Source organism: Quercus suber, unplaced genomic scaffold (genome assembly GCF_002906115.3).
Source record: "Quercus suber isolate HL8 unplaced genomic scaffold, Cork oak 2.0 scaffold_2, whole genome shotgun sequence".
NCBI lineage: Eukaryota > Viridiplantae > Streptophyta > Magnoliopsida > Fagales > Fagaceae > Quercus > Quercus suber.
This window is the reverse complement of record NW_027069469.1, coordinates 791,652-863,740: the sequence shown is the minus strand read 5'-3', so window position 1 is coordinate 863,740 and position 72,089 is coordinate 791,652. Positions and strand designations below refer to the sequence as shown.

At 33.0% G+C, this 72,089-nt stretch overlaps 2 protein-coding genes across 2 annotated transcripts; one reads left to right on the top strand and one right to left on the bottom strand.

Moving 5' to 3' along the window:
* The first annotated feature begins 27,296 nt into the window (after positions 1-27,296).
* On the top strand, positions 27,297-29,609 carry LOC111990126 (WRKY transcription factor 71). The gene is made up of 3 exons (XM_024021917.2): positions 27,297-28,018; positions 28,493-28,633; positions 29,078-29,609. The coding sequence occupies exons 1-3, from the start codon at positions 27,549-27,551 to the stop codon at positions 29,427-29,429; spliced, it is 963 nt and encodes a 320-aa protein (XP_023877685.1). The 5' UTR covers positions 27,297-27,548; the 3' UTR covers positions 29,430-29,609.
* A 14,415-nt stretch (positions 29,610-44,024) lies between these two features.
* On the bottom strand, positions 44,025-49,250 carry LOC111990151 (probable receptor-like protein kinase At2g42960). The gene is made up of 8 exons (XM_024021943.2): positions 48,717-49,250; positions 47,394-48,130; positions 47,204-47,308; positions 46,885-47,007; positions 46,322-46,492; positions 46,099-46,228; positions 45,729-45,938; positions 44,025-44,600 (listed from the first exon to the last, which is right to left on the bottom strand). The coding sequence occupies exons 2-8, from the start codon at positions 48,056-48,058 to the stop codon at positions 44,481-44,483; spliced, it is 1,524 nt and encodes a 507-aa protein (XP_023877711.1). The 5' UTR covers positions 48,059-48,130; positions 48,717-49,250; the 3' UTR covers positions 44,025-44,480.
* Positions 49,251-72,089: the final 22,839 nt, after the last annotated feature.

Below are 72,089 nucleotides of genomic sequence, written 5' to 3'. Positions count from 1 at the left end.
GGTTTGGGATGAAATGCCATGTTGTATGCTTAGATGTATGCTAGTGTGTGTGTGTTTAAGATGCAATGTTGAATGTGTCTTTAATAGGATTTAGACGTTAGACACAATGAGTAGAAGCCGACCCACAGGTCAGGTGGTTTTGGGTGTCTAACACCTACCCAAGACTGTACCTAAACTCTGAACCCATACTCTAGTAGTAAGATCAAACCCTTCCACATAAGAGCGTTATATTCTTGGTTCATAGACCATAAAACTAATTGGCGACTTCTTTTCTCCGCCCCAATCCATTTAGCCAAGGCATGCTCCCCAAAAACCATGCATGGCACCTACAGGTTTACACCCTAAAGTTTTAGAATTTGAGAGTGTAAAATCTCTACACTCCTAAAATTTATGGGGTAAAATCCAAATTCTAAAATTTTAAAGTGTAAAATCTAAATACCCCAAATTTTCAGGGAGTAAAATCTAAATTCTGAAACATCAAAATGTAAAATCCAAATACCCCCAAATTTTAGGGGTGTAGTTTGCAATTTAGCTAAGTTTAATTATATAGTAGATCAAGTAGGAACAAAACTCTAATCACACAGTAGGCCAATGGGCTGAAAATCCGAATCTGCATAGTAGTAGTTCAATAGGTTGAAACTATTAATTCTTGAATAGCTTGAAACAATCAAATTCATGTTCTAGCACACTGAAAACCAGAACCTTGAGCATCTATCATGACATTCCTATAGACTCTAAAGACCATAACAAGACAAGTTTTTGTTCATATGTTTGCCAACACAAATTTAGATATTTAAAACCTAACAAATTTCTTTTACAACATGTATAAAAAAGCAACATACATTATCTTTAACCCTTTATTGCCTTTGTTTAGGTCCAAGAAATACCCCAAAGCATGCCATTAATCAAGAACCAGAAGAAATTGGACATGGATGTCCTTTACTTGAGTTGTGGCTCAAAGAAGGATGAACTATTGTGGGTTTTGTCTATTCTCAAGGCTACTCCTGTTTTGTAGAGAAGCAGAAACTTGAACTTACAGTTAGTATTAAAATTTTATATGATAGGTAGCCTGTTTCTTATTGATGTATTTTCTCTTGAATAATAATTTTATAAGCTAAAGTGCACATGGATTGTTATACCGTAGTACCACTTTGCTATCATTATATGTTCACTTATTTTTATCAAAAAAAAAAAATTTATATGTTCACTTATATATTCCTCAAAAATTTACTCGAAAATATGTATATATATATATATTCCTCAAAAAAGTGTGTGTATATATATATATATATGTTCACTTATATTAAAAAATATAAAAATAAAAGTTGATGTAGCTAATAAGTTTTTTGGAGTAAAATTGTAGCAGGCCCTCATAGTGCAAGCAATATATTATATTAATATAGCTCCATTAGTTACTATGAGAGCTCCAAAGGTTAATGTCATATATGGGTTTTTTTTTTTCTTATAAATTTTTATTTTATTTTATTTTGATAGATATGATAGAAATTCAACTTAAAACATCTGTATCATAATGATTGATTTTTATCATTTGTTGAAAACACCAATTAGTTGTTGGTGTAAACGGAGTTTGAATCCAAAATCTCTTATTTGACGACAAAAAACTTTATTAGTTGAGCTAATTGGAACCCATAAATTATGTATTGTTAATAGAGATTAATTTTTGTGTCCCCTCTTAGGTTGGAAATCATTGTGCATATGTCCTTCTTGGAGTTATGTGTAATTATAGAATACTATAGGAGTATAACAAATACATACTCTTTCCTCTCATATAATGTGGGTTATATGCTTATATTGATTATATTCATAGTAAGACACACTTTTCATGTGAAAGAAAAGAATACACATTTATCATACTCATTTATGTAATTGGTTAATCTTTTGACAAAACGCATTTTACTTGTATTTGAATAGATCTAAGATGAGTTTAATACTTCAAGAAACCGTGTTTCAAGATAAAGTGTTGAAGCAATGCAAGTCTGTCCAAGATTCAAGTTTGAAAAGTGCCTGTTATCAAAACTCGACAGCTAGCCATCTATCAAGTTTTAAGAGCTGTTCCAGTCCCGTGGCTCAACAACTGCTCAACAGCTTCTCGACAGATGGCTATCTGTCGAGGTTTATGAAAAATAGAATTTCAAATCTGTTTTAACTCTAATCCGTGATTATGTGTTTAGACTTTTTTTTTTCACAACCCTAGACATATAAAATGATTATTTTAAGGGCCATCAAAGAGGACACAAGTTGCACAATTGTTGAGTAAAGTTTGTTCAAGCAAATTGTGACCAGAGACAAAGTTTTGCCCTAATTCATCATTCTTGTGAAGAAATTGCTATGTTTGTGCACCATAAGATTTTGTAACCAAGCATCTTCTTGATCTTCATCGTCTGGATAAACTAAAGAACTTTGCAGCCAATAACCTTCTCTAGTTGGTGATTGAAATCACATACTAAAATTCGTACAATTGGTTAGTCACGTACTGGGAGCTGTGCATCAAAAGGAGAAATTGTCACTACAGAACAAGTCTGATTGGTTATTGGGGTAAAGATTTAACTGTAGGTTGATATAAGGTACTGGGATTCCTTTACTTGTAACCGTTTATTGTGATAATAGTGGAATTTCGAGAGTGGTGACCTAAAAATCACCCGGTGAGATTTTTACCATGTGTAGATGAAAGTCCAAACCCTAACCAACTTACAAACTCTCTTTCTCCTCCCCCATCATAGAAGAAACTTGAAAGTCAAGACCCTAACTCACTTAGAAGCTCTCTTTCTCCATACAACCTTTCAGACTACACACACTCTTCAACTTCTTTCCAAACAACAGTTTGTAGTTCGGATTCACTAATCTTATCCGACCAAACCAAAGTTCCTACTCATTTTTCAAGTCTTAATTAAGTACTTCTGTGTAAACAAATGGAGATGTATGGTCAATGAAGATATACAATCACTCTAAAAAATAAATATAAAAATGAAATGTACAATCTAACCTTAATAATCCCATCACTCTATTTCCTCTTCCAAAACCTCTCTCTCTCTCTCTCTCTCTCATTTTGAGTGATATATTAGGATTCCCAAAATTGAAGATAATATTCAATCTTATCAATGGGCTACACATTGGAAGGATTGTCTACTAAGATAATGAGTGCTTCTCTTGCTGTATTGCATGAGTAATTCTTTATTCTTAAGTACTCTTGGAGCACGGTGAATAGTGCTCCCTTATCTCACATTTATGGTAGGGTCCACTCATTAAATTCATAGTGGGGTCTATCATAAATGTGAGAGGAGGGAGCACATTTTACTATACTCCAAGAGTATCTAAGAATTTTTCGTGTTAAAGAAAAAGTCAAATGCTATGTGATATGACATAGTCACCAATAGTCATATTGCATTCAGCTATATTCATATTAAATTTTGAGTCGTCTATAATGCTATAGTACTAGGTATGAAAACCAATTTGTTAATAACTTCTGATATGCTCCTACAACTAATTAAGAAATTCACAATAAGTTGGATCAAATTGTTTGTGTGCCTTTGAGTTGCAATTTTTTTTTTTTTAATACAAATGCATGAAAGTGGTAGGTCCATCATAAGCATAAAGATGCTCATAAGTTCAGATATTGACAAACAATTGAGATACTACAGTAATAGATTCTAATAGCATTTTTCCTTTCTGAAAATCTAAACAATTTATAGGATTCTAGCCACAAATATTTTGCACAAAATCTATGATGCAAAAATAATTTGGTATCCCCCCAGCCACATTTGAAACTAGATAGTACTACAAAAACTTTTAGTTAGATGCACACCAAATTTTTTTTATTTTTTTTTTTAAGTCTTCAGGTAGTATTTATTGTTTCATTTTAAGACCAATATAATTTAATTATACTTTTTATACAAAACTTAAAACCAACATACTTTTAGGCAAAGTTTTCCCGTGCATCGCATGGGTTTCCAACTAGTTTTCTTAACTTTAAGGTTTTATCCAATAATGTAATTATGCCGGGTTATATGTAAATGGAAGCTATGTGGTGAACAATATTGCATTAGGCTTTTCTTTAATCAACATAGTCAATACTTAGTTTATTCTAATTTTTGCATTGAAGTAATATGCAAACTATTAATTTTTTTCATATGCATTTTTTTTAAGAGATAATTACAATATGCTGTTAATTCCACAGTTCAAACTCTTTTCCCCCTAAACCTCCAAGCACTTTTTTCATATGCATCTTGTACATCTTCCCATTGCTAGAATTCTGGTATATTGTCTTGGTTGTTGGTATGGAGGCAAGACTTTAATGAGAATCAACTAGAGATACAGAGTTTTCTTGATTTTTCACACGACCAATTGAGACAAATTGAGATGCATGGGTTTATGGGTAATTGGTATGAAGTTGAGTTTGCGATTTATATGCTGCAAAGCTTAACAAAACTTGAGCTAATGGTTATCGACCCATCTAGGAGATTTTCCGCAATGGAACATGTTCCAATTATGTAGATCCTTCTTGGAAAGGAAGAAACAAGGCAATTGTCCAAAACAATAATGAAAAAGTGAATACAAGTGCTTAACTAAAATCTTATAAAGTTATAAGGAGTTACAATTTAAACATATTAATTAGCAGATAGCAAGGCACCCTCGCTTCATGGAAAAAAAAAAAAAAATTCTTGTCTTTTTTAGAAAAAACGTTTTCTTTTAGTTTGAATGTTCAAACTTCGGATTCAATAACTTAAACCACGCTCTTATGTTTACATATATAAATAACTTATATAATTTTATTGTACTGAGATATATAAGATCTAGCAACACATGTACATGTCACCACTTTTCAATCAAAAACTCAACCGAAGCATAAATTCTAAATCATAAATTTTATTCATGCTCAGTGTCATAAACACTTATTATAGTAAATCATCACTACACCAAAATAAATAGCTAATACAATAAAATAGTATAGTGGTATTAGACACAATATCTTATCTACAAGTTAAAAGTCATTGCAATAATAATTTAAAAGAGATAAATTATTGAAGTAACTTATAATTATCAGTTGCAATAGAGGTTTTAATACCTTACTGCATTAGGAAAATTTGTTGCAGTAACTTAAAATGAAGAAACCATTGCAATGACTTAATCTAAATTATTTTTGCAATAATATTACAACGAAAATTTCAATGTGATAACTTATTGCAATGAAGATATCATTTGAATAACTTGATATTAATTATTTTATAATCTATTGAAATGACGAATATGAAGTTACAAAGAAGATAACATTACAATAACTTGATATCAATTATTATCAATTATTTTATAATTTATTGCAATTACAAACATAAAGTTGCAACGAGATATCATTGCAATAACTAGATACCAATTATTTATAATCTATTACAACAAATATATCGTTACAATAACTTAATCCAAATTATTTTAGTCAATTATTTACAATCTATTACAATAAGATTTGTGAAATAATATCCTATTACTACAAGATATATGAAATAATAAATTTTTTGTTGCAACAACATATATGTCATTGCATGAAAGTTGTCACTAAAATATCTAGAGTTTATTGCAATGAAGTTTTTTGTTGCACAAACATATTGCCTCAAATTTTATTGCAACACATTGTATCAACAATTGCAATGACTTTGATTTTATTGCAACAATTTTTTTGATTGTAATAAACATTTGTTCTTGCAATGCATATAACAATAATTAACTTGATAGTTCTTAAAACATTCTAATTCCATGAAAATTGAAGAGAAATATAAGAAAATCAATACTACTCATAGACATAATATATATATATATATATAAATAAAAGGAAACATCATAATTACGGATTTATGGTAGTATATGGAAATTCTACCAATCCCTATAAACACCACCAACGAAAATCCCATGCTCTTCATCAAACTTTACTAGAAAATCATACATAGGCAAGACACATCTTCAGAAATTATGATAGTATCCCCTTCCTTAACCCATTTATTTCTGAATGGTACGTTCAACATTTCAAACAATCCTTGTTGGAGGGGGTTCATGGGCTGGTATCATTTAAGCATTCAAAATGTAATCCCTTCTCTTAAAATCGATTTTTCCATGAATAATATTATTCACAATACTCATGTAACTCAAACCATAAATATTTGCACCAACTATAAACCTAATGTTTACGCCTGAAAATACAGACATGTAATGATCCCTTATTTTATTCACAGCGTGCAAAGTATTAACAAAGAAATATTAAATATCATCTTCTTTTTCTTCTCCATGTAAACAAACTTGTTTGAATGTCTGCTTTGATCTAGACGATTATATATTATATATTATATTGGACTTGGTAAGACAAAGGATTGTATTTATAGCACTGTTCATGGACCATTTCCTCATAAATGGTCTAAACAGTGGCAACTCTCAAATTTTTTCTAAGGTAGTCACTAAAAAACTTAAATTATAAAATATCTAATAAACTAGCAATATATATATATATATATATTTTACCCTCCTAACTAAAATTTGAACTCCCTAACCTTTTTTTAAAACTCACTTGAAATAAGTTTAATGACAATCCTCTTAACAAAATTTTGATCTTTTTAAACACACACCAAAAAAAAAAAAAAAACCACCTAGCAACAATTCAATTTTATCTAAAATCTAGGATAAATAGTAAGCCCAACAATAGAAGTAAATTTTTTTTTTCATCTAAAATCTGTTTAAAAAGCTCATTGAGATCTTAATAAATTTGAAATAAACTAATGGAAAATTCATAGTTTACATTGTACTATCATTGTAATATTTACCTTGTTTCTAAACAAATGTGTATAATATTGTATAGTTTTTTGCAAATGCGTATAGCATAATTATTTATAATGTAAAGTACAATGTAAACATATAATCGTCCTAAACTAATAAATAAAAGTATTTTAAGTAGTAATTAAAATTTACTTAACAACAATGATTAACATGTTCATTATATTAAGAAAAAATATGTCAAATGAACCTATAGTTTATTTTTTATTCCATTACTAGTACATACTATAGACAAATTTGTAATAAGGAAATTCTAATGGCCCCGCCTCAACTGTGTAGATATTATCCACTTTGGGGCCCATGCCCCTCACAATTTTGTTCTCCCTCAAAGCATATAGCAATAGGGGAAAAAGCATCTACACATTGAAGGGTCATTCCTTATAAACACATTCCCATGTGCTTCCCTAGGCGATGTGGGATTCCATGGAATGCAAGACTCCCCTTTTTGGGTCACTACAATCCACCTCCTTTACGAGCACATGCATCCTTGCGTGTGGGGCCCACACTTCCAGCTAGCTGTAATACCATCATGTAAACCATAAGTTTCATATTTTACCTAAGATGTATCTTTTTACTAACCCCCCTAGAAAAAAAAAATCCTGGAGTTGCCACTGTATATCACCGACACCAAAAAATAAAAAGCACGCAAATACTTGAAGTATTAAAATGTCATTCTAGTAACAAAAAGAAAAAGAAAAAATGGACTAACAAAAGATAAAGTGGGAACTGAGAATGCTGAGATAAGAATAATAAAATGAGAAAATCTAAAATGATAATAGAGAAGAAGAAAAAATGTGTGTGTGTGTGTGTGTGTGTGAGAGAGAGAGAGAGAGAGAGAGAGAGAGAGAGAGAGAGAGAGAGCAACATATGATATTTGCTACAATTGCGAATTGAGTTGCCAAGTAGATCAAAGTTTTTGCAACTGTAAAGTTGAAGACAGTAGAGTTGGCAACATTGTCAAGGAAAACTCACAATCACTGTATTTCTCTTAGTGCTGTTTTTTTAGGAAAAATGAAATTATGAATGATTTTTATATAATGGGTTGAACGAGTTATAGATTGAACGATTAGGGATTTTAATTTTTTTATTTTTGAATAGGCTTTTTATTGAATAATTTGTTCACTTATTGTTATTTAGCCTAATTTTGTTTTTGGTTGGGTTATTTTTTGTAGTTATCTAATTTTTATTGTAGTTATTAGAGGTTTTTTTTAAGGGGCTAATGATTATGTTTAAGGGGCCATAATTATTTTTGGAGTACTGCTATGTTCACTACATTTTCAAAATAAATTTTATGTGACTAACTATTATTGATAGGTAAAAAAATGATGTTAAAATTTGACCCAAAGAATCCGTAATAACTTACTACTTAGGATTTATTATGAAATTACTATAAAAATGTTGTGGACTTATTATTACTCTAATATTTATTGAACTCAAATTTTTGTAATTCTCAAGTTAGGGTGTTCTATACTTTTTTTTTTTTTTAAGGTGATCAAAATATATTAATTTTGTGTCTATATATATATATATATATATATATTTCAAGTATTTATACCTTTTTTTAAAGTCAAATGTACACCATAACTGAATGTGGACTGGAGCCGCCTGTGGCTCTAGACTCTCTCATTGTTCTTTAAGCGTTTTATGTAATCTTGCTTGTTACTAATTTAGTAACTAGAATTTAAGAAAATACTATAATTCATGTTTCCCCATGCATGGAAGATGTGATCCACAAATTTGGGTACATTGAAGAACTAAACATGAAGAATAATATAGCAATGAATTGGAGTATATCTTTACCCTTGCATTAAAAAAAATATAGAAAATGTATGAAATAGGAGTAACATGTTTTCTGTGAGACAAGAAACTTTTTTAGTCTAACATTAATTCCATTGTTCATTTATCAAACAATGAATACATAATTCACATTTTAAAGCATGTTGATACTTGATAAATTACCTAATTAAACTAGGCAATTATTTAGACTCCCAAACTTCAAATTTTACTACTAATTCAATTTTAAAAGGCTAAACTAACAATTAAAGCCAAGTGTAAATATTTAACCAATTGAACTAAGCATTACAACAAACATTGCATGGATAAGCATATTTAGCAAACTAACACCATATGCATTATCGAAGTGAAAGAAACGATAATCAGGCAGAAAAACCTAAGTCCAGCCGCCGGAAGGATTCACTAAGTATAGATTGTTGCAATACTAATTGACACACGCTACCCTCAAGTAGAGTTATCGTATTCGTTTATAGACTTCATTCTGAAAAATTATTATCCTCTTATCTACGAGGGTTGTGCACGGCCCAGAGAGGAAAGCCGTAAAGGTTGGCACATTCTGCCCTTTAAGGCCTTAAGCCCAATGGACTGCTCGTGTTCCTCTTTCATTGGTGCATGTACGAGAGAGAGAGAGAGAGAGAGAGTCACGAGTGCTGTACCCACTACAGTCAATTAGTCATATCAAGAGCTAGAATTTGATAATACGAACCAATATATGTTTAAACTTATTAATAAGTTCTTAGGTCAACAAGATGGGTGGGTCATGTTTTCTATACATCACTTAATTTTTAACTTCTTCTTTGGGCCTAAGTAATGACCTTGCAAGTTATGGGTTTATGGACCCACAAAATTTTTCAATACTTCAATTCAAAAAATTTCTACCCCCAACAACAATACTATTAGAATAGACCTTCCCTCACAAATTATTCATCCTCCAGTTGGATCATACAGTTTGAAGGGGACTCCTTATATGTGATGTGACTGATTCATACACTAGATTTCCTCTCCCCCTTCTTGCCAACTGTTTTAGCCTCCTAAAATTCTCTAATTTTTCAGGAATTCTGCTTTGTAAACAGTAACATAACTATTTGTCCAATAAAGTTGCTCCTTAGGCTACTTTTTGTAAGTAGGACAAATCCTGAACCATATATTCTCCTCTTGTTTGGATCTCTCTTCTTAAAGCTAGAGATGAGTCTCACTCTCCTCTCTTTTGTCTTGATTAATATTATCTTTAACTATATATAAATAAAAATAGTGATCCTCTTAATCAATACATAAATAAATTATTATGGATTTTAATGACTTTTTGGAAGACAAAAATTTACTATTTAAAATAATATTTTTTCTATTAATTGAAAAACTATTATTATTTTTTCGATAATTCAAGAGTTATAATAGGATAGTGATGGAAAAATTTAGATGTTTTGGTTGGAGTCTTTCATATATTCCTTGCAATGTATCTTATTTTGCTTTTGGTAGACTGTTTATTAATTGGACTTGGGGGTTTTATCTAGTAATAAGAAAATAATCCATGTTTCCTTGGGCAAATTTCTTCTCTCCTCTTGGATTTGGTAGGCTGCATCCATCATTACAAAGGGTCCACATGAAAGGACATCGAGGAAGACTATAGCCCATGATATTGATCCTCAACCAATCACACAATGTCATCTCATTTGCCCCATACCAACCAACTATTAATCGTGATAACCTTCCCATCAACAACGCCCACCCAAACTTTAAGCCAAAAAGCTGATTTTGACAACCTCCTAATTTCATTGAGAGCATTGCTGATTGGGTTACCTGCAAACAATCACATGTATCATTCATGCATGAGCAAAGACTAATACTACCTTCTCACATGGGCATGACAAGACTGTAGAAAGGAAATATTTAACACTCACCAAAAAAACTGGGTGTTTGTTTAAATAAAAAAAAAAAAAAAAATTAGTTTTTGGAACAAAAAGTGCCAAACAGAAAACTGAATTTAACGTAAAGGGTCAAGATAAAAATTTTGAAATGTAAATAGTTAATATAAAAATGAATTACATGTGAATGGTTAAAATGAAAATTTTAAAACATAAAATGTCAAAATGAAAATACTCTAAACTTTAAGTACTAAAAGTATACTTTAGTCTATTTTATATTAAATGATGCATAAATCTCCTCCCCCAAGAATAGTTTTGTTGGCCTTGATTGAATATAAATTCACATCGAAACATTCTATGGTGATTTGGCTAAAAACTCAAGTTATCTTAATTTGATCTTTTTATTTAATATCTAGTCAATGTTATTAAAATAGGATAAGTTATACTAACCTTACTTGGAATTTGGATAAATTTTTTAAAAATGACAAAGTATGTAGCCCCCTAGCATTATTATTATTATTATTATCATCATCATCATCATCTAGTCAAAAAGAATTATTTTGGATGAGAATTTTAATTTGAAAAATATGAATTTTGACTAAATTTGCAATGAACATAAATGGTCTTAGGGGATTATTTGTTATATAAATCAAAAACTCAAGGCATGAAATATTTTTATAAAAGTAAAAGAGGTTTTTGTCATTTTCCAACCCTTGAGGGAGATTATTGTAATTTATCCTATGAAATAATTTAAGAAAAGTCTCATCTTTTAATAAAATTTAGTATAGACTCAAATAAAGATAATTGCGGAATTTTTAAATTTGTTTAAATAATCATAAAAATATGTTTACTGTGATATAAAATTATAATCTTTAAAGTTAATTAATGTCATATTCCAATAAAATAGAGTAATATATCATCATAAAATGCACATCATAAATAATACATATATATATATATATTATACAAAAATAAAGTAGGAATCTAGAAAAGAGAATATACCATTAATCATAATATATGAGAAGGAGATACATGCGATTTGACGTTTACTACATGATTCAATTCAACCTATAGGGAGATATCCTTAGGCAAAGATATCTCCCTTGAAAAAAAAGAAAAAGAAGAAGATGTCTTGATTTGCCATATTTAGAAGTTGACAACTTGACAAGCAGTCATCTTTATATGGTATATCCTGTTGGAACATTAATCTTAAGGGATAGCATGAAGTTATCATTCTAGTTTGAGAATTGAAGTTTCTTTATACTATGATTAATGTTATATATATATATATATATATTTATTTATTTATTGGGAGAGAAAAATTTAAGTCTTAGACAGACATGTTGAAAACACGAAAAAAATGTTATTTGACTTGAACGTCAGTCACTTATATTTATTAGAAATCTTTACAAAGCTATCATACTTGTAGTTTGTTTATTTTTATCTTTTAATGCTTTATTACAAATGAACAATTGACAGACACGATAGAATGCTAGAGAAGAAATCAATTAAATTGCTTGTCTCAACTCTCAACTACGTTTATATTTTATTCATCCAAATTAAATAATAATTAATTAAAAAAAAACTTGAATTTTCTTATAATGAAGATAAGATTAATGTATGAAGCATCACTAATTATTCTTGTGAGCTTCGTTAATATATTTGTGAATTATGGAAATTAGGACATCGAAATGTTAATTTGTCACAACAACCATGGCACTATTCTACACTGAAGCCAGTACAGTCACCATTGCTTAACAATCTGAACTTCATTCTAAACTCTTGAAGATCCACTCAAGTTTAATATAGAAGATATATTATAAATGTTGTCTTTTTTTTTTTTTGTGCTGTATAAATGTTGTGTCTTGTGAGTATGTTTTATGTTTAGTTGAATTCCAAGACTTCTGCCCCAAGACCGTTCAAGAAAATTTTTATTTATGAAATATTAATACCTGGCTTGATACATGTCAATCGATCGAGATTCTCGATATATGGCGCTTAAGTACTTAACTCAATAGATCAAGAATCGTGCTGACAGATTCCAAATCCAACCTAATTAATCATCTAAACTTCTTCCCATCAAAAAAAAAATCATCTAAACTTCTAGGGTTTAGTGCCTCCAAAGCCAATTTATGAAATAAAACCTTGAGGACATCAAAAAGGACTTTTGGAGAGTTGCACACTATACACCTAGGATATATAAGGGTTACTCAAGCTCTCTTAAAGCATCATCCAGAGATCAAAGTTGAAGACTTTTCACAATTCGATGACCCAATTGAAGTTGCTGCATCTAGTACACAGCTAATGGAAAGGATCTTGAAGAGGGTTCTTGAACTCGTAAGTGTTTACACTCGTGAGCGGATCTTCAAGGATTTGAAGTTGAATGGGGTCACGTTAGTAAGTATTACATAATTAGGTAGCGATAGATATAGGGTTTAATCTATTATAAAACTTTCATTCTATTCTAGTGAATCTATTTTCCTCTAGAATTGGCTTTTAATTCTTTAGAGAGTTTTTCCCAACTTGGATTTTTCCTTCACCAGCATATCACGATGTTCTTAATTTTCTGTTATTTATATTTTACGATATGGTGTGTGAATGATTAACCATAACAGAATATCTAAGTATAATTGATTATTTAATTTAACTTGTCTTAAAATTGGAAATTTGGCACAAGTGGGTCTAAATTTGTCCCTAATAATAATAATAACAATAATAATAATAATAAAATGCAATGTTCAAAAAGTAAATAAAAAAATGTTAATTTAAGCAAGATATACATAATTAAGCCCAAAAGTTCTTGACATTGTACGTTTCTTCTACAGAGTTTTTTTTTTTTTTTTTTTTTTTTTTTTGTATCCTACCTCATTACCTCTTTTGAATAAGAAAAACTTGTGCAGTATAGGTCAGGTTAGGGTCGGGTTGTGGCTTTTCTTTTTCTTTTCTTTTTTTTTTTTCTTTTTTTTTTTTTTTCATCTCTAATGAGTTGGCTTCTACACTAAAGAAATAGAGGCAAAATAGAAAAGAAAGGGCAATCATGAGAGTTCTAAGAGAGGAAGAATGCAAGTATTTTAGAGGATGAAAATAAAATATGTAAAAAAAAAATTCAAAAATAGAATATGTTATAAAAAAATACTAAATCATATCTGTAAATAATTTAAATATATATCAAATAAAAATATATATGTATCCATTTGGGGTGGGGTGAGACGAGTCGGGGTAAGATGGAGCAAAAAAACTCATAAGCGTGGAATAAGATAGGTTAAGCAGGGCAAGGATTTTTCGACATCCCTAAAAGAGGGATTTGAACTGAATGTTGTAGGAGGAATCTTATTAAACAATAATGCTAAGTCAAGATCTATCTCTTTCTTTCTGGAAGGATGAAAAATAAATATAGAATATTGTTGTTATAAAATATTCATAAACTGGTAAGACAAGTCAAGATGCCTCTCTTTCTCCCTCCAACTCAATAGATAATTTGTTCTGGTGGAATCAAAGAGCTATTCTTTTAAAACTGCTAAAAACAATAGTCTTAAGTGAATTTTGACCTTTGTGAGCCTAGGCTTATTAGAGTATTAAGCCAAGAATAGTCAAATTGTCCAATAAATTGGCTCTGCTGATTCACATAAGAATTTAATAACCTATTGATATTTCGTTATCTTTTCCCTTGTCTTCTTTCTAAAGAATAATAGCTTCATTGGTGGTGCAGATGTTTGAATGATTCAGAAAACAATTCTTTTTTATATGGAAAAAAAAACAAGTATAGTGGAAAAGCTTAGGTTGAGTAGATTCCCTTACAGTCTAAACACTTTAGTAGTTGGAGGCAGTCATGAATGGTTCTGACATTAGAGAGAACTTAATTATTTGAAAATCCATTCACATTTGATCTTTTTTGGACTTTCATTGAAATTTAACCACACAAATGAACTGACCTAGAGACATAGAATAATCAATGACCTTTTGCTTAAGTAAACACATCAGATGATAATGGGGGCAACATAGTTCTGCTTAAATTAAGCACCATGGGTACAATTGGACCCGCAAGTGTCTATTACACATTGTCATTACTTGGAAACATTATCATTAGTTGGCCTCTGACCTAATTTAGAATGTCATCCAAACTTTGACAAAGAAAAAGAAAGACATGACAGCCCAACTCAATCTATGGTTCACATAAAATCAAGGGTTTTAATTAAACAAATGGCAATAAGTAATAACATAAACACCACCTCTAGTTTAACATAAACACAAAGGCCAGCCAAGATTATTATATTACTCAATATTTACCAACTGCTTATTAGTTTAGTACTTTTCTACATCATATTGGTTAAATTGCTTAGACTATCCTACGTAGTTGATAGAATTAATGTCTGCTAAAACAAGTGAGAACTCAACGTTTTTCTGTGGAAGAGCTTTGTTTCTTAAGTAAGCAATGATGAGGGGGATAAGATGTATCTTGGATGGATTAGAGAGTCAGCTTCTAAATAACTATTCAAATATATATATATATATAGACATATGAAATTACATGTTACCTTTTAAATTCAAAAAATATATATATATATATATATATCTATAATCAAATTCAAACACTTGGCCTATTTCTGAAATAATTTATTAATTTTAGCTGCTTCTTGGTTGACATTGATTGCAAACTTTAAGATATTCCCTGATTTAGTATAAATTATATGTCAGAAATTTTCTTGGACTAATGATTTAATAATTTCTCTGATTATGCTCATTTTTATTATTTTCCCTCCCTTTTCTTGGTCTTCCTTTGAATCTTGCTAGGTTAGGTGAGCAAGATATGTTATGATAATAAAGACCAGAAATACTCTTTTGCCTAACATGACAATACGACTCATAAAGATACGTTCAAACACGCTTATATAGTAACAATCATGTGTGTTTATTTTGTCTCTTTTAGTTTTTGTTCCTGCATTTCATTATCAGAAAGACAACATTTTCATGGACAAGCATGCTTCACATATTTTGTACATGGGAATAATGGAACTTTAGGCCAACTCCTTGTAATTGTTTAAATTAGGACTGCTACAGAAAGTCGTTTAATTTGGCATCGAGTTTCATGTTTTTATTTCATTAATTGTCTTTTAAAATTATTTATATATTGAAGTTTTTGTTTAAATACAGTTCAATTCAGGAATTATGTGCATACTCACAGCCAGAAAAATAATACCCATATCATCTAAAAAATGTGTGAATGAAGATGGGGGGTAAACTGACTTCACACAATTTTTTTATCCCTTAATAAATTCACTCACATTTAAGGGATCAAATTGTAGAATTTTTGTTTCTGTTTTAGGTTTTGTTTTGTTTTGTTTTGTTTTTTTTTTTTTTGGTTAAACAAAATAAGTAATGCTACAGTAACAAATTATTTTACAACATTTTTACAAACTATTGATGTGTTCAACTTCTTATTAGTTTCTATCTAAACCCACAATTAACATCACTTTTTCATTTACCAATACTAAAATCACCACATCAACAGTTTGTAAAATTTTTGTAAAAAAATTTATATCTCGAGCATTACTCAAGCAAAATAGTTGAAAGCTATGATGCATTTGACTTTTTGATAATTTTTTCCTAATATTATCACGTTATCCTTTTGAAAGCCGATACCTTTTTCATATTATCATTTATATATATATATATATATCAATTTTGGTATTTATAATTTATAAATAATCCTAAACTATGTTAGTTTAAATTAATTTGAACTTAAAATAAAAAACTTATATTAAAAAATTCTGATTAAACTGTTTTTGATTTCTCTAAACAAAAAAATAAAAAAGATTTCGCTAAACAGGTTTCAGTTAAATTAGTTTATTTTTTCCCTCAAATTCTCTAACTTGACCTTTTATTTACTAATACTTATATTAATTAAGCATATATAACATATTTAATGAAATTTCTATAGTACTTTGCATGATTTGACTAGTAATAAATTAAAGAATGAAGCTCAATAAATAATACAAATTAGATTTTAATCACTATAATTGTGAGACAAGTTTCATTCTAATTAAAATTCACTTGCTCTAAGTATGTGTCTTGTGTCACTTCAAGTTAAAATATATTACTCCTAGACCAATTAAAACTTCATTAAAAATATCTAATGCTCATTTAAAATTATTTTTGATCTAATTGAAACCAATCAAAATTTTCTTACCAACATTTATCAATACAAATATCAGTGAAAATTTTTACCAAGTTCAAAAAAATTGGTTGTTTGTTTTTAATATATTTTCATAATTACTCAGTTCTCATAACTTATTTGAAAAATAGAAACATCAAATAAATTCATTGCATCACAATAACAAAAGCTACTTTTAAAAATGGAAAATTTCCCTTTTCTTTTGTTCTAGCAAAAAAAGAGCAATCAAGAATTAACCATTTGTATATATACTCAACCAAATAATATCCTTACAAGGTTTTTTAAGAGTTGACAAGATTCAAAAATAAACACCAATAGTACTATTAATATGTATGTAAGTATGTTTATTGTTGAAGACTTTTGTGTGTATATACAAGGTTACAAGTACTTAGCACAGTTAGTTAGTTATTTAAACTACAAAAAATAAACTACATAAAAAATGCACAGGAATAATTCTTGTGCTCCTTATTTTTTTGTAATGCTGAAAAGGAATATACTTTCTCAATGGCAGATCTATTGCTGATTTACTAAAATTTTCCCAGCCGAAGAGTATTTAAAACAAACTTCATTTTCCTACTTCTGTAGACACTAGACAGGTCCATGTCTGTTTACATTCTTCGTACTGCCCATACACCTAACAGATAACCTGCTCTCCATTGACTTCGAATGCCAATGCAAGGTGCAATACCGAATGTCTTATGCGAAGGACACAAATGTCAACATTTTCATGCTCTTCATTGGGGGTTCATTATTCTATGATCTATGCACAGATTCTTTGGCCTTTGTCCTATCAGAAAGCTGCACCACTTAAAATATTCCATCAATATCATGCATCAAAACTGGACACATTTTCACTCATTACTCATGTTCCCATTCAGAAATATGATCTAAAGATTATTTTAGATCCGCCAAGCGTGTATAAGATTGCGTCCTTGGTCTGGTACTAAAATTGATTTTTTATCATTATTATTTAAATATAATTAAATTGTTTAATAATTATTATTTTTTTATTATCGTGTCTACTTCGTGTGCTTTTGGCAAAAATTATTTTTGTCAACTTATTTTACTATTTTTCTTATTATTACTACTATTTATGACCCCACTGTACTTTTAGTACTATTTATGGGTCTCACTCTATTATTTCAGCTAACTTTTACCTTTACTTTCAGCAAAAAATTTTCAATTTCAGCAAAATAAGCGAATCTCAAACAGATCTTTCATCATAGAATTTCAACCTACAAATTATTTAGTGTATGCAGTATTTAGTGTGCGTTTAGATTGCACGTTCAGTGTGCGTTTCTGCGTTTGAAAAGGTGGGACCCACAGCTACAGCACACGTTTCAACCATGGGTTTTGCCTTTTTTTAGTGGATCCCATAGGTACTGTTCACGGATCACCAAGAACTGAAAAACACAGATTTCTTGGTAAATTTAAGTCCCATGGGTACTGTGTGTTTTTAGTAAAAAAATTTCAATTTTAACAAAATAAACAAATCTCAAACAGACCTTTCATGATAAAATTTTAACCTACAAATTATTTAGTGTACGCAGTTTTTAGTGTGTGTTTGGATTGCACGTTCAGTGTGCGTTTCTGCGTTTGGCATTTGAAAAATTGGGACCCATGGCTACAATGCACGTTTCAGCCATGGGTTTTGCGTTTTTTTAGTAGGTCCCACGGGTAATGTTCACAGATCACCAAGAACTAAAAAACGTAGATTTCTAAGTAAATTTAGATCCCACAGCACTATCCATACCTTTAAAAATGATTTTGCTACAGTGTTTTCAGCAATAAGTTTTCAGTTTTCAGCAAATAAGCGGTATCCAAACAGACTCTTAAACTCTAAATTTCTTATTTGATGACAAGAGATTTTACTAGTTAAGCTAAAACTCACTAGTGCTAAAATCTTTAGGGGATTGAATTATCGCACATAGGGATGACAGAGTTTGGTTTGGTGACCCAACTCGATTCTAGCTAATAGAAGTTTAAGATTTTTTAAATAATTAAATGGGTTTGGGGTGGGTTGGGTTGGGGTTCATGTTGTTTCGTTGATAGATAGATAACGAAGGAGATGGGAAGAAAAAATTGAACAATAAACATGCAATGGGGTGGGTTTGGATTCATATTTTTAAACTTATTATGTTTGGAAATGGTTTGAGTTTACAATTTTTTTTTTTATACAAGATAGAAATTCTATTCTAACATAATCTAAGTGTATATGTGTATAAAACTCCCTCCTGAAAACTTGAACCCCGGCCCTTACCCCCCCCACAAGCATTTATACTTGTAAGTGACCACCACACCAAGAGTGCGCGGTAGTAGAGTTTACATTTTTAAACTTGCTAGCGTTTGGGAAGTAGTTTTTATTCCTTTATGTATTTAAAGTCTGAACCCAATTTGATTATATATATATATATATATATATATATTTAAGTTACTAAAATAACTCTGTTATTAATTTTCTTTACACAAAAAAATTAGGGTTTCTATAACAAAAATAGGTATGTCTCTTTTTCTACCAATCTGATCCAACTTGTGTGACCCAATTCATGGTAAGATAAACGGATAGGGCTTGAGTATTTTAAATATAAGTAATATGTAAAATATTCAAAAGGTTTAGGTTTGAAAAACTATTTTTTGTTCTAAAGTTTGACACGTTGCCATTCTTAATTGGAAAGAGTTGAGAGCCACTCAAATATCTTCCTTTTTTTATACGCCAGAATCCCTCAAACCTTTGAACACTGCATAGGATTATGTCATCGTTTAAAATTTACTTTTCAGAATGATGAAAGTTGATATTAATTGTAGATCATCCACCACAAACCAGTTCGGTGATCTCAGTCCATTTCTTGCACACGAGAAGTACAATGATATAAAGGTCTGAAGTCTGGAGACATTCCATGATTATTTCTTTGACACCAAAGATCACGCCACATCTCTACATCATATCAGTACTGATCATCACATTAATTACTTTTGCGGCCGCAAGACTTAAGTAACAAATATTGCTTTGCACATTGCTTAGGCAACCACACAAGATTTTTGGATAGGTTTGGCATGGATTAGGTTAAAAGTGATTTTAACATTTTACAACTTATAAGCTGAATGGTGAGAAAATCATTTTATGAAGAATAAAATAGGGTTGTGGTCAATTCTTGAATCCTAATTTTGTCCTACTAAGAATCTATATATTATGCTTAACTACAATTCATTGACAAAATTATGCAATATAGGCGTCTGTATAAGAAGACCAAATCAGAAAATTTTAGCATGAAATTTCTAACATATGTGCATTTATATATAGAGAGAGAGATGGGTTCAAGTTATACCTGGTGTAACTCTTATAAATTTACACATTTTTTACACTATAAATTTTTAAAAGATCTAACGGTTAAAAAAACACCATCAAATGCTATTGTTTTCTATCTTATTACCTAATTAATACTAACATTCTCTCTCTCCTTATTTATTGTTTTCCACCGAATAATATTTTCTTCAACACAATCTAACAAAAAAAATTGAAAAATAATCTCATTTTTATTGATTTCACAAAACTACCCAAAACAAGAGTCAGCAAATTAAAAAAAATTATATAAAAAAATTTAAAAAATAAATAAAAAAATAAAAAAAACTTCAAATTTGAGCCTATCGTACACTAAACAATCAAACCTCCCATTTTATCAAAAAGAAATTGAAAGGTAGACCTATATATAGTCTCTTACAAATAATAATATAATAATTGGGAAAAATAAATACGCATATGTTTTGAATCCAAGTGACTGTTATGTTTCCAAGGGTAGGTGTTTGTGTTTGTATCATCGGCAAAAAATATAAAATACAATATGATTCATGCAATCTCTTACAATAATAATAATTGGACAGATTTCAATTAGACAAAGTTCCTAGAGGACAAGCAAAAAAGATTAATAAAATATAATTCACTCCAACTAGAATATTGACCCGCTATATATTTCCATAGCAGTTAAGTTTAAGCTTGGTCACTTACTAAAAAAACTTTTAAGCATTCCCATTTGATTTGATTGTTTAGTGTGTGATATGCTCAGATTTTGAAGTTTTTTTTTTTTAAGTTCCTTTATTGATTTATTTTAAGGAGAAAATTGAAAGTCATTTGACTCTTGTTATGGATAGTTTTGTGAAATCAATGATTATGGGATTATTTTTCAAATTTTTTTTTTTGTTAGATTGTGTTGAAGAAAATATTATATGGTGGAAAGAAATATATAAGGAGAGAGAGAAAGAGAGAAAGAATGCTAGTATTAATTAGGTAATAATGTGGAAAGTAATAGCATTTTATGATTTTTTTTAACCGTTAGATTTCTTAAAAATCTATGGTATAAAAAATGTGTAAGTTTATAAAAGTTATACCAGGTATAACTTGAATCTATCTCAAATATATATATATATATATTTCACATTAAAATGCGCATATGTTAGGTCCATAATTATAGGTTAGCAAACCATGATCAAAATTTGTCTTGTAGAGTGTTTTTAGTGTGTATTTGTTGAACAAGACTTATGCCCAAAATAGCTCAAGAAAACTATTTAAAGCTTCTAGAATCTCAACACGGTTAGTCAGTCGAGACAATTTTCAACACATGCATTACTTGAACCAATCGATCGAGACTTGTGATTTCAAAAGATCATGCCTAACAAGTCATCTAATCTCTAGAATTTTGTGGCCTAATCGCTAGAATATAAAAGGACACATATAGGATGTTTAAATAAACTTTTGAAGAACTATGTATAGTACGTCTACGGTTTTATAAACTTTTAAGGGTTTGTTTAGATACCGCTTATTTTGCTGAAAATTGAAAACTTATTACTAAAAACATTGTAACAAAATAAATTTTAAAACACAAAACACAAAACACTGTAGCAATGAGTGATTGATGCGTTTTTCATGGGTTTGGTGGTCCATGAATAGTGCCATGGGAACCAAAAAAAAACACAAAACGCAACTTAATTGCTAGGCAAACGCACGCTAAATGTACTTTCCACATTATTTATTTTTTGCAATATTGATGTGTGACTAATTAATCACAAACTTAAAGCATAATTTATTTATCTAATCAGCTTAGCTTAAAATTAGTTAATTCGCAACAACTGTGTTCTAAGTTCTCCAACAAAACCTTATTTTCAAAATTTTGGAATCAACTATAAATTCTCAATAGGCTAATTAGAGCCAGTCAATATAGAATAAAACATTAAAAGAATATATTAAAAACAAAAGTAGTCAATTGCAGAAAACTCAACTTCTAGAAAGTTTGCAGAGAGATTGCTAATTTCTGTTGTATAAAGATTCTTTAATCTCTTGCCTTTTTCTGGTATCAAAGTAGACAAAAGTTTATAGATTTCACCGCCAATCGCATACTAATAATCATTAGATAGTTATATTACAATAGTTTATTTTTTCATTGACATAATGTGTGTAAAGGGCGTGTGTAATTACCGACTATATGAAAAAAATTGATAACATAGTCATCACAAAATGCATTTCTAAACTAAACCAATTTTCAGACTAAGATAGATTCTAGAAAATATGATAATTCAATATTAAGGTTCCACTTATTTCAATTAAAAATATTTCCTGATGAAAATGGTTTCAAAATAAAATCTTTGCAAAAAAATGATTTTTTTATTATTGTAAATTAACTAATCTTTTAAGCAAGTATAGATGCAACTGATGTTTCTTTTAAGTCACTACAAATAGTATTAACGGCTCAGAGTAACCCTAGTAATTGTGATGCCACAGATTATGTGGATGAGATTGAATAAGTGTGTATTGTGCGAATGTATACTCAGTCCCACATTAAGCCTTTACTAGGTTGAACTGGGTTATATAAGTATTACGAGGATTATATTCCTAATAGCAACTTAACTAGTCATTTTGGGATATAATTGTAGATGTGACTAGCGTTAGGGGCATTGCAACACAATGTGAGACCTGATGAGGACTTATGTGGATTGGATGTGTGTGTTATGTGGGAGTATGTTGAGTCTCACATTGGGCATTTAGTTAGCCCGAAGTTAGCTAATAAGTGATTGCAAGGAATCCCAATTATAACTTACTAGTTCTATTTCAGTATAATCACAAATATGGCTAAGTATTCCAATTATGCATCTTTACAAGGAAAAAAATCATTGAAATCAACACTAATTATTGAACTAATATTTTTTAAATAAAAAGAAACACAACAATACAAAAGGAGAAATGCTATGTCTATAATATTTTCACAACACTTTCAAAACAAATCTTATATAGCAAATTGTAACTTGTTATTACTAATGGGCAAGAAAGTAATTTCAGTGGTGGATTCAAATTAAAACCTTATAACAACTTACTAGTTATAATTTGTTGTGAAAATGTTGTGAACATAACACTTCTCTAACAAAAGAGTGGTGTACTTTAGATACACATAGTAAACTACATGCTATTATTAGGTATATTTGTGGTTTTTTTTTTTTTTAAGAACCCTATTTGGCAGCTTAAGGGATAGTTATTACATTTAAAGGAATAGTTATTCCCTTTTTTTTTCTTGAGAATAAGTTATTTCTCTTTTTAAATAATAGCTATACCTTCTCTCAAAAAAAAAAAAAAAGTTGTACTTATAAGAAAACATAACGTATTAAGTATTATTAAAGAATAATAGATCAACTAGTAAAGTTTCTAATGGTTAAATAGGAAATCTGGAGTTCAATCATCGTTATATTCATAATATTTTCATAACACTTTCACAACAAATCTTATATAGCAGGTTGTAACTTGTTATTACGAATGGGCAAGAAAGTAATTTCAGTGGTGGATTCAAATTAAAACCTTATAACAACTTACTAACTATAATTTGTTGTGAAAATGTTGTGAACATAACACTTCTCTAACAAAAGAGTAGTGTACTTTAGATACACATAGTAAACTACATGCTATTATTAGGTATGTTTGTGGTTTTTTTTTTTTTAAGAACCCTATTTGGTAGCTTAAGGGATAGTTATTACATTTAAAGGAATAGTTATTCCCTTTTTTTTTTCTTGAGAATAAGTTATTTCTCTTTTTAAATAATAGCTATACCTTCTCTCCAAAAAAAAAAAAAAAAAGGTTGTACTTATATGAAAACATAACATATTAGGTATTATTAAAGAATAATAGATCAACTAGTAAAGTCTCTAATGATTAAATAGGAAATTTGGAGTTCAATCATCGTTATGTTCATAATATTTTTACAACACTTTCACAACAAATCTTATGTAGCAGGTTGTAACTTATTATTACTAATGGGCAAGAAAGTAATTTCAGTGGTGGATTCAAATTAAAACCTTATAACAACTTACTAACTATAATTTGTTGTGAAAATATTGTGAACATAACACTTCTCTAACAAAAGAGTAGTGTACTTTAATACACATAGTAAACTACCCGCTAATATGTTTGTTTGTGTTTTTTTTTAGAACCCTATTTGGTAGCTTAAGGAATAGTTATTACATTTAAAGGAATAGTTATTCCTTTTTTTTTTTTTTTTTAAAAAAAAAAAAAAAAAGGTTGTACTTATATGAAAACATAACATATTAGGTATTATTAAAGAATAATAGATCAACTAGTAAAGTCTCTAATGATTAAATAGGAAATTTGGAGTTCAATCATCGTTATGTTCATAATATTTTTACAACACTTTCACAACAAATCTTATGTAGCAGGTTGTAACTTATTATTACTAATGGGCAAGAAAGTAATTTCAGTGGTGGATTCAAATTAAAACCTTATAACAACTTACTAACTATAATTTGTTGTGAAAATATTGTGAACATAACACTTCTCTAACAAAAGAGTAGTGTACTTTAATACACATAGTAAACTACCCGCTAATATGTTTGTTTGTGTTTTTTTTTAGAACCCTATTTGGTAGCTTAAGGAATAGTTATTACATTTAAAGGAATAGTTATTCCTTTTTTTTTTTTTTTTCTTGAGAAGAAGTTATTTCTCTTTTTAAATAATAGCTATACCTTCTCTCCCAAAAAAAAAAAAGTTGTACTTATATGAAAACATAACATATTAGGTATTATTAAAGAATAATAGATTAACTAGCAAAATCTCTGATGGTTAAATAGAAAATGTAGAGTTCAATTATCACTTACATCAAAAATTAATTAATATCTTGATCCTGATGATAAAGAGTATCATCTTCTTAAAAAAATTCAATATCTAGTCCTACATTAAAAAAAAAAAAAAGTATTTATGTTTGTTTTTCCTTAATACGACTGTAATTTTAATATAAAAAAAAATTAAACACATCTCAACTTGCATAATTAGAGCAATAGCTAATCATATAATTTTTTTTTTTTTTATTAATAATCGCTAATTATACCCTATACGCTATATTATTAGTAGTGTAGTGTTGAGTGTGGTACCTGCTAGTAGGGCTTGACCAACTTTATGAAACAGAAAGTGTGCGCAAGCACAAGAATAAGAAAGGCAACGGAGGTGACGTTAAGGCCAACTCAGCTGTACACACTGCAATACGCGTGGGAAGGGAATAGAAGAAAAAATAAATAAATAACCCAAAATAAATAAATAAAAATTAAAAATATGTCACGTGCCAGTTTCGGTCAAATGACGGTGCCAAGCTGAGACACGTGTCAGCCTAATCCTTGTCAAAAACAAAACCGTAAAGCTGGAAACCTTGACTGACTGCCCAACTCCCCCTCCTCCTTTATAACGTGACTGCGACTGCCTACACTACACCGGCTGCTCATGCTTGACTAATTATACCTCTTTTTTGTTAAGTCTTTTATTTTTTATTTTTTAAATTTCTCCGCTTTGAATGTACCCCCTTTTTATCTTTTTATATATGGGTGTTTAACTGTGAGGAATTTGATCTAGATCCTTCAATTCTTTTTCATAAAATTTGAATTTGAATTTGTAAAGCAATTCTTCTTAAACTATGCTACAACACAATTATTGTTACAACTAGAGGTGGCAATTCCTGTTCGCGTGTCGGATTCGTGTCGTATCAAGTCATGAGTATTCGACTACATAGGTCAACAATAACCCGACATGTTTATTAAACGGTCAAGATTCTTCAACCCTAACACGACCCATTTATTAAACGGGTCAATCGTGTCGACCTATTTATCAGATTTTATCAAAATAAAAAAAAATTATGAAAAAACAAACAAATAAATATTTTTAATATAAAATTCAGAACTAACAAGTAATTGTATTACAAATAATCATTCAAAATTAAAGCATATCTCAATATCACAAATAATCAATCACAATATGTCAAAAAAATAAATCACAACAATTAATATGTTTATATACTTAGAGTTTGAAGGGTATATTGGTAAAATGTCATTTAATTAAACATGTCAGACGGGTTAAACGGGTTCTCTGTGGTCAACACTAACCCAACCCATTTATTAAACGGGTCAATTGTGTCAACCCAAATATGACACAAACCCATTAAATTTCAACCCATAACCTGCTAATTTTGTGTTATGTCGTATCGGGTTCGTGAGTCGTGTCAAATTTTGCCACCCCTAGCTACAACACAATAATACTACTTTATTATTCAGAGTTAATAACATATCACATTTTATTATTGTGAAATTTTTTGTACCTCTAAATTTATCAATTCTAATTGTAATGTATATATTTTATTTTGAAGTAACATGTTTATTAATAATAATAAAATGAAACTATAATGGTAACTCTAATTCTAGGTCATAATAAAAATGACTAATAAGAACTTTGTTTTTCTTTTTATGAATGGTATTAGTATAAAGAATTGAAAATGCAAGAGAATTTTCAATTTAAAATGTATGTTCAATTTAAAATGTAAAGTAAATTTTAAGATGTTCTACCATATTTAAATAACAAATATATATATATATATATATATACACTTTTCTTCAAAAATTTTGAACTAGATGCTACACAACTGTTCAAATTATATTTGACTGGATGATTACTTTACTTTTGATTTATAGTTTTCTGAAAAGGAAGAAAAAAATGGAAGTTCTTTGAATGTTTCTTATTCTTTTTTTCTTCCCCTCGTTTCTTACAGCTAGCTAGTATTGGTAATAGTGAAAGTTCACCTAAAAATACATCTTTTCTTCTTTTTGGAAAATTATGGACAAGGGTCTTTTTAAAACTTATTTATTTTGTTGAAACTGAAATTTTTTTATTGAAAATAACGTAAATAAATGTAAAAGTTATCTGAAATAATATAGTAGGACCCATAAATAGTAACAAAAATAAATTAATTTTTTAAACTGGAGCCAAACACACACTAAATTTAGTAACCATTGTTAAAAGGGTTTTCATAACGTATGCTCTAAAAGCATATGTTAATAAACTATTTTAGGAAATTTTTTATGAAAAATAAAATATAATTAATTGATTTGACAATTTTTTTAATTTTTTATAAAAAAATTTTAAAATAAATTATTAATATATGTCTTAAAAGCATATATCAACTGGACTCTTATTAAAAATATTATTCAAATTTTCTTTTTATTAAACAACTAACAACTTTAGACAATTTATTGAAAAATAAGTAAATTTGTCTAGTTGCTACTTTTTAATTATACACTTCAATGTAAACACTAGACAGACACTCACCACAAAAAAGCCATAGGTTCATCATGATATGATTACCGGAGATAAACTAGACAGCAGCAAATTACGTCCAAAGTTCTCTCTCTCTCTCTCTCTTAATAAAAGTGGAACTAAAAAGCTATCTTGCTTGTAAGAACAAACTAAAGACCTTAACCAAAGTTCTCTTTCAAGGCTTTTATTAGTGTGGTCATTTTTCTTCCATCTTACCAAGTCTCATCCTCATTTTTTTTCCTTGCAACTTTCTTCTCAACTTTCATCCATGTCCGAAGAAAAGAAGGATCTGTACCATCAAGACCCTTTTTTCTACAATCAACATGAAATCAACCAGTCAAGCTTATTTCCATTCTTTAATGATAATAATCCCTCAGTGTACAATCACCCAGTCACACAAACCCTACAAGGCTTCGATCCCTCATTCATGACCTTCACTGACTGCTTACATGGCTCTATGGACTACAACACCCTCTCAAGAGCCTTTGACATGTCTTGTAATTCACCATCTGGTCATCAAAATCATCATCTAATTACTCCAATTGATACCAATCTGAAGAAGCAAGCAGCCATGGGAGACTCAGCCGGCGCCAGTGAAAACCCGTCCACGCCTAATTCTTCGGTATCAGCTTCTTCGTCTAACGAGGCAGCAGGCGAGGAAGAATCTGATAAGAGTAAGAAAGATAAGCAACCACAAGGGTGTGAAGAAGATGGGGATGAAGCAAAGTCCAAGAAAGCGTAGGTTTTTTTGGTTCTCCTTTATAATTCCTGGTAAAGGTTTTGCAAGTTAGTCAGGATCTTCTTTTACCTTCATGGAATATTGCTAACAGGGTTTGAGTATCATATAATTTCTCAGGGTAGACTTTCAAGTCCTTCCATATGACTAATGCATCTTTTATTACCTTTTTTTTTTTTTTCAACTCATATACTATTTATAAGACTTTTCAGTACACAACAAGGAAGGGAATATTATTTGTCATGAAATTCCTGAATCATAGATCTCTTCCAATGTCATGTTAATTTCTGGGAAAATCATAAAAAAAAAAATATTTATAAATTTAGAAGATCTAGAAAGCCATAACAAACACAAGCTTGTCATTTTATGGGAAGAATACAGTTTATTAAGGACCAATTTACCGGATGCTTTCCTATTTGGATTCAACTGGGTTTAATTTTGTTCAAAATTGACTGTTCATGATGTTGATTTTTCAGGAACAAGCCGAAAAAGAAGGAGAAGCGGCAAAGGGAACCACGTTTTGCCTTTTTGACTAAGAGTGAGATCGATCATCTTGAAGATGGCTACAGATGGAGAAAGTATGGACAGAAGGCTGTCAAGAATAGCCCTTATCCAAGGTAGACTTTTAGTTGTAGTAGTACTAGCTCTTGTTCATTTATCTGCAGGTACAACACAAAACAGAAAATTGAATATCAATGTCCTCTGCCTGCCAAAATAAACAGGTAGTATAATTAATATATAATTCAAAAAGTTATATAATCTCCATCTCAATAATCTTTGTTTGATGCAATGACTTAATTTGTTCGTTGAGATGTGTTTGTGGAAGTGTGTCATTTTATGTTACTAGTAAAGACCATATCTTCCTAATAGAGCTGCACTTTATAACATTGTTCATATAACCCTACTTGCATTAATTTTAGATATTACTAGCCTTAAAATCATTTTGTTACACTCAATGTTTCATCATTTCAGGTCAAATTCAAGCAAATAGAGACTTATCAAACTTTATTATACATTAAGTGTAGTATCATAAACTTTTCTCAATTTCTTTGCCAATGCAGAAGTTATTACAGATGCACCAGTCAGAAGTGCACCGTGAAAAAACGTGTTGAAAGAAATTTCCAGGATCCATCAATTGTTATCACAACATATGAGGGGCAGCACAATCATCAATGTCCGGCAACCCTTCGAGGAAACGCTGCTGGAATGTTGTCGCCTTCTTTGTTGGCGTGCGCTTCGATTAGGCCAAGCTTTCCCCAACAACTACTCACTCAGTTTCTTCCAACAAATAACCAAGTTGATCCAAATTCCATGTTCTATCGAAACCTCAGTGCCCAACAGCAGCTCCAACTTCCTGATTATGGCTTATTGCAAGATTTAGTTCCCTCATTTAGTAACAGGCAAAAGCCATGAATTGTCTCTGCAAGAGAATATGAATCTTCATTCTATGGCACTCTCATTAATACGGTACTCTCTTATAATACATTCTCCTATATATAACCCTCTCCAAGATTTATGTAATATGATTTTGATAGATGCACTTGAAAACAGTATGGCTCATATAGAGTGCATTAAAAGCATATTTCTGACTAAGTAGTATGTGTAGCAATTCTCCTTGTCTTACATACTCCCACTTCTACAATTTGCCAGAAAGTGAAAATGATGGTGCTTCCTTTATAAAGGAATGGCAGTCAGCAAGAAATTGCCCATATGGGAAATGAGGGATTAATGAGAGGTTATGGCCTATGCTAAGACAAGACCTATGTCTTTTCAAGGAGTACAAGGCACTCTGTGCATGTGTGCGTAGAGATAGGGAAAAGAATCATTTGAGAGGGTCCCTGTTTAAATGGAGAGAGTATATTTTTCACAAATGAAAATTTAGTTTTTGGAATTTTATATATGAAAAGGCTCAAAGTTTCTATTATATTTTATTTTAGGTTTTAGGTTTTTGATTTCGTTAATAGAAGCCTTAGATTTATGAAATCGTTTCAATTTAAAGTCTCTGTTCATTTTTTATATTCATTCTCACTATTTTCGACAGTAACGAGGCAGAGAAAAATGTAAATTGTTTAAACTCTTCATTTTATTTCAAATTTGTTTAGAAATCAATTAAGTAGCTATTGAACAAAAAATGTGGAGAGAGAAATCTCCAATTAGCGAGAAAGACTCACTTAGAATAAGAAAATGGTTACTAGAAAATCAAAGTGATTATCTAGGTATAAAAAAATAAAAATAAAAATAATCAGAAATTTCTTATTTTTCTTTACTCTACTTATTCTAGAATTACGGAAATAAATAACAGAGATGAACATACACTTCAAATTGAAACGGTTTTATTATAAGTTTGAGATTTTAATTGAAAAAAAAAATAAAAACATTAGACTTAATTCGGAATATGATATTGTTGTCATCTTTATGTAATATTTTCTTTCATGTTTTACAAATTTAAAGGTGCATATGATATAACATGAATCACACCAATCATTATGTGGATAAAATGATATTTTAAAAGATGTAATATACTAATATCATGTACATTTTTTATCTTTTAAATTTGTAACAAAATCAGTTATGAAATGGCCCTTTTCATTTTCTTTGAAATGGTGAAGATCTTGATAGGGGAGGTGGGTAGTTATATATTATATAAGTCTTTTTGTTTGGTTTACAGCAAATAAATTTAAGAAGGAAAATATTTGAACTTTAAACGTTGGTAAGAGTTGGGATGTTGAAGCACTCTGTGATACTCGATTTGATAAGTGATTCGATTGTATTTGCAACTTGATTGGCACAAAAGATCATTCAGGTGTTTGAGATGTACGTAATTTGGAAAAATTTTTTGGTTAAGAATTATTTAAAATGATCCAAGAAATTGGCCCCTAACTCTACAATTTTAGTAGATTTCACAGCCAATTTATCATTATTATTATTTTGTTTAAGCCATACATGGTGGCAACACAAATAAAAATCCTATCCCATTTTAATGCTTCACTTTATTCAATACACCATTTGTAAAGAAAATTTATTGTCTTTTATTTTAAAATTTGATTATTTTATTTTATTTAAAAAAAATCGAGTGATAGGCTGCAATTTGTGGAGCTAAGCTAAAAGTGAGCCACAGAATTTTATTCATGATGACACAAAGGCGACTAAGATTTTATCTGGATAATGGCTGCCTGAAATAGTTATAATTAGGCATGTTTTTTAAAGTCTTGAGTATTATTCAGTACTATTTAAGCTCATTTGTATTATCGCTTTTTAATTCATCCGAAAATTTTTAAAATAATATTAATGAATAAATAAATTATATATACTAGTAAAATGAAATGTTATTTATAATTTCAAAAACAGTAGTACAGCATTACAAGGAAAAATATATATATATTTTTTTTTAATTTCTAGTAAATAGTTTAAATTGGTGTTTATAATAAGCGATTATTTTTTTCTTTTTCTTTTTTCTTGTTTAGGACTGATATCAAACTTTCAAGTTTGAACCTAGGCAATTTAAACTCGAGAAGTATGAATATCTAAAGCAACAGCAATGATCTATTGCGTTTAAATCATTTGCAGTTTTCATACCATTTCACTTTCGTAAATTTTGGTCAACTAAAATCTATTTTAGGATCTTTAACCCTTCACAACCTAGGATATAAATTAATAAAACGAGAAGAATGAAAGCGAGAGCAAGACATGAGTTTTAAAATTTTAATAGGATCAATGTACATGCACTGATGTACTTACGCATGAGCACTTTTGTTAGTCAAATTATTTTTAATTAAAATAAGTATTCATTTTTTGGTGTGTCCACCGGAGGCATATAGATAAGCCTTTCCCTTCTCTTATAATTAGTTATACCTGTTTACATCGGGGTTGGTTTGATTGGTAGTTTCTTTGTGTTTAGGTTACTGTAAGTCAAGAACAATGTAGATTAACTTATTAGTCTCTTTTTATATATTCATAACATTTAAGGTTCACTATCAGAAATCAGAAAGAAACCCTAAGTATATTACAAAAGATAAAAAAATTTTATCAGTTAAGCCAATTAACATACCCACAAATTAAAATAATGATTACATTAGCATAAGAGATAATTAAGTGGTCAAAGCCATGTTTTCTTTGTACCCAAAAAAAAAAAAAGCCATGTTTTCACCAAGTCAAAACATTACGACGAATTTGTCTTGGGTTCGCAGAATAAAAGGGTATAAGCATATGAATTGTATTTGGGAAGATAAAAATTGGTATTTTCTAAAAAAATTTTTAAAAAAAATGTATTGTTAGTGAATAATAACAAACACTTATTCAGGACTTGTATACATATTAGCAACCCTAGTAGCTTTTTTTTTTTTTTTGTTTTTGGAGAAGAGCAACCCTAGTAGCTAGTAATTAAAAAAAAAAAAAAAGTAATATTAAAAGGTCATAGCCAATATGCATGATGATGCAACATAAATCATTGGTCATTAATTAACTTATATATATAATCTTAATTAGGTTATGCTAACGAGTGCCCTTAGGGCATTGGTTAATAATCCATTTTAGGAAAATTTTTATATCACTTTTATGGAAAATGAAAAAAAAAAATATCAAAATATATATTGTAGGGTCTGTTTTTGTAGCCCTAGCCCCAAAGGATATGGGTTAAAGGCCCAACGAACCCAGGACAATGAATTTGTAGAGAGTGGATTGAAAGAGCTGGGCTGGATATGAGGCACAGAACAGTTGGCTAGGTTACATGCAGTGATGATAACATGAACTGAAGCTTAGATAACTCTATGAATAAACGTCCGAAGAGGCGTTTTATTGAATGAACTGTGATTACAATATTCAGAGCTACAGTGAAGCTTTTCTCTTTCTTTTTCTTTCTTTTTGTTTCGATCCTTTATTATCAGGGACCCTTCTTCTTTATATAGCATCCCTTCCTATCATCTCCATCGTCCACTTGTTCTTCATCCACGCATTCACTCGAGTGCACATCACGTCGTGTGTCTATTTTAGTTCTTTGTGAGTGGCGGTAGCTGAGGTTGCACTGTTCAGGGGTCTTCTCCACATAAATGCGGCCAGAAAAGCTGTTGCAGCGCATTAAATGCGGTGGTACCAGCTTTTCCTTCAGATATTTTTTAGTTCTGATCATTTCTGGATCCACCCAGGATCTGTCATGGCCATTGGGACCGTTGGGAAGATTAGTCGGATCCTCCACACGTTCGTTCGATCAAGGCTCATCATAGCCGAGGAGAAAGACATCCTCGGACAAATGGTGACCTCTTCGGACCACACTCCCCTTCTGCTTCTGGGCTTCCTGCTTTAGATGGGCCGTCCCAACCACCTATTAATCCTCGAAAATACAATAGTCCTTAATAGGCGGTTCCAGGCCCGTTAGGTAGCTTTGGGCTTTTTCCCCCCACAACAGCCCCTCAAAATCTTAGTTTTTCCCTCGCCTCCGAAGGGAAAAAATGGGATTTTGACTCGTTACGGGGTAAAGGCTTAGAAACGGACAAAAATTCGGCCTGGCACGCGTGTAGGCATAGATGCGCGCGTTCCATCATTAATGCCGTTGTTTTCTTGATTCCCAAAGCGCTGCATTAATTACGCCAGGGAGCGCCCTGTCCGTTGCATCCAACGGTGGGCTACTGATCCAACGGACGGGGTTCTTCCTCGGGATTTTGGCAAAAATAACTTCTGCCCTCTCGTTTGACCTGGTATAAAACCCCAGAGGTGGACGTTTCTCCTCACTTTGCAACTTTCAAATCATCTCGCCAGGACAAGCACATAAACGCTCAGAGCTCTTTCCACTCGCCGATTTTGCTTCTTCCCAGAGTTCCCAGGAATCCTTCTGCAAGCTCAGAGATCGGTCTCTAGCCCCGCTCCTGTAAGTTTTCACCATCTCAATCCTTCAGTTTTCTCTTCGGCCGTCTATCTTTCAGTTTGGGCGAACATTTCCCCACTGCTACCTTGTGCCTCTGTTTTTCCGTTGAGTGATGGGTAAACTAGAGTATCTGGTAGACAGCCATCCTTTGGTTAAAATGACTCACATGTTCCACGGGGTCTGTTTTGCCATTGTAGATGGTGAACGCTGGTTGGTTAAAGTGCCGAGGAAGTCTGGCCTCTTCGATCCTGCACGTGAAGGGCGACCTGGAAATCTGGTTTAGAGCTTTACTCATGGCGTCGCTTCCGACGTCTCCACGTGATGGACTTCTGCGTTGCCCCTTGTGGGGAGACTCCTGCTCGTAGGTATAGGTCTCGCTGGCCGGTGTTCTAGATTTGGGTTGATAAGTGACGTCCGGCTCATCATCAGGGTCCTCATCAGAGTACAAGGGAGCCCGTTTCCTCTTTGCATGGCGTAATTCCCTTTTTAGCTTTTCAACCTCCCGCTGCAAATCTCGGTTCTTCTCTGCATGGGACATGTGGCTTCCGCCATGTGACTGGCTCAGACTAAGGGGCACGGTGTGCACGCTACCCTCGCGGTCCTGCCTTCGCTCCAGGTTAAGGAAAGGGTCCTCGTGCTGAGGCGCCCTAGACTCCGCTTCTTGTTCACCGTGTTCAGCCATCACCTACTGTTGTCCCCACCCCTGCGCAAGCTCTTCCCACAGACGGCGCCAATTGTAGGGTCTGTTTTTGTAGTCCTAGCCCCAAAGGATATGGGTTAAAGGCTCAACGAACCCAGGACAATGAATTTGTAGAGAGTTGATTGAAAGAGCTGGGCTGGATATGAAGCACAGAACAGTTGGCTAGGTTACATGTAGTGATGATAACATGAACTGAAGCTTAGATAACTCTATGAATAAACGTCCAAAGAGGCGTTTCATTGAATGAACTGTGATTACAATATTCAGAGCTACAGTGAAGTTTTTCTCTTTCTTTTTCTTTCTTTTTTTTCGATCCTTTATTATCAGGGACCCTTCTTCTTTATATAGCATCCCTTCCTATCATCTCCATCGTCCACTTGTTCTTCATCCCCGCATCCACTCGAGTGCATGTCACGTCGTGTGTCTACTTTAGTTCTTTGTGAGTGGCGGTAGCTGAGGTTGCACTGTTCAGGGGTCTTCTCCACATAAATGCGGCCAGAAAAGCTGTTGCAGCGCATTAAATGCGGTGGTACCAGCTTTTCCTTCAGATATTTTTTAGTTCTAATCATTTCTGAATCCACCCAGGATCTATCATGGTCGTTGGGACCGTTGGGAAGATTAGTCGGATCCTCCACACGTTCGTTCGATCAAGGCTCATCATAGCCGAGGAGAAAGACATCCTCGGACAAATGGTGACCTCTTCGGACCACACTCCCCTTCTGCTTCTGGGCTTCCTGCTTTAAATGGGCCCTCCCAACCACCTATTAATCCTCGGAAATGCAATAGTCCTTAACAGGCGGTTCCAGGCCCGTTAGGTAGCTTTGGGCTTTTTCCCCCCACATATTTTTTTTTTTTTTTCATTTTCCATAAAAACTTTCTTTAAATGAATTATTAACCAGTGTCCTAAGGGCACTCGTTAGCATTTCTCATCTTAATTAGACACCATGAGGCATATATATATATATATATATATGCAATTGAATTTATAAGATCTCTGAACATTGATTTCTACGTCGCATTCATACACACTAAAAGTGCTTTTGGTTTGGTTGGGTTATACTTATGCCACTTAATTTCAATTTTGGCATTCTCATTTCTCACCCTCTTTTTTCTTTTCTTTAAATGATATTATTCTGAGGTATCTAAACAATGCAAAAGCATGGTTGGTACGGCTTTTTATTATTTTAAACGCCGACTTCAAAAGTCTTAAAGTTCTCATTCTAAGTATAATTTAATTTGTGTATGTGGATCTGAAAGGCAAAGGCATGCCCAACATGTGTTATAGAAAAATGTTTGTTTGAGTAAATTTCTCCTTGAAAAATGCATTCTTAACTATGTTTTTAGAAAGAGTTTGAGTAGACTTGACCTTAGAAAAAAGTGCAAGATGTTAAAAATAGTACTGTCTTTGTTTCACCAAAATTTGTGGACTATTGAACCTCTTTTCTTTTTCTTTTTTTAATTTCGAATTGATGGGGGGCCAGTTAGTGGAAAACAAATTGTACTGCAATTGCACAAATAGGTAAACTTAGTTATTGTTGAATTTGGTTTATAATATCTAAAATTGAACTGATACAACTGTCTATTTTTCTTACAAATTAATAATAACGTATGTATGACTTGTTTGATTTCTTACTTAATTAAAATTAAAAATTTTGGGTTTTTTGAATACAAAATTTTGTTCTGTGATTTTTTTTTTTATATAGTTTAAGATGCTTATCCCTTTTGACCAAAAATTCAAAAGATAACAATGGACTTCAAGTTGGATTACTATTCTATAATAAGTGTTTTCTTTCCTTGTCTCATTGCTTTGTATATCTTATATTTAAACGTGGGACCCAACCTAGTAGCCAGATGTTGCTATGATACTATTAGCATTTACTTCCATTTTTTTAAACACTATGCAGTCACATGAATTCTTCATTCCTATGCTGATATTGAATATCAAATGTTAATAAGAATAATACTATTCACAAATTGATAAATTTGAAGTGAATAGCTATTACAAGAAGTTAACGGTGAATGTCAATTTTTACTGTATGAAATTAAGAAAGATGTGAAAGAAGCTGAAGCCGCAAAGAGATTGTCATATTCAGGTGAGTTTAATTTACCATGTATATGCATCTACGGGCTCAAAAGAGATTGGAAGCTTTCTATATCAACCTCAAAATTTCTTTATCGAAAGTGGAAACAATATTTGGTCCCAAGCATATAATGCCAAACGAGGTAGCTCCTTCTATCTCAATTTAGCATTTCTATCTTTAAATAAAATAAATAAAGGTCAGTAGAATGAAAGCATGATTCAATTCTAACTCATAATCATCTGTTTTGAATTTGATACTATAATAAATTCTCACTTGTCTCAAAATTTTAAAATTTTTACTTCTAAGGTGGTAGGAAAGACGTTATCAGATTGATATTTTCATTAAAGGACGTGTTAATCAGTGTCCTTAAAGCAATTATTAATAAACTACTTTAAAAAAATAGACATCACTTTTAAAGGAAATATAAAATCCATAAATATATATATATATATATATATCATTTTTCTATAAAATATTTCTAAAAATAGTTTTTATACCAATACTCTTAGAAGTTAGAACATCCATTAACTTTTTCCACCTTCCTCTCTTTTTTAGTGAGTTTGCCTTTTAGTACGGATCGTGGTTTTTTTCTTTTTTTCTTTTTTTGGGCCGTGGTCGTGATCCAGTTTTCTTGGGGTCTGATTGTGCTCATTGTCATGTGTGAAGAAAGTGTGGCTCAAATTTTGGGCCCAGAGACTTGAAAATGAAATCAAGTTATCGGACGATGGGCTTTTTGTTCTAATTTGTTCCATTTGTTTCGCGATCACATCACTGCTATTCCCAAAAGAGATGGGCCTTCTTCCGAGGCCTTGGATAGCAATGATGCTCAAAAACAAAATTGGAGGAGTTTGTTAAAAAATAATAAAAAAGAAGAAAAAAAATTAAAGAAGCAAACATAAATAAGCTGAAATGACATGTATTACTTGTTACTCTTTTTTTTTTTTAATGAATTGGGAGGTTTATTTAACTAAGTAGCAAAAGCAAACGGTCCAAATGATACTTAGTGTGCATCTTTGACTTAAACTTGAACCATTAGAGTCCCACAACAAAAGTTGGTACAAACAATAAGGGCATATCTACTAACTATATCAAAGAGTGAATGAAGTCAAACTTGAGCCATAGAGTCCCACAACAAAAGTTTTTTTTTTTTTTTTTTGGGGTTAAGACCACAACAAAAGTTGGTACAAACAATAACTATAAGGGCATATCTACTAACTATATAAAAAGAGTGAATGAGCATTTCTATGCATGGGAGCATTTCTACGGGAGCTTTTCTAAAGTAGCTTTGGTTTAGTGTAGTTTTGTCTTTTATTGAGTTAAAATTGTAAGTTTGGATCTCAAATGAAAATAATAATAATAATAATAATATAAAGAAATGTTATATCTACAATATTTTCATGACACTTTTATAATAAATCTTAAATAGCATATTATTATTGACTAATATTAGTGGAAAAAATAATAATTTCAGTAATAGGTTTATATTAGAATCAATAAAAACTTACCATCTTAAATTTGTTGTGAAAATGTTATAGATGCTTTTTATTTTAATATTATATTACCTAAATATTAAACCCATAACATCTGCATAAGAAGGGCTAAGAGCCCCATTTGGTTGATCAACTGGTGAGCCAAAACTCACCGTTTCAGCAAGTCTCTTTTCCCTTTTTAATTTTTTTTTTTAAATATTTATATATACTAACATTGGTTTGATACTCTATGCTCGCTCTTTTTTTCTTTTTTTAAATATGTTTATATGTGTTGGCATAAGTTGAGTTTGGATTGCACTGAAAAATGAAACACCTCGCATTTGACATTTTTTCTGTAAATCTTGTGTACTATTCACGAGACCCACAGATATGGATTTTAGCAAATGTTAAGTTAAAATTGGGTCTCACGGCACTATTCACATTTTTAAAAATTATTTTTCTATAGTGTTTTCAATTTTCAGCAATAAATAGTATCCAAATAGACCCATAGTGTTTTTGTATAGAAATAGTTTTAACGACATAATAAATTGTAACAATATTTTCATAATTGTTAAGTTGTTAGTTCTTTATAGGTTAAAATAAAATAAAATATTTAATGTGAAAATGTTGTAACATTTTGTTGTTGTTACAATATTTTCAAAACTACTAAGGTTTTAATTCCTTATATGTCAAAATAAAATAATAAAATATTAGACCAAAACCCACCATAATTGAAAATAAAGGTATTGTGAAAATGTTGGACGTTTTGTTTATGTCATAATATTTTCACAACTACTAAGGTGTAAGTTCATTATAAGTCAAAATGAATATAAAATAAAATAATAAAATATTAGACTGATTGCAACCACAACTAAAAATAAAGGTACCGTGAAATTATTGTGACATTTTGTTGTGTTCCTAGACTTCTTTTTTGGATTAGTCACCTTTGCTGAGCAAAAATTCATTATTTCATGCACAGTTTTCTTGAGCTGGCTTTATGTTTACTAGCATGTGGTTCGTGCTTACACGCGAAAATATTAACAATTATGATAATAAGATTTTTATCTTGGTAGATTCAGTTTCCACATTGAGCATTATGAATGGAGGTAACTTAACACCAACATTTAAAAATTAAATTAGACACATAGCACAAAATTAAACTACAATTAGAAATTAATTTGATTCGATTTGAATTATAAAATTGAACTTTAACTTACTCCCTCCGTCCCTTTTTTTTTTTTTTTTTGTCCTGTTTGAAAAGTCAAATTTTTTAAGAGAACATCATTTATTGTCTTGTCTACCTTTTAAAAATATATAAGTTTCCAATACTACCCTTTAAAAAATTTATCAAAAAATTGAATTTGTAAATTAATAGGGGTATAATAGGAACATTTGTAAATTAATGACTTTTATTTTTAGAAACGGGACAATATTTTGGGACATTTCAAAATAGAATAGAAGACAAAAAAAGTGAGACGGAGGGAGTAATATAATATATATGATTATATTTTTGTCCACTTTTAACAAATTAACAAAATCTTAATCCTGACACACTAAAAACTATTAAAAAATAAGAATTGATCATTGAGCTTGGAATCTTCTTGGAGGCACCAATGAAGCGCTAATGTATGAGAGTGTGAAGTAAGGAAGAGTGGGATTGAACATTGTGTTTGAACCCGGCCTTGCTTTGAGAAATCCGTAAGGAGGAGGAGAGGGCAGTGTGTGGATCTAGTTGGTAGAGGTTGAGAGAGGAGGAGACATGGGATGATGATATGGAATTAGGAGGAGATGATGTTTTACTTTTATAGTCTTTTTCGTTGGACTCCTTGGTTCTGATTGTGGGATTAGAAGAGCTCTAAACTCTATTGAGATCACCCATAAAAGTGTGCAAGTGAGATGTTCTTACTTAGGCCAATAAGTATTATCACTGTAGTTTTCTTGGCTTCTGTGGGTACCTAGGTATGCATGCAACGTCCTAGGCCGTCCTCGGATGGCTTTGTAACGTCCTAGGCATGCTTTGCAGCGTCCTAGGCATGCTTGGCTACGTCCTCGGACGGTGTCTTAGGAGTCTCACATCGAAGGAAAACCCTCCCACTTGCTACCTTATAAGCTTTGAAGCGAAGGGAGTAGTGTACCATTAGTTTAGTTATTCGAATAACTATAAACTAATGGTACACTACTCCCTTTACTTCAAATCTTATAAGGTAGCAAGTGGGGAGATTTTCCTTCGATGTGGGACTCCTAGGACACCGTCCGAGGACGTAGTCAAGCATGCCTAGAACGTTGCAAAGCTGTCCGAGGACGGCCTAGGATGTTGCATGCGTGCCTAGGACGTTCCATGCATGCCTAGGTACCCACAGCTTCCATGTTAAATGTCAATACATCATTTATTTGGGCACAAAAATTAGAAAATTTAGATAAGATACATAACACAAAATTGGAGTCCAATTTATAATCTCCATAAAAGTGTGCAGGTAAGATGTCCTTGCTTAGGCCAATGAGCATTATCATTGTGGTTTTCTTAACTTCCGTGTTAAATGTTAATGCATCATTTATTTGGACACAAAAATTAGAAAATTTAGATAAGATACATGACACAAAATTGGAGTCAAATTTATAATCTAATTAGATTTTTTTTTTTTTTGAGTTTTGGTTAGGACAAGTGGCGCAAAACTGAGATTCCAATTGAAATTTAATTAGATTTTCTCTCAGCTTTACCTATTATTATATATATATAGATATAGATTTGTTTGTTCTTTTTTTACGCACCACTTTAAGTGTGTGTGTGTGTAGAGTTTTATAGTTTTATGCTCAAAAATACTTGGGGAAAAAGTCATTTCTCCCTTTATACTTGGGTAGTTTATAAGTCCCCCCAAACTATAAAACCAAACAATTTTCCCTTTATGTTTTATAAATTAGCAAATACCCCCTACTATTACTCTCTAAATTATACTCTAATGAAATCTTATGATTAATTCTTAAAATATTTCATTGTGCTATATCTAAAATACTCCACTGAATTTTAATATCTCAAAAATCTTCTTCACGTATTTTGAGTTTTATGTAGTAATCATGCTTGGGAAGTTGAAATCGTGATATAAGGTATTCTATTTGTTACTCAGAGAACACTAATTTACTAGGTTTTTAATCTTCTAGACCTATAATTTTATCTAATGGAGACTTCAATTGCACATATGCATTTTCTTATCTTGTTTTTATTTTTATTATTTTAATTTTAATTTATTTTCTTACTTAAAAGGTTGTCTATTAAAAACTAAGTAAGCTACACATCATAGAGACTTATAAGATGTAGGATAATGATATTCAATATCATTCTTAAAAGTTTTGAGTTAGTGGATATTGCCTTTAGAAAATAGGTTATAAAAAACTATCATAGAAAACTTGATATTTCATATGTTAAATAGTTACTCTAAGTTTGTGTGTAATCAAAATTTTTATTTAAACAAGATTAGCATTGTATCACATGTATTTTTGAGTATATGATTTCATAGTTCTTTAGATAGAAGCCTATCTTAAGTTTTGCAATCAAGGGGTAGCACGTGCCACCAAAACTAGTATATTATACACAGAGATTCCTATCGACTGCAGACTGCTATTTCTTTTATTCTTTAGGTAAAAACATTCTCATATTGATTGGCTTCACTAGACATGTATTGTAGATTCACTTCCCACTTTCTATTCAACAGTTCCTTATGATCTAGCATAATAGAAGACAACTAAGGGGAAAAGTTTCAATTAGTGATTAACTTGTCAATAAGACGAGGAGATCCGCTCTCTTCTTTGCCCATATATGATTGAATTTGTGTTATAAGAAATTATGTATTTTGATAGATATTGTTTATTGAATATGTAGATGATTTTTTAAAAGAATCTGTCTGGAAATTTTTTATTGTGATAGAAATTTTTTGAGCATCTATTCTTTCCTTCTTCTTTTTTTCCTTCACATTTGAAACTAAAATTAATTTTAATTTTTGGATTTTTTTAATTAAAGAAACTAATTTATATATAAAACGTTGTCATTTTTGGACACTTAACCTATTTAACAGAAACTGACAGAAGGATTAAATTGAATAAAGTTGAAAGTTAAATGACTAAATTAAACAAATCAAAAGTTACAAGATTAAATTGAATTTTGAGCAAATTTAAATGTGCAATTTATAATTTTGGGAATATATATATATATATATAGCTTGAGAAAAAAATTATTTGGTTTGGAACTTTTATTCAATTTACATTTTAAACCAAATATATAAATAAATTTAAACCGTTCTAAATAGACACCAGGTGGATCCCATTGATTTGTTATAACCCTTAATTCAAAAAATTAAAATTAAAATTCGTGTGGCTGAATTGAATCAATAAAAAGTGTACTCGTTAGCTAGAGGCCAAAACTATGCGCAAGCTAGTCTAGTCTTGGAGTTCCATAATAATTGAAGTGTATATATATATATATATATATATATACCTCTAGCTGTTGAACTTGAGGCAGTCACACAATTCAGAATTGTCAAAGAAGAGCCAAAAGGTGACCGTTAGACATATAGCACTGAGTACGTACCTAAAAAGTCAAAAGCATGAAAGTAAGAATTCAAACATAATGGACAGCTTGCCCTTTTTCATGATCCATCATCCATGCCCTGTCTTCTGGAGTTGTGAAATCAAAGTGAAACTGATGCAAAGAGCCAAAAAATAGGGTACATGAATAATGGAATCTCTCACCACAATTACTGACTCAATCATGCATAGCACCAACTCATGAAAATTATGAAGCATTTGACTTGACTGCCACAAATAAATGCAAACCTTCCTTCATTACATTTTAGACCAAATTGCTTTTTCAACTAGGACCATCTCCTAGCTTGTGCTGCTACTTTGAAAAGATTATCTGCTCCAAAAGGGAGCCTTTTTTTTAATACTGGATTGCAACATGCAACCAAGTTAGAGGATATCAAAGCACATCAGGCTACACCGGGAGAGTTGTTTCAATGAAATCATTATTAAGTCTTTGAAGCACTAATTTGAGAGCCGTCAAGAATCCACACATTTCAATGGGATTGAAATTTGGTGTAATAGCACTTTCAATGGTTGAAACTTAAAATTAAAAAGTTCACTCTTAATCTTCGTTATTGAATAAAAAAGAATTAAACCTTTTTACTTTTGTTTACTTTGTTGATCTTTTCCTTTCATATGGAAATGGAGTTATTGCATTGGATTCAAATCAGTTCTAGAGTAATGTCAACTTGTTTAACTCTTGTCCTACAAAAATCTTAGGATCCAATTTTGTTTTATATATGGATATGTGATAAGACTTAAAATCTTTAATGTCCACTTTATAATGATCATTTTTTTATAATTAGGCTAAGACACCAAAAGTTTTTCTAGTATAAGCAGAATTCGAATCCAAAACTCTTATTAACATGAGACTTTACCAATTGAATTAATTAAATCCCACCACCTAAGGATCCAACATTGATTACAATCGGGAAGTAGGATTGGAAGGATGGCTCAAAACTACCTCCTTTGCGTATCCTATAAGCATAGCTAGCCTTTTATTAAATCCTTCCACTCCCCTCCATATATATATATATATATAGAGAGAGAGAGAGAGAGAGAGAGAGAGAGATATTTTGCTTGACAGGAGCACAAATGCACCAAGATCACTCAAGGGACAAAAAGTATCATCAATTATGATTGATTAGAACTCAAACTTGGTTGTAGCATAAACATAGACGTGGCATTATAGTTCAAGCAGAGACTTAAGTGTAAAGAGACAAATGCTTTGATTGAAATCTGATGCAAGGAATGGGGGAAAAGGAGAAAAAGAAACATAATGCAACAACCATCATTCTGCTGTGCAACTAAGAGCAAGACATCACTGCATAAAGAAGAGAAGGACATGATAATTGATTCAATCCTTTAAGGGCTAATACAAAATGATAAGTTAAAGAAAGAAAAAAAGGAGATACATATTAGAATCATTTGCCATCTCAATGGCAGTAATCAAGTGAAAAAAGAAAAAAAGAAAAAAGTAAATATTGCACTCACGTATTGGAAAGACAGCCCACCGGTCCAAGACATGACTGTACAACAAAAGTCTCAATGGCTCTCCCCTCAAGCTTGTTTATGGGGCCGGAAGCACCTCTCTCAATCCTTAAATGACAATACAGAAAAACCTTCATGATCTAAGCACGCGCTATCTCCAATTCAACTCCGTTCATAAAATTTGAAGATTTATCCGGAAAACAAACTTTAAGGTGTGTAGTATTTGATGAGTTACTGAAAGGTTTCAATCTGGCAGTGAGAATAAATTATGCACCCTGTCAAATGTTGTCAGTCCTATCCAAAAGTTCTCTCAGATACCTCCCCTAACTTGTTTTCAGAGTCAGCTGGACCAGAAATTTCCTTCATGGACTCAATTTCCATGCTTGCTGTACGACTCTTTCTAGTCCTTCGATCCTGAAAAGAATTGTCAAAGTCAAGTATATGAGTTTCTCATTAACTCCTGTATTCTAATGAGCATAGTGAAAAATACAGGATTTAAAAATCCATTGTCACCAGAGCTACATTTGGCATACAATTGTGAGATTAAACTGGGAAAAGTTAGGAGGACAAACCACAAGCAAAGCAAGCTAACTAGAAGTTTACTTTCATTCTAGAGCTTAACATGATAGAGAAATCGCATATATAATCTACAAGTTAATGATTCAAGGGCTATTCTCCTAGAAGCCATTAAGCTGTACATAGTTGGATCAATACCAGAAGGTCCAAGCTAGCAGTATATGTTTGGAGCAGAAAGCAGGAAGAGAGGGGTTCTTATCAGTTGTTTGCAACATCAATCAAGCTTTAATTCTTTTCCAAGCATAATGTATGACACCCAAAAAAAAAAAAACATTAAAACAGAGAATGAATTTAGAGCTGCAAAGGAGCAAGCAGAGCTATGAGCATCTCAAAGCTCCAGTCCTTAGTTTTTCTATGTAGTAAACCAGCTCAAGCTTGATTTCTAGACCCATTTGATAAACAAGCAAGCTTAAGTAATGCAAAGCTTGCAATCAAGCTTGCTAAATTCATATAGGCTCGACAATATGCTCAATAAGCCAATAATCCAAAGAGGAAATAAACACGTGGGTACACACAGTTTGTAAAATTACATTAAATCATATCTTTTGTTTGTTTGGATGAACAAAAAAGATCATTGAAAGTCCTAAAATTCAAACATGCACGTACATGACTTTAGGCTTCAAAATCAATCTTGAGCTCAAGTTTACCAAAAACAAGATTGAACACAATTCACTTATCAAATCAAACCAAGCTCAACCCAAGCTTGAGCTTACTAAATTTTCAAATTAAGCCTAACATGAAATTTTGTGCTTGAATCAAGCTCAGCATGAGCTTAAGCCCATACAACTTTGATCAAGCTGAATTCAAACAGCTTGCAAGACTCAATTCATTTAAGCTGTAATGTGTAAATGCTGGGAAAAAAAATGTGCACATTTACAAATATTCAAAAGACATTTCAAAACCCAAATAAAGACGGTCAAACAAGTGAATAAAAATGATCTTTCGAGGATAAGAATCGATTTGCACCTCACGAAGTGGGTATTCATCAGCTTCAAGCATTCGAACAACCTGACTCATTTTGGGTCTCTTATCTGCTTCGGGATCAACACACCTTAGTGCTACCAACAGAGCACGTTTTAGAGCACGTGTGGTGGGTTTAACTTCAAGGTTTGGGTCCACAACTTCCTCTGCTCTTCTTGTTCCAACCATCATCTTTAACCACTCAACAAGATTAACCTGCCATGAGCATAATGAAATGCTTATTAAAACTCTACGAAATCAGAAGGAAGAAGCACCTCATAACCAGGAGACAGAGAGAGAGAGAGAGAGGGAGGGGGGGAGGGGATGTTGAAGGACACATGCTCAGTAGTAGACAAAGGTTTAAAGCATTTGGTACCTCATTAGCAGGCCGGGCATAATCCACCGGATCCCTTCCTGTAACTGCTTCCAGCAAGAGTACACCAAAGCTATAAATGTCACTCTTCTCATTCAACAAGCCAGTATTAGCATATTCAGGTGCTACATAACTGAAATTCACAAAAGAGACCAACTTCTGAACCCCCATAATGTTTGATAAGCTGATAGATAATAACTTCAGGGAAATGAAATATTAAACATACCCAAATGTTCCCATCACTCTGGTTGTGATGTGACTTTCTCCCGAATCCAAGAGTTTTGCCAATCCAAAATCAGATACCTTGGCATTGAACTCATCATCAATCAGGATGTTACTTGATTTTATGTCTCGGTGCACAACTTTTGGTTCTATTGCTTCATGTAAATACGCAAGCCTGCAACCCAATGTGTGAAATTATTTTTATTTTATTCAAAGTTCCAAAATTGATGTGTTTTAAATTATCATTGAAGATTGTCATAAGTGATATTAGAAGATCTAAGAAAGTACCAACACTTGGAAAAATTTTGTCATAATTTTAAGTGCCTGTTCAAAAGAAAGATGAAAACTAGCCACAATATAAAAATGTCACAAAAGAACAGGAACAATCAAGAATGATAAATTATGTCTATACCCAAAATTCCCACAACTCAGACAAAAATATAATTTTTCAGAGTCAAATTCCCTACAAGGTCAAGCTAGGGTTTCAAATCTGTTACATGAATTATTTGGCAGCAAACGCAGGAAAAAAAATTATATGAACTGTTTTGCGTTGAAAGATTAACTTACGCTTTTGCAGTACCAAGAATCACCTTCATGCGCGCCTCCCAAGTAAGGGTTCCATGTTGGCGCATTCCCCCATGAAGCCATTGTTCTAGGTTCCCATTATTCACATACTCATACACCAGCATCCTATGTAAAATTGGCGAGTAATTTTATCATCTCATTGATATGAACCTTTAAACTACAGCACAAACTATTGCAGATAAAAATATTGGGAGTAGAACACAATAGCACTGGCACAACAGTATAATATTTTATTTGGCAACAAGGTAAAGTGATTAGTAAGGGATTTAAATAATCAATCAAAAAAGCAAAGGAATCTAACCTGTGAACTCCTTCAACGCAATAGCCCAAGAGTCGAACAAGATTCTTATGTCGAACATGGCCTATGGCCTCAACTTCAACCCTAAATTCTTTCTCCGCCTGTCCCCTATATACCCAATTCACTACAATCATAAGGAAAGTTTTAACAAAAGCATTGTAAAGTAAGAGAATGTGTCTTGGAGCATCCTTACAAGTTATTAAGAAGTTTCTTCACAGCCACATCAGTTCCATTGATCAGTCTTCCCTGGTAAACAACCCCATATCCACCCTCACCAATCACATTCTCCGGAGAGAAACGATTTGTTGCAAATTCTAAATCCCTAAGAGTAAACCAGTGGCCCCACCCAAGATGAGAAATTTCAGGCAAGCCAATTAAAGGAGAGGCTGTGACGAGTCCCGTATATGACAATGTAGATTGCTTCCTAATAGTCCCAGAGCTTCCTTCTTCCCCAGACATTGAACTTAATGCTCTCTCATGATGATAAACTGAGCTGCATTGACTGATGTTATCAGGATCGCTCAACTTGCTCGTGCCCAAATGAACCGATGTTTTCTCTGAATTCTTGTCACTTGACTTATCATGGACTGAAAGATATAAACTTTCAGGGTGATAATGAGAACCCTGAGTCCCAACCTTGTCAACCTTGATATCTTTTGAGACATTTGGTATTTTGGAAAGAGTGAACTTGTCCACAGATCTCCTAGATTTCCTCCGAAATGAGACCCAGACGGATAATATACAGAGAATTAAAACTATAAATGCACCAACACATATGCAGATCAAAACCCATAGTCTCAAACCCAAAAGTGGAGTCTTTTTTGATAATTCTGCATTCAAAGAACTCTCAGACGACATCTCTGATCCCCGGCTACTCAAAATCCCAATGACTTGTTCCTCTCAGCTCCCGTACCAAAGACACATTCCCACCTGGGTAACAGAACCATGTTATCTAACTCTGTAAACAAGAAAATAGGGACACCTCTAAATTTTATAAGTTCTCCAATGTGAATGTTAGTTTTTGTGAAGAAACCTAAACAAAATAATATATAATCAACTCAAGCAATCAGGCTCGTTATTTGCAGCCTTACTGTGATATGTACAGAATAAGAAATTGAACCAAATTCAATGTTGAGATATCAGATTCTTATCTTAGATTGCACGCTTTAAAAAGAAATTAATAAAACAAAAATAAAGAATCTGAAAGAACCATTAAGGAAGTTTAATAACATCTACATTGAGGGTTTAATGAAAGTTTACTCCTCCAAAACAATATCACACATATTTCAAGCATTTAACAAATCAGAAAACCAGTTTGCATATTAAGTCATGGTAAAGAAAGAAAGTAAATAAATTCACATGTATGGAAAAAGCACACACATATCCAAAAGGCAACAAGTCACAGTCACAAATCCAAATCTATGAAAAAGGAATAAATGTTGGGAAGCATCACTTATGATCCAAGTAAGAGATGGATAAAAGCCAATATGAATTTTAAAAAGGGGAAAGCATTTACCTTTGTAGTGATCCTCTTCCTTGAGCAGCCAGAGAAGCAAAGGAAGGGCTTCTTTTTGAGCCAACAAAAACTCAATAAGCATAGATGTAGAGGTGAAATAACAAAAACCCAGATACCCCAAAAGGATAGAGCTGAAGAGGAGTAGTTTACAAGTAGGGGATAGTGGCCTCAAGTGGGCCAAAAAGAATTCAGAGAATGATAAAAGAAATGGTGAAGAAGGCCAGACAAAAATCCAATCTTTGAAAGGAAAGGAGAGAGAGAGAGTTTTTATAAATATATAGAGTGAAGTGGGGTGGGATTTTTGGAAGGGTAGAAAAAGCAGAGGTGGGTTAAATGGTTGGTGGGTATGTGTATGTGTGTGTGCGTGAATGGAGGGGAGAAAGGGACCTGAGCAAGCTGGAAAGTAAAGCTTGGTTTGCAATGGAGGAAATCAGAGAGGGAGAGAGAGAGAGAGAGAAACAGTAAAGGAAAAGCAAAGATGAAAGTGAACAGAAGTGGCATTTATATCTGGGTAAGAAAAAATATTGAATAATAAGCAAACAAAAGCAAACTAGAAAGTGGAGAGAGAGAGAGAGAGAGAGAGAGTCAACCCAAACCAACAGGAGGGAACTCCAAATCTAAGTCTGAACTTAGGTTTACTTACCAAACTGTCCTTCTGTCTTAATGAAACTCTGCTTGAAAATTTTTAAATTTAGTTTTTTATTTAAAAAAACAGAACAGTCGAACATTATTGTCTGTCACTGCACATTTTGCAATAGACTGAAATTTTGTACTTTGCCAGTGGTGCTCATAAAATTAAAGCATTTTAGACAGAAAGTTCTTTTAAAATTTGGACTTCACAGCCTATAATTTGTTTGTTATTGCTGCATGAAAAGTTTATTGGGCATTTGTTACATTATTTAGTAATGTTGTTTGTATTTTTTTAAATATATGTAAATAAAAAATATATAAAAATATATGTAGTATTGTTTAAAAACTAAAAATATATTATTAAACAACTCTATCAAACATGGTCTTAATCTTTATTTAGCCATTCTTGAAAGGTAATAGGAATATGGGATCAATTTTCTTATTAACCTCTACCTTTTTTTAGAAGATAATACCTCTGCTTAAAAATGTTAAATAATTAAAAGATAAAATTTGACTAAAAACTTAGTTGTAATCAATAATTATAAGTCTACTCGATATCTTTTTATTAAATGTAAATTATATTTTCTTTTTATATCTTCAATACTTGCAAAATTTTCATAAGAAAAAAAAAAGTCAAATTTTTTGTTATCAATCAAATATTTAAATTTCAAGTTTTTGTAATATAAAATTATACATAAAAATAAGTGTATAGATTGAATAGTTAATAACATCTTATTGATGCAAAATTTAAAATGCATGTTAAGAACTTAAGAATATAAAAAAACATGCAATCTAACTATTAGATTTTTAAAATATATAATCGTGTTAAGCTAATGGCTATAGCTAAATTTGTAACTAAATTTTATCCATAATCAAATAAAAAGTTAGTATAACTTTTTTTTTTGGAAGTGCGCTTGTAATTTTTAAAATATCAATTGCCATTCTCAATAACTAATCAATATTACAATAATTGGGTTAGAAAATAAAATAAATTTAATTGACAATTTTTTATCATTGTACAATAAATCAAGATTGGAATCACGCACATAATAAAAGTCATTGATATCTTGATCTAATAATAAAAATCAATCATCATAGGTGTCTCATTTCTTCTTTGCTCCCTCTTCAAGATAGGGACATCCAATGCAAAGTAGACTTGGATCAAATCTGGATGAAGGAGAGACATGTTGCCATTCTTGATTTGGTGACACCGATAGTAGATAAGAGAGAAGGAAATAAAGTGTATGCATTTTATTATTCTTAATGGAGTGGCAGCGAGAATAAGACAAGTGTTTTGAAAAATTGTAATAGAATATGCATTAAAAAAATTAAAGGAAAATTAAAATTTACCTCCTGTGGTTTGTTTTTATCTCAATTTAGTTTATAAAAATTCATAAATGGATAATCTATCAAAAATTTAAAAGGGGTTATAAAGTCCAAAGCTTATAAAAACGAGAATTTCATTTCCAGCAAAGTGCATGCCCTTGTTTTGGCATGTTCCTTGTTTTGAGTAATCTGTCTACCCTTCTTTGTCTAATAGTTGGAGCTGTGTTGGCATCAAGAGCCAAGTGGTGAAGTCATTATCTGTAAGGAACAAATCATTCATTCTTCCATACGGGACATGTGCACAAACTACAATTTTCTTCAATGACTATCCTTGCTTCGGCTTTAGGTATGATAGCTATGGTACTATACTAATATCTAGTTAGTCTTCTCCTTTCTTTGCCTTTGGCTTTTGTCCCTCTTCTTCCTTTCAATTGTTACAATTAACACCTAAAGTGCGGATTAAAATAAAATCATTAGTGTTCCCACCAAATTAATAAATTTTGAATTTTGTAAACAATCTTTTAAATATAACTTGTCCCTCGTCGTGGTTATAACATTTTAGTGCCACAAAAATTTTCAATTTTTCTATGTTGACCCCCTAAAGTTTGGGTTAAAAGGAATCATTAAAATTTTTTTTAGGTAAACTCAATTAGTTAAATGCAATAATCAAAAGCTCGTGACCTACTTTGTGACCGAGTCAAACCATATTTCTCACAAAATGTAAGCCTAAGCTGGTAAGGCCCACAAGTTTTTGGGGCCCATCGAATGAAATGGGTGGTTCAGGCATCATCTCATGAGATATTATATACTAGGAAGTATGAAGAACCCGTAGTGTGTGTGTGTGTTTTTTTGTTAATAATAGTAAAGAACACAGTGAATCTAAAGCCATTAGCAAAAGCTTTTTTAATTATCTTCTTAAATGATACATTATAAAGAGAGAGAAAGAGGGATATGCATTTAATATTAACATTCAAAGAAGGGAGAGAGAAATCATTACAAGTACGAAATTAAGTTTACTTGCCACACATTCTATGAATAGTAGAAACATATTCCCTTAATTGGAAAATGGTTACATTCAAGTAATTGTCTAGGTTTGGATTTGGTTTTATGTACTTATCATGAGCACCTCTTGTAACTGCTTAAAGTCAAGTGATTAATGTGAATTTTAGTTAGCTCAACTGTGAAATTTCTTAAAATTGAAATTCTATCTTATCTAAAAATAAAATTAAGAATGAATATGTAAGGTAATTAATAATTAATGCTTTAAAAACCCATAGCATCTGCAATGAATTTATCTCTATATGGGGGCATTCTAAATAGCATCAGCTAAAATTGAACTCTCAAAATTTTAAAGAAAAATTGTTTTTGTTCAAGAAGACTTATAATTGGAATTTGGCTCCTTTAGAGTCGTTTGTAATAAGTTAAAATTGTTGTATGATTTAAAAGTGTGCTAAGATTGTGTTTAAAAATGAGATCACTAGTCAAGGTATGCAAATAATAATAATAATAATAGTTACTTTGTTTTGTTTTTTCTTTTTTCTTTTTTGTTTTTCTGTTTTTTTTTTCCTGGTAGTTATTGTGTTTGATTTGGGTCTGTGGGTGAAAGGCCGTGTGTGGTAGACTGGTGGTGTAGAGTTGGCTTTTCCTTAATTTCATGGTGTGTGCGCGCTTGTTTTTCCTTGTGTAGCTAATGGCTATGTTATTGTGGGGGTGATTGAGATAGAGTCACTATAGTGTCAATTGAAAAAAATATTATATCATAAATCCGTATTGATCATGTGATGATGTTCATAAGTCCTATGATACATATATTCATATAATATAAATTGTACATATTATATAATATATAGACATGTGAATTTAAATTGAATTTTTTTTGTTAAAATTTTTTGTTTTATTAATTTGAGTCTAAATGTTGTTAAGCTTTTTTAACACGAAATTATATAGCTACTTGTTTGGGCCCAATAAAATAATTTGGTTATGAGTTTTTTTTTTTTTCTCCTATAAAGTTTGGACTACACGCTTACACTTTATGTTCATTTGCAAATCTTGAATAAGATATTAAACGACCATATATATATATATATATATAATATGAAGAAATAATTTTACAATACAATGAAATGTTAATAAAGTTGATTTGGAAAAAATGAAAAATAAATTATTAGCTTGAATGGTTAGGACTGGATACCAAGGCTTGCAAATTGTTAAGGCTATCCAACTGTTTGATGGATAATATATTATAGAAAATTAAAATTTTGGTCCAACGGTCCTTGGGGGTAAATTCGTCAATGCAAAATTCATAAAAAATAATATTCTCTAACATAAAGGATTAAACTTTTAATTTTGAGTAAACAAATTAAATGTGTCTTTCCTTAAATATAATCATGGCATGTGGGCAGAAAAAGCCTCCAATAGCTGTTGGGTGGTGGACTCTAGAGAGACACAAAAGCTTTGATTTGAAGCATTAACTTTTGATTAAAGTAAGTCCCAAAGAAATCCTTTTCGATCTTTTGTGAGATTAACATTAAAATAAAAGCTTAATTGATGTGATTTAACAAACAAAAAGGCTTGAAAGATGTTTTTTGATGGGTCCCAAATCCCAATTATGGAGGGGAGAGAAATGTCTCTCACTGAGTCACTGCACTCCATATTCTTGACTTCAATGGCCAAGGCCAACCCTAGCCGTCCGATCAATCTAAATCATGTGCTAACTTCTAGAGGCATCTGGGTCTGGATTGATTTCCCATTGGCCATTTGCAATTTCCAAGTTGAGAAACTGCAGTGGAGGAACAATCCCCTTCACGTGATCACGTGGATGGCACGTGGATAGACACCCTTCTTAATTAGCTCACAAATTTGGCTATTTACATCATGCCTTACGTATAAAATGATCCCAACTTTTTTTAATAGAACTATTATTTAAGACTTAAGACTCTATGCTTAGGTCTAAATCCCCTATCCCTAAAATTTTAAAAGGTGTTATATAAACAAAGGGACTAAAGAAAATTTGTAGAATGATCATTTGTTTTTATTTTTTTAAACATAGATGGGTTTACTTTACATTCTCTTTCTCACTTAAAGAAGATCCATAAAATATTAAGCTAATATAAATTATATAATAACCCAATTGAAATCCTAAGCTGTTTTAAAGGAAAAAAAAAATGTTGTTACAAGTTTGTCGAACAAAATCAATTATATTACAAAAAGATTAATTAGATTACCCTTTATCAATTGTAAAAGATATATTGAAAATTTCCAAAAACTTAATTGGCAGTTTTATATTTCAAGAAGCAAGAAGAACAAATTTTAAACCATGTATCTATGTCTATATATATATATATATATTAGTATTATTTTCATGTGATGCACAGCTTGATGAAGATTCATATGTATGCTCAAAAATTTTAAAATAATTAAAACTCAATTATTAAATAAATAGTAATATAAAATATAAAATAATTAATTAATTTTAATTAAAAAATTAGTTTAAGTTCTGATTGTTTAGAGTTTAGACTTTATAAGTGTTTATCTATTTTTATATTTAAAAATTCTCTTTGTGCTTTGTGTTAATTTCTTAATATGAGATATGGAATGGATTTGATTATTCCTATTTGGGTTATGTTTAATCAATGTTCTAGCCAGTACAAACAATAATAAACAAAATAGTTCCTCAATACCAATTTTCTCCTGATGATAGTTTAATTGAAAAAATCAACACACTCACATATTAAATACAATAACCAAAACCGAAAATCAAAACAAACACAAAGTCAAAAATTGAGAATATAAAAAAATAAATAAAAACTTACATAAGAGAACTAAGAACTTAAATGGGTGTCCATTATTTTTCTTCTTTGTAGTAAACTTCCTTGGCATAATATCCTACACGCAAATTCGAAAGCAAAGAACAATAAGTAAGATGAATTTATCATATTAAAAAATAAGCGTAAATTGCATTTCGAAAAAAAAAAAAAAAAAATGTCGGGTGTATTGTGTGAGATTTAATTATAGGGAAGACTTAGTGGTTAAGGGGGATTGTATCAAAAAATCATGGCGGAATATATATAAGTTCCGAAATTTTTGATAAGAGACTTTTAGTTGAAGTATAATTTAAATTACTAAAACTTAGATGAAAAATCTTTATCTAAATTAAATTATTGTTAAATCTTATCCCTTAGTCAAGAGTCTTATAACTTAATATCCTAATAAGATATTAATTTAATAAGATTCAACTTGAGGGAAAAAAACAAAAACAAAAACGTGAGTTGTGAGAGATTTTTAAGTTTAGAATTTTTTTTAATAGACTTTTAGTTTGAATAGAATTTAAATTTGTTTTAAATTATTGTTGAATCATGCAACATGAGGGGAAAAAAACTATGTGGGATTTAAGTTTAGAAAATAGAAATTTTTTGTAATAGACTTTTAGTTTGAATATAATTTAAATTTGTTTTAAATTATTGTTAAATCCTATCCCTTAGATTTTTTTTTTTTTTTTTTTTTTTATATAGAAAGAAAACATAGGTTATTGTGTGGGATTTAAGTTTAGACAGTTTTTATAATAGATTTTTAGTTTGAATAGAATTTAAATGATAAAGTTTTACTTAAAAATTTTTTGAGGAATAGTTTTAATTAAATTAAAGAGTTGTTAAATATTATTCCTTAATTGGGGAAATATATCATAACAAAAAATATATAATTAATTTACTAATCAGTGAGAGTAGCCACTTGGCATAATTATGAAATTTAAGTTATTTTATTATATAGTACATGATATAATAATAATAATAATAATAATAATAATAATAATAATATATAAAGTTAAATAAATAACATTCAATTAATATTTAAATATTAAAAAGTCCACTAAAATTTATTGTTAAATTAGGTTTCAATTAGGTAAAATGTAGTAATTTAGTAATTAATTAAATACTTTTATTTTTATTTTTTCTGAGAAAGATAAACCTGTTGTAAAAACTTTTTTATTCTATATCATAGGATTTTGGGGGGGGGGGGGGGGGGGGTGGGGGGGGGGGAATGTTTCTATGCTTCAGCAACGTATGAAAGGAGTGGTATGTGTACGACACAACAAATTACAAGCAAAAATGTCCACGTAACCATCTTGAAGTTATAAATGGATAATAGCACACACATCGATGCATCCATCTTCACTTGCTAAAGTTTGGGGGATTCATTAAACCTTACCTTTCCTTTTTTTATTTTTTTATTTTTTTAATTTTTTGATATGAAAACATTTACTTTCATATAGCATGAAATTGAACAACAACAGAGAGTACAACCAGCAGAGAAAGCAATTACATACAATCATTTTGGATCAGATGAGAAATCAAGGAAGCAAAAGTCCCTTTCCAGACCTTAGATACTTTTCTTCTTCTGGCCTCCTGCGCTAACTCGTGGGCAACTCTGTTGTAATTCCTTTTCACATGGTTTAAGCTCCAACTGATAAAGTCCTTAAGGCTGAGAAGAATACCTTGAACTAAATGACCAAGGCAGCCACCAATTTCAGCTTTTTCTAAGCTTTGAATTACTGCCAACACATTAGACTCAATAATGATATTTGATATTATTGAGGGCCATTTTTGTAAAACACAAATAGAAGGAAGGAGGCCCAACTCAGCAACACAGGCAGCAAATAGAAGTGGCAAGCATAGAATAAAACTATTAAGCCTAAGCGGCAGGAATAATGGGTCACAAGTTCATAAAATAAATAAATGGGCCTTGAGGAAGCAAGTGGGCTCGAAAGGCCCGGAAAGAGAGAATAACAAACTCATGGGCAGTGTATGATATGAAAAAGTAAGAATGGGTTGCGGCAGACTCAAAGTAATGTAAGCAAAGAGAGTAGGGATTTGTTGGCAGGCCCACAAACCCCAAGGATGAGTACGAAGTAATTGGGCCGAGGAAATCCAATGAAGTAAGTAAAAGCCCATGAGAACACAAAGTTAAGAAAAGAGTCGAGGAAGTTCAAAACAAGTTAATGGGCCGGGAATGCCCAAGGGGACACAGGAGCCCCTAAGTAAGAAAGCTCATGGCCATGCAAAGCCATTTGGGGAAGAGAGTAAACGACAAGTCTAAAAGAGGACTAGCAGGACCAAGTCATTACAGCAGGAATGACAGAATAATATGGCAGGATATGATGGCAATCAAGAAATGGGCTAAGAGAAATGTAAAACTTAGTATCAAATGAAGCCCAGCCCCTAAAGGGAACAGTGAATTTTAAAACAGCCCACATAAAAGGACGAAGAGGTGCGACAGACTGTGCAAACAAAGCTCCAGACTGCAGCAAACGCATGACCAGCAGGTAGATTTTAGACATACATGAAAGGGAAGCACACGCAAGGCCCAGGCACTACCAGCCTGTACCCAGCTAATATGAGATGTGGTGGGATCATGGGTCAGAGGTAAAAGGTAAAGGGGGTATGGTTTGGTGGTGGAGAGAGGAGAAAAAACCTATTTTGCGGCTTCTGCCCAAGGCCTTTTGGGAGGTACATCCTGTTGAGATGATAGACCACCCAAAAGAGGCAAGGTTGAGGGGGGTACCGTTAGGTGCATGCCATGAGGGAAAGAGAGAGAAAGCATTTACACCGTGGTAGGAAAGGGTGCCATGGCAGACTAACAAACCTGCCTTTGTCTGGCGAGGGTAAGTGGTACATAGATGAACTCTTTGGTGGTCGGTAAGTATGCCCAAACCAGACAAAGGTGGTTAAGGGGCAAAGTGGTAAAATTTGGTCATGGCAAGCCCTATAAAAAGACCCTTGCCGTGCCCTGAAAGGAGGATCAAAAAATAGAGGGTATCATAAAGTAAAAAGGAAACAAAAGAAAAACAGGGGAAAGGGAAAAAAAAAAAGATAAGAGAGAAAACAAAAAACAAAGAAAGATAATACAATGGGCATGCACCAGTAGGTCGATTTTCCTCTCTCTCCCTTTAAATCCTGCTCTCTTCCAAAGCATAAGAAGGATTCTTTTTAGGCATTAACCATTCATGTCCGGTTCTCTCAAAGCCATTAATCCTCACGGTAAGATCTTTCCTGGGAGATTATTTGCATTAAGAGGAGGCGTTCTACCCTCTTTGGTTTTGCTTCTGCGGACCAAACTTAAACTGGATTTTATGCTCATTCTTGATTAATTCATATTATCTTCTTTCTCCTTTACTTTCTTCGTAAAAGACACTGTTATAACTGGAATTATGTTTTTATAAGTAAGGATTACTTGGTCATTTTCCTTTAAATAGTTAGACTACTTTGTTTTATTGTTATTATTATATCTGTCTGCCGTAACTCATTTGAAACAGCTCTGTCTACCGTAAGCACACTTCTGGCAGACGAGACCTAGTTTGTGCATAAACCGGCCTAAGTTAAGTTACAGTTGGACCGGTCTCAACTCCCTTACTCAGAAACATTCAGGCCCATTACCGCAAGAGGCAGCCTAGCCCAACGCACAACACAAAAAGGCCCCTACATTAAATTGGCGACTCCGCTGGGGAGTTAAGAAACAAATTAAGGATAAGAGCCCTCGCAAACAAATGCCTCTAAAGTCTAGGACAATGCGAAATATGAGTGACGCATCCTCGCAAACAAAGTCTAGGCCAACGACGCCTCACCAACAGCAGCTTAACTAGGTGGAAGGTGCCAACGGAATGGGGGCTAGACCCCAGCCTGCACCAAGAATCCCTGCAGACAACACCAACACCTTTGTGGAGGTGTTATAGGCTCTGCAGCACTCGCAACAACAAATGATGGAAGAAATCCGTCAGCTAAAAAATTGAATGAAGGAAAATGGAAGCCAGTATGATCCTGAACATGCGGCAAACAAGGAAAAGACACCAGTAGAAGGTGTCCCACAGAATGCGGATCAACGTCTTATTACTATGACTGAGGTAACGGCTCTCCTGAAGTAAGAGAGAGCCAGAGGACCAAAGGAGAGATTCTACGCACGTAGGCCTCCCTACCCACTAAGGGTGCTCAGTAAAGCATACCCCGAGAGGTATAAGCCATGAGTTTTCGCATAGTATGATGGCAGGAAGGGAAGTGTTATTGAGCACGTAAGCAAGTTCATTGATACGCTTGGCCGTTATGCCACAGACGAGGACTTATGCCTTCGAGAATTTTCTAAATCACTATGTGACTGGACTAACACCTGGTACATCGGCTTAAAGCGAGGATCAATCCCGACATGGGATGATATAGTGGATGTATTTTGTACCAAATACTTCCACGGATAAGAAACGGTGACACTTGCAACTCTGCAAGCGACCGAACAAAAGAATAGTGAAGATTTGATGGAGTACATCAAGAGATTTAGGGACATAGCACTCGACTACTATGACCATTGCAAAGAAAGGACACTGGTAGAGATGTGTATGATGAATATGATCAGGGAGTACAAGGCAATCTTAGAGAACTTAGAGATCTCCCGTTCGCACAGTCGTTGCAAAATGCGAGAAAAATTGCCCAGTCTGTAAAGCCGAGCACGGACAAAAGAAGTGACCCGCAAGCTATGGTAGTGTCCACCAGTGAACGTAGAAGAAAGACCGACGGGAGAGAGTACGATACTTCCCTGCCAATACCATGCACTTCAAAGGAGCTAGACGTACTGCTAGACAAGTGGATAGCAGATGGAATTTTTAAACTTAATCAAGTTGCTATAGAGCCCATAGAGGAGTAACGGAGGGACCCACGCTTTTGTCGTTTACACAATTATGTGCAACATTCTACTGCAGAAAGTTGGGTGCTCCACGGACTAGTGCACCGCAAGATAAAGGAAGGGACTCTAAAACTGTCCCAGCAGGAAGTCTAAAGAAATCCACTCAAACCACAAAGGGAAGGGTGTAGTAGCGGTGGTAATTTACGCAGACCCAAGAGAAGATGAAGAAAAAAACTTGGCCTTGCCTGCAGCGGCCATTACCACTTTACAATAAAGCTCCAAGTTCAAAAATTTGTTCGACTAGCTGAGACTCACAGCAAAGGAAAGAAGGGTGCCCACGGAGGCTTTGGTGAGTATTGCCTTTGGTGCAGGAGTAGAATGTCTATCGGCAGAAATTCTAGATGATAGGGCTCTCTTACAGAAGTCAACTAAAATCACTTTTAGTGATGAAGATATGGAGGTGAGACATCCACATCACAGGAGACCCTTATACTTGGCAGCGTCCATAAACCAAATCCCCATAAAAAGAGCCTTGGTAGATATAGATGCTTTTGTGAATCTCATTCCATTGAGCACTTTGCAAGCAGCAAGAATTTTAGAGAGGAAGATTTAGGGGTGCCCAATAGAAGTGACAGGGTTCGGCGGAAGGGGCAAGTACACTGCAGGCCACATTCAGCTGTGGTTGAAAGTAGGCCCCATAGCTTCTTTAGCTCAGTTTCATGTGGTGAAGAAAGAAGTATCCTATCACGTGCTTTTGGGGAGGCCATGGTTACATAAACACCGACTGATTCCATCCACCTATCACCAATGTGTGAAAGGAAGATTAAATGGCAGGATGATACGCATAGCCGTGAACTCCTCACCATTCGAGCAGGCAAAAGCCTACTTAGTAGAAACTATGTTTTACGACCAATTGGCTCCATCTGGGGAAAGTTCAATATCAAAGCCAGGAGGTACCTTCGTGCCTAGGTGGGAAGACGTCCAGGATGACCCAGAACCCGATCTAAGGAAATTATTGGCAAGAAAGAGGAAAAGGAAAGAAGCGCTCACCGCAAGATCGGATGACACACCCCAATGTGTCAGGATCCGAGGACCTGATGGCAGGATTGTATACAAATTATGAAGGCGTGTGGGGCTCGCGATTGAAACACAGACGGGTCCCACCCAAGAAGGGCAGCACGAGAGTTTGACGTGTTACGAAATTCAAGAAAGTTCAGAAGAAGAAAGTAATAAGGAGGAAAACGAAGGAGTTATGGCAAAAAAGGAGGTACAGGTTACGGTAGAAGAAGAAATAGGGTCTACTTCGTAAGGGCCGAGGCCCATCTCAATTAGTGCAAGATTGACAAAAAAGGAAAAAACAGAACTGGTATTGTTGTTGAAAGAATTCAAAGACGTATTCGCATGGGTCTACAGTGAAATGCCAAGGCTAAACCCTAGGTTAGTTACACATACGTTAAATGTAGACCCGCAGGCCAAGCCAGTGGCTTAGCCTACCAGGATATTTCACACATAAATAGAAGGGCAAATAGTCAAAGAAGTGCAGAAATTGCTGGCCACAGGATTTATCAAGCCTATTCAACATCCCCGCTGGCTATCCAACATAGTACCAGTAAGGAAGAAGAATAGCTAGATAAGATGTTGTGTAGATTTCAGAAATCTCAACAAAGCGTGCCTGAAAGACGAGTTCCCATTACCAAATATGGATTTACTGATAGATTTTGCAGCAAGAAGTGCCATGTTCTCATTCATGGATGGTTTCAGTGGGTACAACTAGATCAGAATGGCATCAAAGGACACAGAGAAAGCTGCTTTCAGAACACCCATGGGAAATTTCTACTACACTGTGATACCTTTCGGGTTGAAAAACGCGGGTGCAACTTATCAATGAGCAATGATGGCCACATTTCACAATATGATACATCAGGAGTTAGAAGGCTATGTGGACGACATAGTGGTTAAGTCAAAGAGGAGAGAAGAGCACTTCCATGCGTTAAAAAGGGTGTTCGAAAGATGTAGAACCTTTAAATTGAGAATGAACCCTCTCAAATGTGCATTTGGAGTATCCTCCGGGAAATTCTTGGGTTTCCTGGTTCACAGCATGGGAATAGATGTAGACCCAGTCAAAGTCACGGCCATTGCAACTATGAGACCTCTAGCCACAGTGAGGGAACTAAAGAGCTTCTTAGGAAAAGTCTCATATATCCAGAGATTCATCCCTAGGTTGGCATCAATTATTTCGGCTTTCACCAAGTTGCTCAGGAAAGGGAAAAGTTTTGAATGGGAAGAAGCGCAGCAGACGGCCTTCAAGAGGCTGCAGCAGATCATGATGAACCTCCCCACAGTGCAGGCCCCAATCTATAAGAAACCATTGCTACTTTACATGGCCACCAATTCATATGCCATTGGTGCATTAATCGCCCAAGAAGATGGAGGCGGCATCGAGCAACCAGTGTACTTCATCAGTCGCGCCTTAAAAGATGCAAAAATTCATTACCCAAGGGCAGAAAGGGCATGTTTAGCTATTGTGTATGCCTCACAGAGATTACGCCATTATTTCTTGGCTTACGAAGTATGGCTGATGACTAAGTCTCATGCCATTAAAGTTTTGTTACAGCAACCAATCCTCTCTGACAAGATATCTCAGTGGTTGTTACAATTGTCAAAGTATGACTTGAGAATGGGGGCGCCTAGGGCAACGAAAAGCTAGGCTATAGCAGATTTTGACATAGTTTCCAAGAGAGGAAGAAATCCTGCTGGGCGATGAAGTTCTAGGGGAAGTAGCCATGGCAGAGGAGCTCAGAGAACAATGGGTAATGAAATTTGATGGGTCTTCCACCGCCCAGTTTAAAGGAGTGGGAGTAGTTTTGTACTATGAAGAAGATAAGGCAGTAGCACTATAATTCAAGTTGGAATTCCCCTATTCAAACAACACGGCAGAATACGAAGCCTACCTAACCGGGCTAGCCACAACTCTTGAAATGGGAATCAAGCATTTGAGGGTACTGGGTGATTCGAACTTAGTGGTTTGCCAGACCAAAGGGAGTTTTTCCCTAAAAGAGCCCAGCCTAGCCTCGTACAGAGCAATGGCCCAGAAGATGAAAGAAAAGTTTTTAACTTTTGAAATAGAACATGCTCTAAGGAATGAGAATCGATTTGCCAATGCGTTGGTCGCACTAGGTTCGTAAATAATGTTCAAAGGAGGTAGCACCAGAGTAGAGATTAGCAAGAGAAAAGAATCTATAATTGAGATGTTGAAAGAAAGGTTTCAGGAGGAACACTGTGAAGGGGATTGGCGGATACCCATAAAGGAAGCTTTGATGGGGGAAGAAGAAGCCATGGAGCTAAAAATACTTAAAGACTTTTCCCTGGTGAGGGGAGAACTATACCGCAGGATGCCGGGTGGAGTCTTGTCCAGATGTGTGGGGTAAAAGGAGGCCCAGAGAAAGTTGAAAGAAGTACATGACAAGACTTGCAGATCCTGCGGGGAGGTTAGCCTTTACCTCAGGCTTCAAAGGGCAGGCTCTTATTGGCTAAACATGGGTAAAGATGCAGACCAAGTCCAAACCCAATGTGGGGACTGCCAACTTGTGGCAGAGAAGAAGGAAAGTTACGCTGTGTTTATCAGTGAAGACTGGAAGAGTCCATTTATACATTACCTGACAAAAGCCATCTTACCGCAAAAGCATAGCGAAAAATGGGAAATGGTTTCTGGAACTCCATCACAACTTGGACAGAGCACACCACCATTAATTCCTCTCGTCTGCAAGTTAACCTTTGTTCGAAGCCCATTAACACAGGCTCACCAAGCAAAGATCTTTATCTTCTCTGGTATGTTCAAGTGCCAAATCTTTGTCCAGAGAGAGGCCCTGCTGTCCCCATCCAAGCATTCCCCTTCCTCTTTAGTCTCAATCACATTTAGTGCTATCTAGTAAGCACTCTTCACTGTGAAGTCTCCTTTTCTGTTGCCCACCTAGATAATCTTATCTTCAGGTAGGGTGTGACTTAGGGGTATGTTTAATATTGTGTTTGCCTCAAAGGGGAGGAACAGAGATCTGATAAGCTCAACTTTCCAACTTCTAGTATCTTTATCAATAAGAGCACACACCATTGGAAAATCACCAAATTGTTTTGGGAGGGAAATAACCTTATATGTTGAGGGTGTTGGCAGCCACTTATCTTCCCAAATATGAATTAAATTTCCATTCCCTACTCTCCAACGGGTTCCTCTTTTTACAACTTCTAGCCCATTCAAAATACTCCTCCAAGCATATGAAGGATTGGAGCCTAACTTGGCCTTCAAAACATCCCCATGCTGGTAGTATTTTGCCTTGTAAATTTGAGCCACAAGAGAGTTAGGGTTCAACACTAGCCTCCACCCCTGTTTTACCAACGTAGCTATGTTGAAAGCCTGTAAATTCCAAAATCCCATCCCCCCTCTAAATTTTGATTTACACATATTTTTCCAACTCACCCAAGCAATCTTTGATTCATGTTGTCTCTGACCCCACCAAAATCTTCTCATCATTCCTTTTAAATCATCACACAAGCCCTTAGGGAGTAGGAAGCAGCTCATGGTATAAGTGGGAATTGCTTGGGCAACTGCTTTAATAAGAATTTTTCTTCCCCCCATAGAAAGCAATTTCTCCTTCCACGTGGCTAATTTTTTCCCCAACCTTTCCTTAATTTCCGCAAAGACTTCATTTTTTGATTTTCCTATAAGTGTGGGCAGCCCAAGATATTTATTGTGCCGAGACCCTTGCATAGGCGCAAGAATGTTCAACACTTCCATTCTCAGCTGCTAAGGGGTATTATGGCTGAAAAAAAACAAAATATTTATCAACATTAATTTTTTGGCCTGAAGCATCTTCATAGAGTTTAAGAATTTCAACCAACTTCTGACATTCTTGGGAACTAGCCTTACAAAATAGGAGGCTGTCATCCGCAAAAAACAATTGGGTCACCATTGGACAACCTTTATATATCGAAACACCACTTAGTATTTGCCTCCTGGCGGCTTGACAAATCATGGATGAAAAGCCCTCTGCACATAGCAAAAACAGATAAGGAGACAAGGGATCTCCTTGACAAATACCACGAGTAGGCTTAATACACCCATAAGCAACACCATTTATAAGGATAGAATAGGACACAGTAGATATACATTGCATGATCATGTTTATCCATTTTTCATGAAATCCCATTCGCTCCATTACTTTCTCAATAAACACCCATTCCACCCTATTATAAGTCTTGCTCATGTCCAGTTTAACTGCCAAAAAGCTCTATTTTCCTTCTCTTTTGTGCTCTAAGTAATGCATTAGTTCAAAAGCAACAAACACATTGTCAGAAATAAGCCTTCCAGACAGAAATGCGCTTTAGTTCTCAGAAATAATATGGGGTAGTATTTTCTTTAATCTATTAGCAAGGACTTTTGACACTAGTTTATAAATGACATTGCATAGGCTTATCGGCCTGAACTCAAACATTCTGGATGGGCATTTTGTTTTTGGGATCAGAGTTATATTGGTTTTGTTAATTTCAGCTAGAGACATATTAGAATTTAAGACATTCAGGATCATGTTAGAGATATCAATACCAACAACATCCCGATATTTTTGAAAAAAGATAGCTGACATACCATCAGGACTCGGGTCTTTTGGTGGGTGCATCTGCTTCAGAGCCAATTCCACTTCATCTCTAGTAAATTTGCTGGTCAACTCGAGGTTCATTTCCGAAGTGACTCTGGATTGGATAGTATTAGTGATCTCCATTATGTTGTTAGGCTGTGATGTAGTAAAAAGCCGTTCAAAATAATTTACAGCTACCTCCGCTATATTATCCTCTGATTCATACCAAACCCCATTCTCATCCTGAATTTTATTAATGGTGTTCTTCCTTCTTCTTTCCGAGGCTTTTGGGTTAAAAATTTTGGTATTACGATCCCCCGATGTCAGCCATTGAACTTTAGCTCGTTGTTGGCACAATATCTCTTCGCTCTCTAGGAGGTCATTAATCTCCTTTCTTAGCTTGTTTATCTCTCTTCCCAAGCTTCCATCCATGTCCCTTCTCACCATCTCACAGAGAGCTTTTCTCTTATTTTGAATTTGCCTAGGAACTTGCCCAAAGGTGGTCTTGTTCCACCTTATTAACTTATCAGCACACTGCTTCAGCCCGTCGGAAATACCAATTGGAGTATTTAACTCTACCCCACTTTCCCAAACTTCACTAATGATGCTCCTGTGATTTTCACTTTTTGTCCACATCGTTTCAAAATGGAACCTTCTCCTTTTCTGCATTCTCTAGGGGACCAAATCCGTAACCAATAAAGCACAATGGTCAGAAATAGAGTCCACTAGATGGTGAACTCTCATATTACCATACTGATCAGTCCACTTCGATGTGGGTATTGCACTATCTAGTCTAAGATAAATTCTCTCATCACCTTCTCGCATATTACACCACGTGAATTCAGGTCCATTATATCCTAAATCTTTGAATCCGCACTTGTTAATTACATCCAAAATCCTCCATTTGCTTCTAATGTCGTTAAGCACCCCCCATCTTTTCCCCTATAGTTAAAATTTCATTAAAATCTCCAAAACACAACCATGGAAGAGAGTACCTTCTGTTTAGCTGCCTAATCATATCCCAAGACTCCTTTCTTCTATGAGTTTCAAGGTGCCCGTAAAATCCAGTGATGCACCATTTGAAGCCAGAGAATGGATCAATAACTATAGCATCAATGTAATGATTTGAATAGCCTTGAACCTCCACCAGAATATCCTTTTTTCCAAAGTAGTGCTATTCCGCCACTTCTCCCTATACTGGGTATAATTAAATCATTTATGAATCCTGCCTTCTCATTTTCCTTTTCCATAATTCTCATCTTTAACTTTGTTTCAGATAAAAATACTATTTTGGGATCCCATCTTTGCGCATATTCGCGCAAAACTCAAATTGGTCGAGGGTTCCCAAGCCCTCGGCAGTTCCAAGCAATAAGATTCATTGCTTTTGGCGGTGCTGTAAGGCAGACACCACCGTTTCAGAATCACTATGGTATCCTCCACTGTCTTTTCCTTCACAGAGACGTTTTTTAACTATGCCTTCAGCTTCTAATAAAGCCTCTAAATTACTGCCTCGTTTTTTCCCCACCTCATGGGCTTGTGCATTCATCTCCACGTCTTGGGCTTTCCCCTTCTCCCTTGCTAGCCTCTTCCAATTACCCTTACTCAGCCCCTTTCCTTCATTATCTGGGCCTACTTTTTGTTTGCTAATGTCTTCTTTTGCATTTATTTTCTCCATGGGCTTTATTGGGTTGATTGAAACACAACACGACCCACTTCCCTTCATCCTTAAAGCCACGTCATCCTCATCTTGCATAAAGTGCTTCCTAACCAGATCAGGTTAGGTTTCCTTACTCTGATTACCCTTTTCCAAATCATGCTTCAGATCACTCCTCCCAACAGCTTTGTCCCATCCTTGTGGGCTGTTCTAGTTTCTTAGATTTGATGTGCTAGTTCCCATCTCTTTTTCCAACAACATCTGCCGCCCCAAATTTTTACAACTGTATTGCCCATCTCATTTTTCTCCTACTGATTAACTTGATGTTTCCGGATTTTCTGCCATGTATCACAGATTGATAGTCATACCATCATTGCCCTTGGACTCCAGTTTTCTGAACTCTGTGAAACCGCCCCTTTCACCTCCAGTTTTGGCTGATCCTCCAGCTCTCATCCACTCTCTATATTGCCTATCCCCCATCCTTTTCGCCGGACTTGAATCACAGTGCCTTTCATCGTGCCTGAGCTTTCCACACATGAAGTAGAAAACTGGAAGTCTCTCATACCGAAACGAAACCCAACTTCGCTCTTCATTCTCTGCAGAAATATATCCTCCTTTGCGAAAGGGCTTGTCTATGGGTAAGTTAACTCTGATTCTCAAAAACTTTGCCTGATCAGCTTGCATGGACCTCTTATCAACATCAATGACATTACCCAACTTTCTCCCAAGTTCCTTTCCTACTTCTTCATTCATATGCTCAAAAAGCAAATCCTAGATTTGGACCCAGAAAGGAGAGTGGGTGAAGTTCATATTTGTGGAACATAGTCCTTGTCTCCACCGTGTTAATAGAAGGAGGTTATTTTCAAAATTCCAAGGACTATTTCTTTTCACCCAATTCAGCTGATACATGGAATTAAATTTGAACTAGAGAATATTATTTCCAACCTCTACTATTAGGACACCAGATCCCATCTTCCAAGCTGCTCTTAAAGTACTTTTGAGCGCTCTTATGTTCTGATGCCTGTCTGACAGCAAGCGTCCAAACAGATTAAGAGTGCATTCTTCAATCAACTCTAGCTTATGACACTGGGATATAGAAATATCTTCTTCCTCCTCTTTTGTCAACTGTAGTTTCTGCAGATTTTCCACCACTTCTTTTTCCATGGGAATGAAAAATCAACAAACGCTAACCTACTACCCAGTTATAGCTAATGGAGTTTTTAAAGAAAAATGAGAAAGACAAAACCACAAACACCGACCCACTACCCAGAAATAGCTGATGGATTTTTTAAAGAAAATTTTCTAGACTAGATACTCTGAGTTGGCCGAGAAAGAAGCCCTTAGAGAAGGGAAGGAAAAGTACTCAGACCATGCTGAGAGAGAAAAAGCTCCTACTGGGGAGAGAGAAAAAGTTAATTGCTGGATCAAGTCTTTTTTTTTTTTTTTTTTTTTTTCCTTCCCTTTAGGGAGAAAGGGTCCAATTAGCTAATGCCTTAGAGTATTAGTTATTAATCTATTTAAAGAATATTTTTATGGGTAAAGAAAAAAAATTGATATTTTAACAGTTTTTTTTTTTTTTTCCATAAAAGTGATGTCAAAATTTTTTTAAAATTAATTGTTAGCCAATACCCTATGAACACTCGTTAAAATGACCCTTTAAAAATACTATATATATATATATATAAGCACAAAACCTTATAATTATTTCTTTTACCACAAAAAATGTTTATTTATGTGTTTTTTTTTTTTTTTGGTGAAAACCATATTTTCGTCCCTACATTTTCCATGCGATTTCACTTTAGTCCCTAACTTTTTTTCCCACCACTTTTAGTCCCTGTCCTGAAAAATGCATCTCATTTTTGTCCTTACCGTTATATTAGAGACGGAAAATGCACACGTGGCAAACGGCAGAATTAAAAAATATTAAAAAATGATTCCTTTAATTTTAAAATAAAATAAAATTTTACTTATCATTTAATATTCAAAATAATAATTGTTCTTCATGTTCTTCCCCCAAAGAACATGGTTGCCTAGAAAATTAAACTATAGATCCACATAAGAACACATGCCCAGATTTTCTAGCATTTTCTTGCCCTTTCTTGTCAACCAAACACAAAAACACAAACACAAACTGATTTCTAGCAAGAATAAAAACACAAACACAGACCCAGCAACAGATCTTCCTTGTCATCTAAACACAAAAGCAACAAACACAAACCCAGTTAGAAGCAAACAACGAACCCCACCGGCCACCACCAAATATCACCACCAATCATAGGCGAAACCTATTGGCACTGCCAAAGCCTAACCCTTTAACCACCAAACCCATTTGCACCACCAACCCCACCAGCGAAACCCACTCACACCACCGAACCAACCAATCATCGGCCAAACCACTTGCACCACTGAACTCACCAATCACTGGCCAAACCCACAATGTTAAGACCCAAAAATGCAAAGAAATTTCACAGCAAACCCACCATAAAACAAACCCATAACAAACCTCAGGTTCGTTCTCAAACTCAAAATCAACAGTGGAGAAACCAAGATTCGACGCTGTTCATAGTGGTGGTGGTCAACGGTGATGGACTAAGACTGTGGTTTTGGCCTTGGATGCCTCATGGTGAAAAAAAAAGAAGAGAAGAGAGAGATAAAGCCAGTGATGCACAACGGTGAACTCCAGAGATGGTGAATGGTGGTTTGAGGAAGGAGTAGCACAGCTTGAGTTTGTCCATGGAGGTTCAAGCCGTGAGAGAAAGAGAGAGAGATAGCAAAGAGTGTGAGAGAGGGAGAGCAATGGCCAGAGAGAGAGAGAGAGACTCGTATATGAAATAAAAAAAAAAAAATTTCAACGATTTGAAATGGGAAAAAAAGGATGAGAGGTAATGTGCAAGAAGAACACTTAGATGAAACTGTTTTTAATTGTTTGCTTCTAATTGGGTTTGTGTTTGTTGCTTTTGTGTTTGGTTGACAATGAAGATCTGTTGTTGGGTTTGTGTTTGTGTTTTTGTTCTTGTTGGAAATCAGTTTGTGTTTGTGTTTTTGTGATTGGTTGACAAGGAAGGGCAAGTAGAAAATCTGTGCATGTGTTCTTATGTGGATCTATAGTTTAATTTTCTGGGCAACTAGTTCTTTGGGGGAAGAACATGAAGAACAATTATTATTTAAATAATTAAATGATAAGTAAAATATTATTTTATTTTAAAATTAAATTAATCATTTTTTTAATATTTTTTAATTTTGCCGTTTGCCATGTGTGCATTTTTTGTCTCTGATGTAACGGTAGGGATAAAAACGAGATGCGTTTTCCAGGACAGGGACTAAAAGCGATGGAAAAAAAAGTTAGGAACCAAAGTGGAAATCATTTGAAAATGTAGAGACGAAAATGTGAATTTTGTCTTTTAAAAAAAATGATTTAATAATAATTCTTTCTTGATTTGAGAGATTATCTTATTGTAAACGCCATTAAAGATGCTTTTCTCCAACATAAAGTATTGAAATGAAAGGAAACTACTAAGGTGTCAATTAATTAGAGTAAGATTCACTAGAAACAAAATTAATTAGGGTGCGTAGTAATAGTATATGTACTAATGTTCTCATTCGGATTCAGCAAAAAAAAAAAAAAAAAAACACACACACACACACGAAACTCATCAGCATGCTATGAGCCTATATAAGAGTATGAAGTAACCTATGTGTTAATATGTATTTTAGACCGTTTAAACAGACAATAAATACGAAGAAGTACTAATATTAACTATTTATATATTTTGTGGGTTCTAATTAGCTCAACTAGTAAAGTCTTTGATGATTGAATAAGAGATTAAAGACAAAAATCACAAAAATAAACGTCATATGTTGAAACTTGAAACTCTATAAATAAATAAATAAAAATCTATATTTATATATTTTTTTAATAAGAGGTTGAGCTTTTTATTTATTTATTTAAGCAGGTGTGGTGGCCAATTAGTGGATCCATGCCATCTTGGGTTGCATTGGGCCAACGACCTTTGCATCCAAAGGTTGGGCCCTTACCATTTTCAAGATAATTACCCAATTGTCACTGAGAACCTTTGTTTTGTTGTTTAAAAACAGGTCGGAGGTGATTTCAAAACTGTGTGTTTGAAAACCGGTTTTGGATCAATGTTTTCCAAACAACCTGTGTTGAAAATGGATGACCAAACACGTTTTTCTTTTTTTGAACACATATGTTCAGTGTTTAAACACTGAACACGTGTTTCTTATTTTAGGGTGTTTAAATATTGAATTTAGAAAACTCCTCTTACTAGTTTTCAGTTTTCAAATAATATTATTCAATGATACTTTTGTAAATATTTTAAAAACTGTAGGTTCCACTGATTAGACTACATGTCATCACTTAAAAAAAAACACACACACACATATCAAACACACAATTATGTTTTTTTCATTTTTGAAAAGACGCTATTAAAAATATAGTAACAAACATATTTTTTGCATTATGAGTACTTTAAATTTGTGTTTTCTCAACACTTTTTAAACCACAATTTTCATATAAATTTGAACAACAATACTTAAACACCTTTACCAATTAGGTGTCCAGTAAAGTGTTGTCAACTTCTTGATCAGAAAAGGCTTTCAAACCATCAACTGGATTTCACATAATGGCTAGTAATAAACTATGATGTTTGCTTCACACTTTTCCATTATTATTATTTTTTGCTTATGAATGAAATTCTGAATCAGAAACATTTCTTTTTTGTTTTTTTGGTTGATAATCAAAAACATCAATTATCAGTTTATTACTTGCAAATAGGATAAAAGTTCCTACATTTACTTTCAGTGATTCAATCACAAAAGCTAAAGCAACTTTAGAAGCAGACCAACCCTCTCTTTGGTATTAGTTCAAGTAGGCCTCTAATCATGAAACGACGTTGCATAGCGCTCGTGCGACAACAGTAAAAAATCAATGTAGTGTTAGTAATATTTTAACTTTAATCATCAAATTACACATCTCAACTACAAGAAACCATACATAAATCTAAAAGACACTTACAACCCACCATTTACTAAGTTCCTGATAAGTGAACATGTTTAAAAAATTGGATATGCTAATATTATTATATTCATTCAATACTAATCAAATTTAACTTCAAAATACAATATTTATGTAATTGCAAATGGTTAAAACTCCTTCAATTGTAAAAAATTATTAGATGGACCATAAATTTATGGTTAAAGCCAGCTTAAGGCACAGACAAGATTGGTTTTATTAGGTACTAACAGTGATGGAGAGTGCATATTTATTATTTACTGACAAGCCAAGTGCCAAACCTCTAATTAGTCACCCCAAACATATAATTGATTGCATTTATAAACCAGTTTCATATATACATTTTATTCAATTTACTATTAAATAGACAACTTCACTATTTTAAACCCAAGGGGAAACATAAAGATCTTGTAGCTATGACCTATGAGGGTGTCACAGAGTTT

What these genes read in the sequence shown, in the direction of transcription:
- LOC111990151 (XM_024021943.2), bottom strand. Translation starts at nt 48,058, where the DNA reads ATGTCGTCTGAGAGTTCTTTGAATGCAGAATTATCAAAAAAGACTCCA. An exon ending in ATTCTTGGTACTGCAAAAGC is followed by an intron (nt 46,493 to 46,884) that starts GTAAGTTAATCT and finishes ATTGGGTTGCAG; the next exon opens with GCTTGCGTATTTACATGAAG. An exon ending in ATGCCCGGCCTGCTAATGAG is followed by an intron (nt 45,939 to 46,098) that starts GTACCAAATGCT and finishes TGCTCATGGCAG; the next exon opens with GTTAATCTTGTTGAGTGGTT.
- LOC111990126 (XM_024021917.2), top strand. Translation starts at nt 27,549, where the DNA reads ATGTCCGAAGAAAAGAAGGATCTGTACCATCAAGACCCTTTTTTCTAC. An exon ending in GAAGCAAAGTCCAAGAAAGC is followed by an intron (nt 28,019 to 28,492) that starts GTAGGTTTTTTT and finishes TTGATTTTTCAG; the next exon opens with GAACAAGCCGAAAAAGAAGG. An exon ending in AAGAATAGCCCTTATCCAAG is followed by an intron (nt 28,634 to 29,077) that starts GTAGACTTTTAG and finishes TTGCCAATGCAG; the next exon opens with AAGTTATTACAGATGCACCA.